This window comes from Gadus chalcogrammus, chromosome 17 (assembly GCF_026213295.1).
Source record: "Gadus chalcogrammus isolate NIFS_2021 chromosome 17, NIFS_Gcha_1.0, whole genome shotgun sequence".
Lineage (NCBI taxonomy): Eukaryota > Metazoa > Chordata > Actinopteri > Gadiformes > Gadidae > Gadus > Gadus chalcogrammus.
This window is the reverse complement of record NC_079428.1, coordinates 3444526-3515043: the sequence shown is the minus strand read 5'-3', so window position 1 is coordinate 3515043 and position 70518 is coordinate 3444526. Positions and strand designations below refer to the sequence as shown.

Here is a 70518-nt window from a genome sequence, read left to right as displayed (position 1 = left end):
TTCTCGGCGGGGAACGCCGCCAGCACCGCCCCGGCGTCGTCGCAGAGCCGCACGCAGTCGAACATGACCTTCATCAGCACCAGCGTGTGGGTGTCCTGCTCCGTGCCCAGCTGGCGGATGCACTGGCGGATGGCCTCCAGGCAGGACTCCTCCGACTCCACGTGGCTCAGGAGGAGCTCCGTGGAGCTCAGGTAGCCCACCACCATGGTCATGTTCAGGAGGCTCCAGTCCGCGCCGGCCTCCTCGGGGTCGCTGCAGACCGAGTCCCCGTCCTCCGTGCCCTCCTCCTGGGGCCGCTCCACCAGGGAGTCCAACCGCTGGGCCCAGCGCGACAAGTCGGGCTCCGACACCGGCCGCGGCTTGGTCTCGCCCGGGCTACACACCGACGGAGGGGCCGGGTCATCCGAAAGGGCGCGGAACACACCGGCCTTTCGGTACAGATCCTTTCCATCGCATTCGTCCTCGTCGATGGCGGGCGTCCCCGGGCTCCGCCCTTCCGCCAGCACGGCCAATCGCAGGGGGCCGTTGCAGCAGGTGCCAATCAACTGAACCACGGTCTCGTGGGGGAGGTGGGAAACGTCGGCGCCGTTGACGGCCATGAGGCGGTCTCCTTGCTTCAGGCCCACCTGCGCGCCGGGGCCACCCTCCAGGATGGCACTGAGCAGGCAGGGGCCCTGGCCCGTCACCGTGAAGCCGTAGCCGGCGCGACCGCGTACGACCTCCAAGTGTCTGACGTCCCCCGGGGGGGGATTAAGTTCGAGGTCGAGACGCCGGCGCACGCCTTCAGGCTGCCCCATGATCCTCATCAGTGTTGTGCGTTTCCCGTGGGAACCGCGACACTTGTGTTTGTTTGGTTTGAGTGCCAACACTGAGGTGCTGTTGTCATCCTGAGTGTACACAAAGAGACACAGGGTTTGATTTCGATTTAAACAACGACTCATCATTGAGAATACTTTTTATCATGCTTTTTCTTATTTTAACCAAAATAAGACAATAAATTCCAATGTTTGGCAAATTTTCTTTGCCCAGGCATCGTTTTATTTTTTGACCAAGGAGTGACAAGGTAATTCTAAAACAGACAGATTGCATTTAATCGAATCCCCCCCCCTCCACCCACACAACCCGTCCCCCACAACACTGCCAGCTGGACTCGCCTCCTCAAGAACAGTTCAATCACAGACCCCCAAACCCCCCTTCCTCCGCCTGTTCAGAATGACGTAAACACCACCCACTTTAGTGCACTGATTTCTTTATTTAACTCATTTTGAAATATTGTTTTGACTTCAGGCACGCGTTGTGTGAAGCGGTGGCCTCGGACTTTAACCGGGTCACCGAGCAGGAGGTTCACACAAGTTTAAAGTTGGTAAAAATCAAACCACAAAATCACAGCATAGCGGCTGCTTCACAAGAGTCACATTGCGGAGTAAAATTACCTATTCAGCTCCTCTGGAGTTTGGTCCAACTTTCCAAGAGGTATCCGAGTGCCCTTACAACGACGGGAACCTACACGTGTACATTTGTTTGCATCAAAACTTCAAAGATTCCCTTTTTTTTCACCAAGTATCCCCCCTCGGTGTGGAAGTGCATATGGACCGAGCGACACCCCCTCCATTGACTGCTGGGATTACAAAGCGTCTTTCATAGTAACCATGACACCGTAACGTCTACGGGCCACGTGACACGTCCTTGAGCCAATCGGGGCGTTTGTCCTGCTCAATATTCAAATGTTTGAAATGATCCCATTGGCTGTGAGTTATCGGGGACTGACAGTTTGAAACGTGGTGTTATGCGGATTACGAATACAATGGCCTGGGAACGCACACTATGGCCTGGGTAAACATTAGGAATTGTGACTAAGTTAATTGAATATGTTAATCGTGTGGTTACATTGTTTTGTTGCAAAGTGTAGTACTACAAATAATACACAACAAAACATAAGGAAGTTACATTTTACACAAGTGTATTCATTAGGGTTAGAAAAAAAAAAGAATCCTTCCTTTTCCAATACAGTTGTATTTGGCAGTGCAGAGGTACATCGGATAACTACCTGACTTTATTCTAACAACTATATATTCTATCATTGGCTTTGTTGAATGAAATGCACTGACATGACTTTGTTCCACTCGTTAACAATGCACCTGGTCAAAGGGTAGTAACGGCTCTAGGCACTGCGTTACAGAACCCGTAACACACCTTCAAAGATCCTATTGTGTTAACACCAGCCACAGATTCACTTCATAATCGGTCATAAGATAGAAGGACAGTAGACAGTGGTGACTCAATGATTTATTGGCTTAACATCGCATAAAACGGAGCATATAGTAATATTCGGCATGGCATATCATGTTCATGCTAATAAATCCTCTCAGAAATGCAGTGAATGAACAATACAATGAATGAACAAGTAGGTTATGGGTGGATATTTAAATGTTATAGCAAGATCTCTGTTGATAAAATAAACATGTAGCTTTTGCCAGAGTCACCTCTATGTCGACCACAGGGCTTTCAAGTTTTGAACTGAGTTCAGAGTGAGATTTTTTGGGGGGAGGCACATATATTAACATTTGACTGCATACAAATGTGTCCACAGACATGGTGACTAATGTATGATAGTAAGCATTATTGGCCCTTAACACTAATATATTCAGAAACAACACTGTCTCAAAAGGCTATTGGCTTAAGCAACACCAGTAGAGGCATATACTTTCTCCTGAACTTTTAAACGTTGCAAACGTGCAAAAACATAATTATATATTTATGAGGCATTCGGTCCAATGCTTAAAATATATCTGTGGCATTCAGTAGGCCAAAGTGGTGTGGTATAGTGTGTAAAGTAAGTGTTTCTTTCTGTTCAATAGATAGAACTTTATCAATCCCCTGTACGAGCAATTTGTTAATGTGTGTCCCTATAAAACCATAATGGTAAAAAAATAAATACAAAACATGACGGTAACTAAGTAAGTCAAACCGTCCAATCTGAAGGCTCTACTTAACCACTTCCACCAATGCAAAGCGAACAGAACTGAGTAGGGGAGGGCGTAGCCTAACTAGTTTGTGAACGACCCAGAGAAACGCAACGCAAATTCAATGTGAATGTGAACATGTGTGAGGCTTTAACCTTCCTGTCGTGTTCGGGTCAAATCGGACCGATTTCCATTTCAATCAATCATAAATATTGTGTTTTACATTTATTTGTCTCGAGGGCTTATGATATCCTCCACACTAGGCATTTGAACATATACATACATATACATATACATGCATGTTGTGTTGGACATGACAGCCGGTCTCAAGGGACATAACATCACATGTGATAACTTTTTCACATCACATGGGCTTGGTCAGGAGCGCCTGAAAAGAAAGCTCACCATGGTGGGGACAGTGAGGAAGAACAAGCCTCAACTTCCCCCTGCACTGGTTTCGACTAGAGGGAGAAATGCACTCTCATCCAAATTTGCTTTCACTTACACAGTCTTGTGTCATATTTGCCCAAGAAAAATAAGAATCTCATCCTGATGAGCACTCTACACAAAGACGACGCTGTCAGCGAAGCAGAGCACAGGAAACCCCAGATCCTCCTGGACTACAACAGAAACAAAGGAGGCGTTGACTGCCTTGATAAGGTAATGTATATTTTCATCTGTCATTCATTTGATTTACTTGTATTCATGTAAAACATTTTTTATAAGACAGATTCAATATTGTTTGAAATCTAGCCATTGTTTCTTTCATTGCAGCTTACTGGTACATACACCTGCAAGTGAATGACAGCTCGTTGGCCTGTGGCAGTGTTCCACAACATCCTTGATGGGTCTGCATGTAATGCATACGTGGTGTGGACAGCGATCGACCCAGCCTGGAATCAGGGGAAATGTTTCAAGAGGAGACTCTTCCTGGCAGAGCTTGGGAAAGCTTTAGTGACTCCTCTAATTCAACGTCGCCAGCACCTTCCCAGCACACCAGCCCATGGCAGTCTGGTGAGGAGTCTGCAAGCCCCAGCCACTGCCCTGGCCGCTCTCCCCCCAAAACAGGGGCAGAAACGGAAGAGATGCGAGCTCTGTGCCCCTAGAGACAATGAGACAAGTCTTACATGCTTCAAATGTGATGCATACGTTTGCAAGGCACACTGCGACCTGATTGCAAAATGCCACTCCGGGAGGCAGGGAACATAACACCTGTGTTTCAACACACGCACACATGTGGTCCACACACATGTGGTCCACACACATGTGGTCCCGTATCATGTTAGACATGGTACACGTGCATAAGGTGAGAGATCAAATAAATGGACATCAAAATGCACCCTTTGCTCAACGTCTAGACTTGGGCTGGGTGATTATAGCTGAAGTGTGCCTTGACAACGCCCACAAACCAACCCTGAGCGTCTTCAGAACACAGGTGCTACAGAATGGACGTCCGTCACTCCTCACTCCATGCGACAACAGCATCAGCGTGAAGGAAAAACTGTGCTACGGTGGGGAGGCCAGGTATGGCCACCCCACACACACACTGAAGCCTGTGCCAGCTGAGGAACAGCTCGGGCTGACTGTTTTCCAGCGAACGTACAGTGACAACAAGTGCGCCATGTCCTTTGAAGATGAACTCTTTTTGAAAACTCTGGAGAAAGAAATTGAGCAAGATGAAAAGAACAACTGGGTAGCTCCCCTACCATTCAAGTCACCTCGTCCTCTGCTCCCAAGCAACAGAGAGCAAGCGCTGTCCCGTCTCAGCTCTCTACGGCGCACTCGGAGCAGAAACGCTGAGATGAGGCAGCAGTTCTCCTCCTTCGTGGGAAAGCTGTTAGAAAACCAGCACGCATTTAAAGCATGGCATCAGTGTAGCAGGCCTCACACTCCTGAAGAACTCGCAGCAGCGAGGAGACTCATAGTAGAGACTGTTCAAAGAGACTCGTTTTCCAGGCGAACGTGCTGCTCTTCAAGCAAAGAGAGAAATTCCCAATTCAAGTCTGCTCCCGACCCTTTACCCCTACATCAGTGACGGCCTGCTGAGGGTAGGAGGGCGTCTCAGATATTCCTCCCTGGAATCAGAGGTAAAACCTCCCATTATTCCCTCCAAAAATAGCCATGTCACTAAACTGCTTGTGGAACACCATCATATACAAGTGAAGCACACGGGGCGACAGTTCACAGAGGGGACCATCAGAGCGGCTGGACTGTGGATTGTCGCTAGCAAAAGGCTGGTCAGCTCTATCCTCCATCACTGTGTGACGTGCCGTAAGCTTAGAGGGAAACTGGGAGTGCAAAAGATGGCTGACCTCCCTCCAGAGCGGCTCGACACCTCTCCAGCCTTCAGCTACGTGGGGCTGGACGTATTTAGACCAGTGGTGACCCGACGCACCAATCAGGGGGAGTGTTCTGCCCTCAGAATAGTATTCATGTTCTGCCCTCAGAATAGTATTCATGTTCAAACTTCAATGCACTTAAATGATTTAATGAATGTAGGAATATTTACATGATGAGAACCGGACTGTGTTTGCTATATCTGAGTTTGGCTTGCTGTTAAACTGCGAAAACGTAGAGAGATACCTAACATGCAGGGAGAACAGTACACACACACACACACACACACACACACACACACACACACACACACACACACACACACACACACACACACACACACACACACACACACACACACACACACACACACACGATGTGTCCATGTTGATGTTATGTGAATTTGGTCTCTGTTTTGATTTTTCTGTCTTTTTTTTACAATAAATGTTAATTTTGGAATACAACTTTCAATTTCTGTGTCTATTCACTGCAGTTACTCATGTAAACCACTAGTCTGAGACATTGTTTACAGATTTAAAGGGAGTTCAATAAAATGTAGTAATGATCATTGTTTTTTTTGTTATTGTAAGTGCAGTTAAAACAGGCCGGTCGAATTTGACCGGGAGCACCAAAGTAAGGGGGGAGAAACGAACACGACACAAAGGTTAATAAAATCCCGGACGATTTTGAAATTCCGCCACACATTTTTTTTAAAAGTGCCTCAAAAATAGGGCATGTCCGGGCAAAAGAGGACGTCTGGTTACCCTACGTACGGGAAACCCATTTGATTCCTACCTGTTCAACTGTTTAATAGCGGCCCAAATTGGTGGGCGCTATCCTGGTAATTTCTCTGCGTGAGAAATACGAAGTGTGGCGTGTGAGCGTGGGCATGTGTTTAACGCCGAATGCGTGAGACTTGAGAGCCCTGTGTCCATAACCTTCCTTTATATAACATACACTTTTCAATATAGAACAATTGTGTTAAAAAAAATAAAAATACTATTTTACTCTACAAAAACAGAATGTTTTGAACGAAACCATCCATGTCTATATACAATATTGACTGAAATCATGAGCTGAAATAGTTGCATGAAGATTTCAAGGACGGTATAATGGTTTTGGTTTCCCACCCTATTCTGGCACAAACGCAAAAATAAAAAAATATAGTTGGCTAGTCAGCAGCCTGTACATTCAATCAAAGACTATCTTCAGCATGACACGGGGACAAATGATCAATGGACTGCCTCCAAAAGGCCCCACCTCTCCATACCGGCTCATCATTCCCATGCATCTATAAATATCTACAAGAGAACACCCTGCGACGTCCGTCCGTCAAACCTCTTCCAGGACCTTCCGTCGTCACACCGGGGGGGGAGGGCTGTCTCGCGTCTCACGGCTTCCCCAGTTCTTGGGCCCCGCCCTGGGCCCACGGTGTGGCCGAGCCCGGGAGGGTGGGCTGCACCAGCTTCTCCAGCAGGTTCATCATGCGTTCCTGGAGCTGCAGCGTCTGGATCTGGAGGAAGTTCTGCTGCTGCAGAGCGCGGCGCACCTCCCTACTGCTCTCCTCCATGGAGCGACTCATCCTACGCTGCTCCTGGAGCATGGCCCTCATCAGACGCAGCTTCTTCCTCTTCATGGACACCAGCTTCCTGTCCGCACGCTTTCTCTTCCCCGGACGGGAGCTGCAGGGAGACATGGGGTTTTGAGTTTAATGGATACGCTTGTTTTACCTGAAAGTAATGTGTGTGAAGGTTAAACATAGGGTAGGCCGTTTGTTTTTTGGGTTTCTTTTTTTTGTCAAAATATGGTTGACACCCTGACGGCAGTCAACAAATCAAATGCTCTGACAAAGAAAAAGAGAAAAAACCTGAAGGTCTGGGTTTTTTTTGGTTGGATACTTTCAAAACAAGTTTAGTCTGACTGGTTTGTCCCCAAATATCGACCCTAGCTTGAGTTGTGGATATGCAAGAAAGTAATGATTGGCTGGAACTGGACCTTTTGGTTGGAGTTTTGTTTGTCCCATATTCAACATGACAGAGGCAAAATTGTTCTAACATGCTTAGAACGCGAAGACCGACGCGGGTTTACATGCAGGTAGAAACCGGACTATGATCGAGTTATCTCGGTGTTCTTATACGATCTCGCTTGTCCGTTCATGTACCGATTTCGGTCCGAAGTAGATTTGGTAAAGGTCTTTACATGCATTTTAAAAGTCTGGTTGAGGTCTTATTCCTTTCTTTATCCGATAATGACTCTGCGTGCAAACTCACTGAGTGACATCACCTGTAGTATGTCCCAATTGTATGCATACTGTGTGCAACCGTAAGTACTTTGTAAGGGTAACTGCAGAAAAAATAATGAGATTTGGAATGCAGTCTGGGGCTGCTTGAGGCTGCACACACAGGTTGAACCAACCATCCCGACCACACACACACACGGAAGATGGCTGACACGAAAGCTCACCTAACCCTAACATCTTCTCTATGTATCATGTAGTCATAACTCTGCATTAAACTGATTGACACATCCACAACCTGTGTCCTTAAATCGGGGAGGCCCAGTAAAAGCGGGTCGCATGGACATTGCTACAGTGTGGTACCGCTTTGACCACAGGGGGCGCTATACCTCACGGCCTAAACCTAAACGGGCCAATACGTGCACACTCCCTTCACCAACTCGCCTGGAGTCCAGTGACTGGACGCTGTCCGAGCTCAGCGAGTCGATCACTTCCTGTTTCATCTCCATCTCGTCGGAGGAGCCGGTGTACTCCGGCAGGAAGCCTATGAGGCCCCCGGCTGCCCCACTGCGCGTCGCGGGCCCCTGGCCAATCAGGCCCTCCGAGGACTTGGTGGAGGAGGTGGAGGGCCCGCCCCCGGCTGCCGCGTGGAACTCGAAGGAGCTGAGCCGTCCGTTATCCGGCGGCTTGGACAGGATGGTCTCGATGGCCTTGAAGTAGGGCCAATCCGGGGCCTCGCTGGCCTCCTCGCTGTTGCATTTGAGTCTCCTAGAGAGCGATAGGAGATAAGAGGAGGGTGGGGTCACGACCAATGTTATGGTGAACGGTGGAATTCAGTGAACGGCCTTCAGAACAGGGAGGGAGAGGCACTGAGAGGGCCTCATGCTGGACCCTATCAGGGTTTAAACCTAAGCACACAATCTGAACGAACCAAACCCCCCGGGTTACCTGTACTGGAAGGACATGTTGGTGATCTTCATCTTGATCTCCTCCTTGTGGCGCAGTTCGCCGGTCAGCTCCAGGAACCTCTGGGACATCTTCTCGTACACCTTGGCGTTCCTCTTGCTCAACTTCAGTTCGTTGTGATGCTCCTCCCACACGAAGAGCAAGGCCTTCATCTCGCCGTCGGTCCAGTTGCGGGCCCGCCTGTGCTTCTCACTGTGGCCGGGCAGAAGGTAGCTGAAATTGTCCTCTGAAGCCATTGTTAAAAACAGCCTGTTTTCCAACCTATTGCACAGAACAGTCTTTAGAGTGTGTGAGGGTAAAAAGCCCTTTTGCCTTGCTGAGATCTCTCTCTAGACTTAACAGTGAGCAGCCCTGTGCATTAACACACAGTCACCGCCACCTAACCGTCTCCTTTCCCCCACACAGCTTAGCTGAAAGAGCCCTCAAAATGGGGCCTAAGGCAGGAGAGAGATCCGGTTAAAAGCTTTTAGTAGAGGGGGGGGGGGGGTTCGTCACAAGTTGCCCTGGCAACGGTGAAAGGGGCCCTCTGTTTTCCCTCCCTTTTTCCCTCCCTGGCCACTCCCACCAGCGCTTTTTCTCGCGCGGACTCCGCTGGCTCCACAAAAAGCTTTTAGCTGAAAGGCTGCAGTGAGAGAGCGCGAGAGGCTGCTGACAGCTTTGAAATATAACACTCGAGGGAAGGGCGGGAGAGGTGAGCGAGGACACTGGCGGGGAGGGGGAGGGGGTAGTGTGTTTCCTTGGCAACTAGACTACGGCAGGCTGCCAATGCGCGGTTGCTTTTTAAAAGCTTTTTAGTAATAGACAAGTCTATTGTGGCCGGGAGTAAGAGGATTTGCCTCAGCACCATTAGCGTTTAAGGAAATACTTTCAGTTGGCACGCACTAAAAAAATAACAAGCATGCGTTTAACACGAGGGGAGAGAGGAGACGGGCAGAAAGTCAGGCGGAGAGACAGGCAGAGACAGGCAGAGAGACATGCACTGACTAGATCAGCCGTCCACACATATCCACAGCGAAACGAGAATGCATGGTTAAAATGCGCATTTCACATAAGTATTATATTAAAATAATGCGCTCGTCTCTCTCTCTCTCTCTCTCTCTCTCTCTCTCTCTCTCTCTCTCTCTCTCTCTCTCTCTCTCTCTCTCTCTCTCTCTCTCTCTCTCTCTCTCTCTCTCCCCCCCCCCCTTCCCACCGCGGTAGCAGGCCTACACAGATCTTTGACTCATCTCACTTTATCTTCATTATAATTAGTGCCACTTTTTTGCTCTCTGTCAGTCTTAACACGACGGCAACCCGATTAGGCTCATCTGATCTGGCCAAAATCATTGCCCATCTGCTCCTAAACTTAACTGACAGTCGGGCGATTGACCGATGTATTGTTGCATATAGGCCTACGCAATTTGGTAGCTCTGGTAATTGGGAATGAAATGATCATTTGAGAGTTGATGTGACATGGGCCAGGCCAAGGGGTCTTCTGTAATGTGTACCATCAGTATTACGTCTGAGTGGTCTTGTTGACTCTGAGTAACAGATGGCCCTCTAGATGTCAAATTCCTGAGGGAATCCTCTTAGTGGAATTATGATTCTAACATTTTTGCTGTTAGATCTGCTTTCCTTTAGAAGGATTATTTAAATTTAATATAATTGCAGTTTATAGATGGACCCCATTGTCATAAAATATATAAATAGGTCTTATTCATAAACCTTCCAATTTGTGACATTATATGTTTCAGGCTTGGTAATGTTATTTTCCCTTTGTTTCCTTCCTCCATTTAGTTGGACATAATCCACGTTTGTAATCCAAGAGAGTAGACAGACTAATCTAGAGTTAAGGGAGTCATTCAAAAGCCGGCTATTTAACATAATGTAATTGGCTTACTGAGAGCAAAGTCCCAGCAAGTCATTTTCTTTGTACATTTGTTGGCATTTCTTCATGCATAAAAAATATGGGTTAAACAGTTAGTTCAATACAGCCTGCATATGTTATGTTTGTCACTGGTTGGCCTATCTAATTTGGGAGATTGATAACAGAATGTATGCACACTTATTTTGAATTGGATGTTTTTTCAAGTAGCAATAGCCTACATGCCTATAACACTTTAGCGAAGTGGAATATTTGATTATCCATTGCATGTAAATCCTTATTTCAATAAGTATGTAGTCTGATCCAAGAATACATTAGTTGTTAATAATTGGCAGCCTGTTACATGTTTTATATTTTGAAGTAGCCTATTTTAACCCTTTAACCTCAAATAAGTCAGATATTTGCTGTCAATGAGTCTGGTAAATCAGTGCCGTTTACTTTGAAGAGGTCTGAATAATTGTTAAAATGTGAAAAGGGACTGCCGTGAATTAAATTAAAATAAAATCCAATTAGTGTTCAGACAGGCACCTGCACAAAACTGAACTGACACACGGGTCATTTTTACAAATTTAATAGTCCCACTGTACTGAATATTCAATGCAAGTTGCCAACTTTTTTATACATGTTACTGCGGCCATTGAATCACCACCTAATTTGTACAGTTTTCATTTACCAGCTTTTTAAAATAAAAATAAAAACAGTCTTTGGATTCAAAACACTGCCCTCAGCGAAGGATAACTAGATTAACATTTCTTTTGGAAAAGGGAATAAAACAGTGAGAATATAAAAATAAGACACTTTATGCATGAAAGCAATATGTGGCCACAAGAACCGATTGTTCCTAAAATAATTGCAATGAGATGTGTATAAGAATCAGCAATCCTGGGCTAATTTCTAGAGAATAGAATTTAATTGGTTTTCGGACAGAAATGTAACCACCAAAAAAATGCATCTCTTAAAATAGACCAGTAAAATGACATGCTGTTACAGTGTACACAAGTAATATTTTACTTTTAACTAAAAGGGGCCGTACTTCACCATGTTGGAACCAGACATGTTTGCACTTCAAAATAAAAATCACTCACGAAAACCTCCGGACATGACATGAAACAAAACATTAAATAAATAAATCCTCCAGAGTGCGGCTCTGATCTGTAGTTGTATCTTAGAAAACGTTTAATGTAAATTTTGTGCACATAAAACACATACAAACAGCGCATACATAAAATAGAAAGTATAAATGTCTAGTTTTCACATCGGCCTACACCAGTACACATCGTTGTGGGTCTTTTAAAGTAAAAGCGCCGTGTGGCCCAATCGACAGGGCCGTTTGAAAACAAGTCCAGCTGATGGTTTGCTTCTAGAGCGTCGTTCTCTAACCGTTTCTCATATCATGGAGGACGGGGGGGTTATATTTGTCGAGGTGATGACAGTGGGTGTTTGTTTTTCGATTGACGAGATTAAGCGTCTCGTTTGAAACGGTATAGTCACTCATAAGGAGTCCAGAGAGTGTTCTTTGTGCAAGACTAATGGCGTTAAATGTTTGTTTGGTGTATAACCAATCAGTAGGCCTAACCCCCTCGGTTGGAACGGAGGTATTCGAGATCTGTCTTGTGATAAACCCAAGGAAAGAATAGGAAAAAAAAATAAACACATTGTGTGCCTCTGCTCGGACACACTAAGTAACGTTGATATGTGCAGCCTTTACCTAAAATCTAAAATTGATTTACCAAAGGGGGTTGGCAAGTAGTATAGAAAATCATCACAGCTATACCTATAGCTTATCCTTAGCCATCAATCGCTCTCTTTCTCTATCTCTCTCTCTCTGTCATAATTCTGTCACATCAAAGTATGCTGTTAAATATGGCATGTAAAAGTATATATAAATGATATCAATGGAAACAACGTCAGATAACATATCAAGTATTCATATTATACAGCAATGCATTTTCAAAATGATAGGATTTAGACGACCTAAAAAGGAATGTAATCCCCAACACGAACCACTAGAGGTCAGAAAACATCCATGCTGTGATGTTCAGTCCCACACTTGAAATATTTTAAAAGCAGTTTTCTGAATTGTAAATCTGTTATTTTTTCACCTTTGTTCAACCTACCGTCCATCGACAACTTTGTTATCATATAAAAGAAAAACACTGATATTCTATGATGAAAATTCCACCTTTTCCCTTCTCTTTCATCGTTCAAGTTAATTTCATTTTTCCCTCGACTATGATATCATATAGCAGCACTATTGGCAAACTTCACCGTTTCCCAAAATCAGAAAAATTAAGAGTTAGTTACATTCTTGATATCCTTTTTCTGAACTCCACAGTATAAATGACACGTTTCTTTTTTTTTAATCTAAACAGTTGAATGTGCACAGTGATCCCCAACACTTCACTGAATAACCGTTGCAATCTCGACACCATTGTTGTTTCAGGAAAAAAGGAAATAAATCAATGATTCCCCATTTAGCGTAGGAAAACTGATTATTCATGCAGTCGGTCGAGACTTCTGAATCCCAGCGGGTTGGAGCTGGAGTTTTATCTCTTTTTTCTTTAAGGTGTCCAAAGTTTTCGCACTTGAATGAGTGTGTTTTGTTTTTGAGTCGTACTTCATCTCCCTTTTATCCACTCTCAAGTCAGTTCTGTTTGTAGTTACCGTCACTGCTCAATAAAAAAAAACAAGAAAAACGTTTTCTTTCCTCTGACAAACTCATCGGGGTTTTGGCGAATCTATCCCGACACCTCGGCAACGGTTTATCATTGTTTCGGACACTCACGTCACTCCGATGTCTCAGGAAACCTCATCTTCTGGTTGCCGAGCGACCCTTCCCTCCCCATCTTTGGCCCCGTCTCCATTCATTGTCTCGCTCTGTCTTTCCCCTCACACCTCCCCTTCCCGCTCTCCCATTGGCTCAGGCGATAGTCCCCGCCCCCTCAGTCTTTGGGTAGACACTCCTCCTCGGTGATGCCTTGGGCCTTGAGCTCCTCCAGGACGTTGTCAAGGTGACCGGGGTCCGGGTAGCCGTGGCCCGTCAGGTTGGAGCCGAACTCTGTCTTGTGGTGGACCTCGTTCCAGATGACCGTGTCCGACTCGCCCGTAGTGCTGGACGTCCCCACGGAGAAGATCAGCCGGCGATCCCAGGCGACCAGCAGCAGCCTCAGGACCTGGGGAGGGAGGGAGGGAGGGAGGGAGAGGGAGAGGGAGAGGGAGAGGGAGAGAGAGAGAGAGAGAGAGAGAGAGAGAGAGAGAGAGAGAGAGAGAGAGAGAGAGAGAGTATTAGATTGGCATCATACATTTTTATACATTCTTGAATATTTTCACATTTGATATTTACTTTGGCTTGGCATACATTAAAACCATATTTAAATCACTTGAATAATATGTGTATGTAGGACCCTTTAACACATACAGATATTACTACGTACGTACAAATATGATAGCAGTTCTAAACAAAAATCTATATGAATATTTTCCCCTTGGTTAATTGTCATCTGCTTCTGCACCTTATGCCGATAAAGTTATTTCTAATTGAAACAGAAAAAGCAGGAGAGCGAGAGCAGGGAGGTCTGCCCGCGCCCCAGACGGCAGAGCGCCTTGCGTCGTCCTTCACCTTGCGCCCCTTCTCGCTGTCCGGCAGGTAGCAGTGGCGGGGGAAGCCGCGCGCCGTGAAGGGCTTGCCCGGGTTGGGGTGCTCCGGGCCCTGCCGCGCAACAACAACAAACAGGGGTGAGCCATCACGCACCTCCAGCACCAGGAGCACACTCCTCCGCTCAGTCAACAACAAACAGGGTTGACCCATCACGCACCTCAAGCACCAGGAGCACACTCCTCCACTCAGTCACCACAACACAACACGGAACGTCTAGGGGGGCGCGTCTAGGGGGGCGCGTCTAGGGGTGTGTCTAGGGGGGCGTGTCTAGGGGTGTGTCTGTCTAGGGGGGGCGCGTCTAGGGGGGCGCGTCTAGGGGTGTGTCTAGGGGGGCGTGTCTAGGGGTGTGTCTGTCTAGGGGGGGGCGCGTCTAGGGGGGCGCGTCTAGCGGGGGTGTATCTAGGGGCGTATGTCTAGGGCGGGCGTATCTAGGGGTATGTGTCTAGCGGGGGGGGGGGGGGGGGGTCTAGGGGGGCGTGCCTAGGGGTGTGTCTGTCTAGGGCGGGCGTATCTAGGGGTGTGTCTGTCTAGGGGGGGGCGTGTCTAGGGCGGGCGTATCTAGGGGCATGTGTGTCTAGGGGGGGGGGGGGGGGTGTATAGGGGTATGTGTGTCTAGGGGGGGCGTATCTAGGGTGTGTGTGTGTGTCTAGGGGGGGGGGGCATATCTAGGGTATGTGTGTCTAGGTTGTGTGTGTGTCTAGGGGGGCATGTCTAGGGGTGTGTCTGTCTAGGGGGGGGCGTGTCTAGGGGTGTGTCTGTCTAGGGGGGGGCGTGTCTAGGGGGGGCGTGTCTAGGGTGTGTGTGTGTCTAGGGGGGGCGTGTCTAGGGGGGCGTATCTAGGGTGTGTGTGTCCAGGTTGTGTGTGTGTCTAGGGGTGTGTCTGTCCAGGGGGGGGCGTGTCTAGGGGGTGTGTCTGTCCAGGGGGGGCGTGTCTAGGGGTGTGTCTGTCCAGGGGGGGGCGTGTCTAGGGGTGTGTCTGTCTAGGGGGGGGCGTGTCTAGGGGGGGCCGCATCCAGCAGTGTGCGCCTCGCCCACCTGGATGCCAGGGGGGATGTTGTATATGATGCGGACGGTCTTGCAGTCGGGGTGGCCGGGCAGCGAGTGGGGGATGACGTGGTACTCCATCTTGCCGGGCGGCTGGTTCCCGGTCTTCACGCCGTAGATGGTCTTGCAGGTGGGGCACTGCAGGCTGCCGTCCTTGTTGCCGTTGTTGTACATGGCCACCAGGCACTGCAGGTGGTACTGGTGGCCGCACTGAGCCAGCCGGCCCACCGACTCGGCCCGCGAGATGCCCCCCACGCCGGGGCCCTTGTAGCCCGAGGGCCCGGCGAGGGCCTCCATACAGATGGTGCAGTCCTGAGAGGGAGAGGGGGGGGGGAGAGAGAGAGAGGGAGAGGGAGAGGGAGAAAGAGAGAGAGAACGACAGACAGAGAGAAGAAGTGTGAGAGACAGAGATAGATAAACAGAAACAGATAGACAGAGAGACACACACACACACACAGACAAACAAGATGGAGAGAGAGAGAGAGAGAGAGAGAGAGAGAGATAGGGAGAGGGAGAGGGAGAGGGAGAGAGACAGAGACAGAGAGAGAGAAAGAAGAACAGAGAAAAAGAGAGAGAGAACGAGAGAAACATTCAAGATGAATCAATTCCCCAAATACCAGTAGCAGGTGTTGTTCCATTGACAGCAGTGGTAGTAGTATGGCAAGGTTAGCAATATCCATGGCACTAATCAAAATGATCACAAAGACATCTGAAAAGGACGTCATCGGCGGCTCGGGTCCTTACCTCCTCAGGGGGGTTGCGGACCTTCTGCAGGTACCTCTTCACCACCTCCTCGGGGGTCTTGCCTAGAAGACAAAACAGACGGGGGTCGGAAAGTGTCTAAGGCTGACCATGACTAGGTCTGGTGCTGTGAAAACTGGACCGTACCATTCAAAAGGGGGGGTGGAGGGGGTTTCTACCTACCTTTGCGGGCCTGTTTCTTGGTGGTCTTGCGGCAGCAGTGGCCAAGCCCCGGCACGGGTTTGATGTCACTCTTGCTGACCGGAGGAGGGTGGAGCACCAGCTTAGGGGGGCGGGTCAAGCAGACAGGAAGTCCTGCCGCACTCATCAGGATACCTGTAATACCTAGGCGCAGCCAGCAGGGGGAGAGGGGCGAGTGTTGGAATGCAGCTCTCAAAACTCCACATCCTGGAAATAATTTGTCGACCATATTTGGTAAGATCCGGGGACGCGCTAGACCTTAGCACTCGACCTAACCTCACTGATACTAATCGCTCAGACAAAGGAGAGCGGTGTCGGATGTGAGGACGGCCCGCCAGCCAGGTTATCTTCTTCAAGAAGAAAAGAAAAAATGAAACTCTATGCATACAAGTTAATATTCACGGTTGTGTTAGCTTAAAGTTAAACTTTTAAAGGAAAATAGTGCATTGTCAAGAGGTCAGTGCCATTCTGGTTTAATTTTTTTGCAAGACTTTCCCGACTCTAGTCACGTAAAGACAGGTTTGGTCGAATTCTTCTCACCTGCCAGTGCTGGATGAACAGGGCTGGACCCGTTCAGGTTCTTCACCGGTACCGTCGGAACCCTGGCGGGAGAAATAAACAAATACAAACATTCAGAAAAAAATCAAAACGTTTTTTAAAGCTGCAGTACATGTCAGAACAGAAGACCCCCATGCAGACGTCAACAACAACAACAACAACAACAACAACAACGACGACAGGTCGATGACCCGCCTCGTCAACAGACGGCTGCGGGCTAGCGCGTGGCCCTCACGGTGTTAGCAGGTTAAGGAGCTTTTCGCTGAGTCATGCGGCGCTAACACATCCACGAGTCGCGCGGCTACGTTGCCAAGTAAGGCTACAGTCTGTGAGGCACCGGACCCTAAGGAACGCTGTGGTCGGGGTGTTAAACACAGGCGCGTGTGTGGCATGTTTCTCGCAGTTGTGCGTTTTATCTTTGTTAGCATATTTGAGTGGTACACTTTTATTTATTATTTTAACTGTATTGTGAACTGCTTTTTGAGTGGGATTTCCCCACAGAGGTGAAGACCGGCTTTATCGGCTGACGAGACTATAAACGTGGATTTCCATGCCTTTGTGTCTTTAAGTGAGTAACTACTAATAAAAAATCGGTCATACAGCCAAAAGCCAGTGTCAATATACGTGTGATGTTTAAATGAAAGAAAACACACACGCCAGCTTAATAACAGCTTGGTTGCAGCTTGCTGTGTACTCAGTCACGTACACACATACACACACAAACAAGTCTAAATAACACATTAGAAAATGTAATTCTGAAACCTTTTTGTGCCATTTATTTTCCATGTTTGTCACCATAATATTGACATCACATTATCTCCCCATCACTCAATTAAATACAATGCGGCCCAAATGTGAAACCACAAATCTAGAACAACACAATTACATTACAAATACTCACGCTCTGCCTGTTTGAATAATAGTCATCTTTCTCCAACGCAAAATCAGGATCCTACTCCAGAGCCAATTTGGACGGGCTCCTGTGTTGATATCCGTACTCCCACTTGTTCTCCCGCTTAGTTTACCTCTGAGATGGGTGAGTAATACTGTCTCTACGTCTCTCTCTCCCTCTCTCTCCCCCGTCTGTCTCTCTCACTCTCTCTTTCCTGCTCTCCCTTTCGTTGTGACTCTCTTTGTTCCTCTCTCTGTCTCCCTCTCTCTCTGTCGCTTTCTCCCACTCTCTCTCGTTCTCTCTCTGTCTCTCGCTCTCTTTGTCTCTCCCTCCCTCTCTGTCTCTCCCTCTGTCTCTCTCCCTATCTCATGTGGGAGCGTCTGAGCCTAGCCTCCACCTCTTATAGGGCTTATCCACCTGTCTCCATCTGTTGGAAGACTCCTGCCCCGGAAGTCTCCCCCCTTCATACGTCACTGAGGAGGGGGGAGATTACCCCGTCACTCACTGCGTCACCACGACGACACGCTACCATACGCAGAATTAAGCGCATCCGGCATCACAGGAGTGTGATATACATAATGTTAGCGTTGGGCGTCGAAACGTCTACAAGAGGTCTTTATCACAGAGGTGCAACAGTAGGGGCGAACACAGGTGCATTTCAGGACGTTATGATGGGCACGTTACCTAGGGTTAGGGTTAGAAAGCCACACCTGTGTTACCCTCTCTGATAAAGGTCTATTACGACCTGTGATGCCTACAGTATTCATGACAGTGTTGGTCAGTGCTGTCTAACTCATGCACAAACGCAGACACATGGATAGAACATAGATTATCTCAAATTAGATTATTTTTATTATATTTACTGTACAGAATACCTCTATTTATTGTTTTTGCAAAATTTTAAATGTTCAAATGCTACAGATTTTTTATTCTATATAGGGCTAATTGTTTTAATTGTTATTTAATTTCTTATTTTTATTCTATTTGTCACCACATTTTAATATTTAATATTTGAACGTTACACAATCTTTAATAGCACTGCCACTTTTCATTTCACTGCATTTCCAACATGCATACATGTACGTGACCAATACAACTCTTGAGTCACTACCGTCACGCAAAATGTATCAGTTTAAACCAACCGCAAGCGGCCGGCATCCACCTCCAACACGCAGAGGACGACGGCCCAGTGGTGGTCGGAGGTCGGAGGTGACACTCTTTAATCAAGGGGAACATTTAAAGGGCCAGCGCGGGTGTGGGAGGAGTCTGTAGTGAGTCACGCCACGGATTTCACCTCCGAGAGGATTGCCAACGCGGATGACGTCAGGCCAGAGAGAGAGAGAGAGAGGGAGAGAGGGAGAGAGAGGGGGGAGAGAGAGAGAGGGAGGGGTTTCCTCTGTGTGATTAGGGAGGAGACGGAAGCGCTGAAGTCAGCGAACGGCGCCACAATATAGAGCGGCTATATTTAGGACGCTCACCTGACCCAGTGTCGACGACATGCTCGTTAATGACACCTTGGTGCTTAGTGACGCAAACAGTGTTTCATTCACCTGGCGGATACCACCTCAGGGCTCTCACGACTTCACGCCTCCGGGGGCGTGAGGTTGAGAGAACAACAGCTTAAGGTCGCCCGTGTGTTGAGCTATGTGTTGATTAATTGCGCGGTGCCTCAAGTGCGACAACACCTTTTGAGTTTTTTTCCATTCAGTGTTTTGTGTCCTTGTGTCTGAATGGATGGTGAATAATTATGGCGAGTTCTGCCCAGGTTCTCTCTCCCACTCTGAGACACAAGACTCACAGATGCGGATAACAACCAATATTAGAAAGAATACAATCAATATTGGAGCAACTGCAAAAGTATATTTATAATATAATAGAAATATATAATTGCATCATATATAAAAAGCGCTGCGCGAACAAGTTTCTACAACACAACAAGGACACAGAGTGAAGAGTTCAGCGACTTAATTGGATGGCGATGATGAAGACTGTCGATGATGATGTTGATGACGACGATAATGATGATGAGGGCTAGTTCACACTCTGATTAGCAGAAGACCCCTCTGCTAATCTTCCCACTAATCTGATGTGTGTGATCCACAGCACACACGCAGGCTGAATCATGGAGGATTACGTACAGGGAGTGACCATTTGTGTTGACACGCTTCTCCACAACTTAATGACCCACGCGGACACTGTCAACAATGGTTCAGTAGTGTTCCAGCAGTCATGGTCTGAGTTGTATTGTATATCGTCTTTGAATGGTACTGTATAGTTATGATAGAAGTCCACTTATCAGGATCAGTTTGATAGTCAATTATGATGGAAGATATGCCCTTAAAGTAACAAAACAAAAAAAGTGTGATAAAAATATAATGCAGCTAGAATGTCCACAATAAGATTAAATTCATAAGCATATCCTGATCCTTTATTAGCCTTTGGCCGCCAGTCGAATTGCAAACTGTGATTAGTGGGGAACCTCACCGTTCATTTTTTATTTCCAAGGGGCGTCACCAACGGGCGCTGAACAAAATGACTCTGGACGCAATCGGATAACCAACCAACCAATAGCGACGAAACGGATGACGCAGCGCCGATCGATGAAAAAAGTCTTTCGACATCAGCGGCAGCCATGTTGTTGTTGTAAACACCTCCACGGCGCTCCTCTACACCGTCATCATGTTTATCACGCCTCATGTTAGATCAACGGCTGTGATTGGTCGGTCGGTCCATCTAATAGTACCCGGGCATGAATCTTTTCCTTCGCATTTTTATGCTTTATTAAAGAGTGAGATAGAGGGGAGGACATGCAGCAAATGACCAGGGACCAGATTGGAACCCGGGTCGCTGTGTTCAGGACCGAGCCTATATGTTACGGGCTCTGCCCGGTGAGCCACCGGGGAACCCCCCCCCCCCCCCCCCCAAGGGAATCCTTCTCTATGTGAGGGGAGCCAGACCTTATCTAAACCAAATGAAACATGACCTCGTGAGATTCTTCTGGTTCCCAGGCTCGCTCTTAACATAATGGAGTAGAATCCTCCATGATTATTGTGACAAACGTTTTTTTCCATATCGCCGTACCCAGTCAACGTGGGTATAAAAAAAATTAAATGTGATATTTTGAGGAGCTCAAAATAGGGCGTAGGAGGGTGAAGACAGGGAAGGTGTTCGGAGAAAAGGTGGCAGAAACAACACAAGAGTTTTCCGGGCTAATCAAGCAGCATTACAGTCCATCTGGATCATTGGAGGATGGGTCCAAACAAGCCTGAAGCATATGCTGCTCATTTAAACACGTGTAAGTACGCGCACAATCTCACACACACACACACACAAATAAACATCTATGTAATTACATGCACACATGGAAACAGAGAAACTGCACACAGAGATGAAAGCGCAACACAATCCTGAGCCTAACACATTATCTGATGTTGAAGAAGCACTCAAAGGCCTGACTTGTTCTTGTTCCGCTGACACAATACATCTGAGTGGGCGTGGAAACGGGAGCCACAGCAGGTGGGCTCAGCAAAGGCCACTCTCGCCGCCGGAGTTAATCTCAGGAGGTTACAGTCACTTGGAAATGGCTTGGTGGACCATCTGCTCAGTTTCACTAGGATGCTAGCAACTAAGTCAAACTGTTGAAACCCCCCAAAAAAAACGAATGAAGATTTACATTTACATTTACATTGCGGGCATTTAGCAGATGCTTTTATCCAAAGCGACTTAAAGTACATTTCTACACGAAGGAGAAACATTATATCTCTGTCGGTACAGTAAGGATGTTCATAGAACCAAGTGCCAAGCACCAATGATTGCTAGGTTAACGATGTTAGAAACCGTGTTGAAGTCTGAACATGTGTAATCGTTGAGTAAGAGATACAGCTGTTGATTTCTGCAGGCACCCGCACAATGACGACACAATGTTTAGTTAGTCGACTCTGGGATTCATTTGCTTTGGAAACGCTGGTGACCTTCAGATGAGAAGGAAAATAACATCTGCCTGCCAGTCAGGATGTCTTTAAAAGGTCAAAAAGAAAGAAGTTTAAAATGGCAAAAATAAAGAAATGTCGCTCTGAAGCCAAATGAGAACGTGCATTGTCACTCTTCATTTATCCAACTATACAACTGTGTTCAGAAAGTTGAGCATTTTATGTCCATTTTTAATGCTTATCCAATTAAAAAGAGTTTCAAATCTTTGGTTCAGAATTTATTTATGCATTGGGTTCTGATTATGTTTAAAATATGGATTCAATTCGTACATAAAGTTTGTGTGAGCAAGTAAATAAATATGGGGACTTTTGCCGCTCCCTGTGATATACATTATTAATATCTATGGCAAGTATAGTCAGAGAAAACCATCCATAATCAAAACATGGCACCATCATATCAATAACATTTCAAGCCTGAAATACTAATTGCCATCTGGCATGCATTTTTAATTGTTGAAATTTGTTGCCGTGCCGACTAGGAGTTTCTCTGCTGCTACGTGCCACAAACGTTCCAGACTGGGATAGTTCATGGTGGTTTGAATACCCTGCACTACTTGTTACACCCAAAACCCGATATCCAGACTTCTGGAACAAAAATGGACCAAAGGAAAGAGTTAACCCCCCATAAGACGCACCCAGAGAAACGCTGTGGTCACTCCTGGGTGAATACTAAAACCCGCGGTGGCAACCAGAATCAATCCTTCTCCTAACTCACTCCTGAATGACTTATTTCCGGCTCCATTTTGGCGGCTGTAATTTAATCTCAGTGTTAAATAGCGGTAAAGTGGACTGAAACTGAGTGCGTGTGCGTGTGCATGTGCGTGTTTTGAGCGGCACGGCTTTAGCACAGGGCAGCACAACACTAGCATACGGTCGCTCACCCTCTGGTCTGCTGAAACACACTCGTGCTAATGACCCTGGGAAGCGTCGTTAGGAAGGAGCTGAATGGAGCCGTTTCGGGGTCGTACTGCTTCGCGTTTCCGTATGTAGATAATACACTATGATTCACGGCGGGAGGTGGAGACGCGTCTTGTTACAGAGGTGTTTTTGTTTGTATTTATAGAAGGTGTTGTTTTTGGGGAGAACGCGGCGCGGGACTAGAAGTAGCTTCTATTCAGAGGAAATCAGGTAAGGTGAATAGGCTACAGTGAATGAGAAAACGGGTCGTATACCTCTTCTGAAATAAAGTCACCGGTCCTTTAGAGAAGAGTCACACTGCAATTTCTGTGGCCCATCTCAAAGTATTCGTGCCTATAAAATATAAATAATATAACGACTATATCTATATCTATAGATATAGATATAGATATATATCTTTATATATCTATATCTATAGATATAGATATAGGGCCTATATAACTATTTGTACGTGAAAACGACTTTGTGCCTTTGAAGAACAGCTCTCCTTGACGACCACCACTGTGCTCGGGCGAGTTGGTTCCAGACCGAAGAAGGATGACAGACTATAGAAGTCACTGTGTGAATGCCTTCTGATGAAAAAAAATGTGGATGTTGACGACTGTTGCATGGTTTCAGACAGCGTCAGAAGCAACAGCAACCCCACATTTATACAACTAATGGAGTAGAAGAAAAGCAGTCCATGTATCAATCATCCTATTTCATCCCCCAACGAAATGGTCCTCTCTTAAGAGGACAACACCGGTCCGGGTTATCAAACCATGGTTACCGTCTCTATGGGCTTCACCTAAACCAGCGGTACAAAGACATGTTTGACAAATCCCTTTGGTATTTGTTTTTCTGAAAAAAAAAAAAAAATTCCACAATTTGGTTTGATCAACCGGACTGGTATCGTCTTTTTAGACTGTGGAATATAAAAAAAAGAAATTGTGTCTAGACGACCACAGGAACTAACATGATTCGAGGCTAGGAGCTAGGCTAGGGTAACTAACGAGCCAACTAACGCGCTCGCTCACTAGCTCTACCCTTCCACGAGCCGTGGCTGATGCGACCTTCTGTTAATCTCGTTCTCATCCCCTTGCTAAAACAACAATATGTCTGCCCATGTTGTTGTTCGACGCTACGTGGTAGCGTGAAGACGTTTGTCTTTATGCTCTACTTCACAAATGACCTTCCGTCGTTTAAACAAGGCATTCAGAGCCATGTGAATGAGGCTCCTGGCCCGAGTGGCTGCGTGGAAAGTGGATGTGCGCGCACAAACACACGCACAAAAACACCTTTCTGAATCGCAATAACCCAAACTTACACGGTAGCACACACACACATGTCCCCTCAAGACACTAACACACAAAACACACACACACACAGCTAAACTCTCCGTTCCTGTCTCCAAATGTTTCCACAAAGGAGAAGCAGGATTCTGGGTTCATAATGGTTGCCACAGTTACCAACACACACACAGTTCCCAGGCTTTTCTCACTTCTGTCATCCTTGATTTGTTTTTGGGGTGTGTGTGTGTGTGTGTGTGTGTGTGTGTGTGTGTGTGTGTGTGTGTGTGTGTGTGTGTGTGTGAGACTGTGTGTGTGTGTGTGTGTGTGTGTGTGTGTGGTTTAGGAGTGGGGGGGGCAGACTTAGGACAGGGTTAGGAGAACAAGCAGAAAAAGCAATGTGCAGTGCTCAGTTCCACCTGACACTCCACCCCCCCCCCCCCCCCACACACCACCACCACCTTCCGCTAAAACTAAGAAAACGTGTTGCTCGGTGTGTGAACGTTGCCTATTTAAGACCATAGCGCACACACATCGTATTATCCCACAGAGTCTATTACACTGAATGGACTCTGTCACATAGATTAAAGGCTTATGAATACTAATGAGTGTTGATGTCAGATTTCCTTCTATGATTATGTAGGGCACACAATCCCCTGCACACGCAAGAGGCTCACAACACAAAAGGTGGCAGACAGATGTCCTCACGTGCCCCCCGTCATTGCTTTACACGTTCGCATTGAGAGATTATGTTTACGGTCAAAATGTAATATGTGCTAATAGCAGCACCACAACATAAGGAAATGCTAAAGTCGAATAGTGTGTTTTAATGTGGTTTTGAGTGTGCACACGATGCGCACACTCGAACACAAAGCATCCTCTCTGCAGCTCTATAAAATTAAATTAAATAAAATACGTGAAATGACGAGTCGACATCAAGACAGACACAAATCCAGCTGATCCCAGTTTAAATATAACCTAAATACAGAGTACACTTTTTATTCACGAGTATGACAACACCAAAGAAACACTTCTTAGAGGCTCCTCGGTCGGGTATTCGTCTGGACCTCTAAGTGAAGTAGGACACGAGAGCATGTCTTCATGTTCAGTGGGTTACATAACGCGCTCACATTCCCTGGGTGAAGGCACAGAACTTTATGTACTTCAAAAAGCCTGGCATGAAAGAACATGAATAGATGGATGGATGGATGGATGGATGGATGGATGGATGGATGGATGGATGATGTTTAGCTGGATGTGGATGGATGGATGGATGGATGGATGGATGGATGGATGAATGGTTGATGGATGACAGAGGGGTGGATGAAGGCTCGACAGACGGACCGATGGATGGATGGATGATGACAGAGGGGTGGATGAAGTACGGAGAGACGGATGGATGGATGGAAAGATAACCCATAAACATGCGGAAACCTAACGATGACCACATCTGACTTCAACCGTTGCCATGTCAACGCAACATCCGGCTCGGACGTTCCAATAGGTCAGAGGAAACGACAACTTCAAGCGGCATCCCCCCCAAACTCAACCCCCCCCCCCCCCCCCCCCCCCTCCATACAACGCCGAAACCCAAACAACAACAACAACAACAACAACAACAGACAAGATGGCGACTCACCCGGAGGCGATGAGGGCCCGGGACTGGGCCATGGCGATGCGCTGCAGGGCGGGTCGGCTGAGCCCCGCCAGGCTGGCCCGGGGGGGCAGGGGGGCCGCGCAGGCCGCCGCCCCCCCCGCCGCGGACGACGCCACCGGGCCCAGGACGCGGGCGGAGGGGGAGGGCGCGCAGCTGGACGCCCCCGTGGAGATGAGGGGCAGCGTCTGCATGGACGCCGCCGTGGTCACGGCCGAGACGCCGGAGGCGTGCGGGGGGGCCAGGGAGGCCGAGAGGGAGATGGAGGGCGGGTGGGAGGGCGGCGGCGGCGGCGGCGGGGGCGGGGGCGGCGGGAGGGGCGGGGGCGGGGGCCGCGTGGAGGAGAGCGAGAGGGCGGCCGTGGCCGAGCCCAGGAAGGAGAGGGAGTGTCCGAAGGGGCCCCCGCCCCCCCCGCCGCCAGCGCCGCCGCCGCCGCCCCCCCCCATGGCCCCGATGATGGATGTCCTGTGCGGGGAGAGCGTGCGCGTCAGTGAGGGGGGCCGGGGCAGGGTCAGGGAGTACGAGCCCCCCTGGAACATGTACCCGCCCAGCTTGGGGCTGGGGGGCTTGCTGGGCAGCGGCCGGCGCCCCAGCGTGTGGACGGCCGACATGGCGCCCGCCTTGACGCTGAGGACCAGCATGCACTGCTGGCAGGCGCACGGCTGTCCCAGCGAGGTGATGGCCGAGGCCGGCAGCGCGCCGCTCGGGTAGGCGCTCCCGTTGCCGGTGCCCGGGCCCATCCCCCCCCCTCCTCCTCCTCCTCCTCCACCCATCCCCCCGCCCGCCCCGATCCCCATGAGTCCCGCCGAGCCCCCGCCGCCGCCGCCGCCGCCGCCGCCGCCCCAGGCGGGCTGGGACTTGGGCAGGGGCCCCGACACCAGCGGGTAGGCCAGGTCGGAGCGGCGCTGGATGCGGCGGCAGCGCTGCGTCTGCCCGTTGATCTGGGTCATGCTCTGGAAGTCAATGAGGTAGCAGAAGCCCAGCGGCGCCAGGTCCAGCCAGGGCTGCTGCCGGTCGCGGGCCGCCTGGATGGCGATGCCCACCTCCGTGTCGTAGGCAGTCCAGCTGCCCGCGTCGTTCTCCCACTCCCACTGCCAGCCCTGGCCCGGGGCCGAGGCCGGGTCGTAGAAGCTGCGGCGTACCGGTCGAAGGGTACCTGGGCCCAAAACACACCCACAAAGCAGTTTACCAACCACTGACCAGCGGCGCCAAGACCAGCGGCCATTTTACTACAATCCGGCCGGAAAACTAATTACTTTTGCGTGGTATTGAAATGTAAATAAGGCGTCTTTGTTGTCTGTTGCTGCGTAACTTCCAAGTGCGTTTTATTGCTTCTCGCTGCTCTGTGCTCAGTTTACCTTGTTTGTAGCTCGTTGTTTTAATCTGGTTTATCTTATTCGTACCGTGTACGTTATTGCATCCCTACAAAAGCCCTGCTAGGGACGGGAGATGCAAATAAAGCATTCGCTACAAAACACTATGATACTAGCACTGCATTCTCAGTTTCTCAAATAAGCCATCATTACAATAAACAAGTCTTCTACCCTTGGTTTGAAAACCCTTACAGAAAAACACACCCAAAACTAGCCGCAGCCCTGACGAGCGTGTTGTTGTAAACGAGTGTCCCCGGTTCGACAGATACGAGTGGACGCTGGAGGGGTGAATGGAGTCCTTGTTGCCGTTGTTACGGTGACGTCGGAGGCGAGAGGAGACGATTGGACACAGAGCTGTTTGCCGTGCACAAGCAGATTACAATTCCTCCCAAATTCAACATGTCTGTGTGTGTTCACTGAGAATTTGGGCAATCAGGTCGGCCCAAGTAACGGCTCACTGTGTGCTGGGTTCCCATTGGCTGGTCGGCCTTGATCCGACCTAAAGCCAATGTTTGTCTTCCCAGGGAGTCCAGAGGAACTTTGCGCATTCCCAATCCTCATACCACAAACATGCATGGTGTAAATATTGTTTCTAAACCTAATGGGACTCGAAAGCTTATTAAACTGGATGCTTACGCAACCCACGGCGACCACCACCACCGGAGTACCCCACCTTCCTTTGATTGACAACGTAATACAAATAAAGCCTTTCAGATTCCCCCTAGAAAGGGATTTCAGCAGACCTGCTGAAAAAGGCTTTTGTCAGGCATTGGCACAAACATCTGATCATCAGCACCATTTTGTTCACCACCCTAAACTTCTGAAATGAAATCCCCCCCCCCCCCCCTCCCAACCATTCCTCTCCTGCTCCACCTCAACCTCCAGCTCCTCCAGATTCCCTTTAGACTAGGGCAGGCCTCCCACCTGCCTCCCCCCTTTGCCTCTCACCCAAGGTTCGGGCTGGAAGTGGTAACTGGAGGCAGCAGAATGAACAAAACTCTTTTGTCAGCTCCAGGGCCGAGGTGGAGGGAGCCACAAGGCCCTCCGAGCCAAAGTTCCACCTCTCTCGATAATTCTCATCTGTTTTGGATTCTGTCTGCCCCCCCCCCCCCCCCCCCAACACACACACGTCGTCGCTATGCGTGTGTCGTATGGTGGCCTCCTTGCATCAGCGGACACATTGTTTTGATTTCGGTTTTTCCCCACTCATAACAACAATAAGCACCGTGTTGCCATGTCGATTCGTGTGTTGTGACGCCAGACACATGTTCACCTGCCTCGAGACCGCTTTTCCTTCTTTCGATTCAGCGTTCATTATGACTTCAAAGAAAAAAAAAAAACCGTGGAAACGGTTTAAACAGCCATCGCTTCTCTATGCCATGAGTTTCAGGGCGGACACGACGAAAATACGCGGGTGAAAAAAAGATCGACTTCCACAGAGCTTCAAACGCACAATGTGTGACACCTGTACACAATGCATCCATGCACGCTCGTCTTTTCGCGGACACAGCCGCTGTGCGTGCAATCGGAGGACGTTTCTAATAACATGCACGATCACGGTACACCCTTTTTTGACACGATACGTAGACAGAATCTGGCCTTTAAAGCAACAACACAAGCCTGTCATGGCTTGGGGGAGCTTCTATCTACGGGCGTGTATAGGGGCTCAATGAAGGCCTTGCAAAACATCTAGCTCATCGCCACATTTAGCAGCACCCCCATATTCCCACATCACTTCCGAACTGCACAGACGCACACAAATAAAAACCTTTCCGGCCAGGAGATGATATTATCCATTATTTTTGTTGTTACCTGTGTCTTGACGGAACTGGTGCATGGAATGCACGTCGATGATGTAGGGCGCTAAGCGCGGGTCCACCTGGCCCAAAACCACACTAGCGGTGCGCGGGTCGCAGCGGATGACCGCCTCGATGTGGTGAGAGACGGCCGGGCTGTAGGGCCGCCAGCGTCCGTGCTCGTTCAGCCATTCCCATACCACCACCGCGGAGGCTAGTAACATTCTACTCCGGCTGCAAGGGGGGGTGGTGATGGGGAGTGGGGGACACACACACACGGAACACAATGACAACACGCCATTTTTGTATCATCCATGTATAAAAACACCATAACGCACGCATCGCACCACCGGGACGCCATTTAAAGAAAGGATACCTTGTCATTTTTTTACGCGCGCCGCCTCTGCATCCATCTTAAGACAGTTTGCCAACCAGATGTGGCTCATATTTTTTTTTCTGTTGTTTTCCAACCTCCCCTACCCCCTCCATCACCCACCCCACCACCACCATCCACCCCCCTTAAGATACGAGCATCACATCGTCGCTTTGACAGTGGCGGTGGCAGTGGCATACAGATAAATAAATATACCTTCCATGTTGGTTTTGAGGTGTGCGCCATTTCCCGGAGAGCTTGGACAGTGGGGCATTATTTTCCACCACCAAACCTCGCAGGTTTATTGCATTTCATTCCCCTATGCAGATAGACGTGACGTCTACTGAAATAATCTCTATGGTACAGTCGAGTCAGGGTGAGGATGAAGAGACGATGCCCGTTTGAACGCTCGTAAGGTGGCGGGTGATGAACGCAGTTTGCCTTGATGGTGTGATCATAGTTTCTGGGCTTTTTTTTTTTTTATGTGTACACAGTTTGTGTACACCCCTGTTGGATGTCGATTTCATCACTGGAGTGGACGGTGGGAACCATAGTACCGATACGGCCGTGCACACAGCCTCCAACGAGCTGGTTGACCTCTTTAAGATTAAAATAACCAACATATTTACCAACGTATGGTTCGGGTCGCCGTCGGTCTCTCCGAAGCAAGTGTGTGTGTGGGGGGGGGGGGAGTATTCTGGCCTCTTTATCGATAATCCATCACGATACGTCCAAAACGTCCAGGGATGCTGTGATGCCGTTCTTGAGAGAAGATCCAGTGGCTGTTACATAATTGCTCTGATCATGTCTTATCCCCGTACGCTCGTTGGCCTACATGCTGCCGCGGACGGGAGCGGTGGTGCTGGATGCTCCATGGTGTCTACGTGTGGCCCATTAATGCAGAACCACCCGTGTTGATGAGGAGAGCCACACTGAGATCCAGCACGGGCACGGCTGGCCTATCCAGAGTTGCCAGATTGGGCCAGATTTCCCAATTCCCGATCTGGCAACCCTGCCTGCAGCGCGTCTCGAGTAAGAAAAGGGAGGAATCTGTCCCAATCTGGCAACACCGGGCCTTTCCTAGAGGAAAGTGGAGCCTGACATTTGTGTGCGTACGGTGGCGACCACGCCCAAAACCCCGTCAAGACCAATAAGAAGCGGGCGCTTTTTTATTTCCGTGAATATTCGTCCAATGGTGAACTGCTGTTTTTCGGTAACCAGGGTCGGTCGCATAACCCTTTCAAATGTTTGCAATATGTTTTACATGTATCTTTCTACTAGTAGCTAATTACTGAACACGCATTCACACATGATTGCCTTATTTATTATGTTTTTCAAAAAGTGTTAAAAGAGGTGGAGATGCCGGGGATTGAACCCGGGGCCTCATACATGCGAAGCATGCGCTCTACCACTGAGCTACATCCCCCCATTGGCTACAAATGAGGATAAAATAGTATATGAAGCTAGCTGTTATCATCAACAGCGTTAAGATGTTACACAAGTAGATGCATGTAGATTAAAATTAGTAACAGATTACTCTAGTCCACTTCCTGGGAGCACGTTGATCATTTGCAGATGTTATGCTTAGCTTTGTATTTCCACAGGACAACTCTTTTAAATGACTCGAAGCACAAAAAACTCCGTAGCAAAGTAATTTATTCACATTTGCATTTACAAAGCGGTACATAACTCGAATTGTAAATAGTCATATTAAACCTTCCTGAAGTACTAACAAGCGTTGGACTTATATGAACACAAGCTGCAAAGTGAGGCATCCGGGCCACAAGGGGGCGCCACCACGCTGCCCGGTGCTGCAGTGAGGCTAAACGAGGAAATTGCTCAATAATTTTTATTTTTCAAAATGCATGCGTCAAGCAGAAAGCTCATGTTGACCTACCAGCCTTTAGTTGCACCAATACTTCCCTGATTATATTAACAAAAACATCTATGCTGTATTTGCCTTTTGGATGAACATGTTATGAGATATTGGCACATTTTGGGGAGGTCTTTGGTAGGAGGAGGAGAAAGGAGGGGGCAGAAGGTCATGAACCCCTGGCTTCACTCGATAGCTGCTTGGGGGAAGTCTGCATGTCTAGGACCTTGACATGTCGTCGTCCCCGTCCCCCCCATGGTTGTTTTGTGTCTTACAACACTGTCAGGTCGATGATGGTGCCGTCATCTTTATCGTCCTCCGACCACATGGCCCCCCCGGAGAACTGCTTGAGGTTTATCATCAAGCCGGGGCCCTGCTCCTCTTCCTCATTGCTCCGGGCCTTCTCCTCCACCTCCTCCACCACCTCCTCCTCCTCCTCCTTCCCATCCCACCCTCCCCTGGTCTGCTCCACCACCACGATCAGTTGGGTGTTTTCACAGGCCGGGTGTTTGTCGTTCGGTACGTTGGCGCGGCCGTGCGGCGCGTCTTCGTCATCTCCTTTCCCCTCCTCCTCCTCCTCCTCCTCCTCCTCTTCGTCCTCGTCCTCGTCGCTCGCGCTCCCCCGGCTGTCCCCCTCCTGCTCCTCCCCTTCCTCCCCTTCCTCCCCCTCCTCTCCCCACTCCTCCCGCCCCACCCCCGACTCGGAGTCCTCCTCGTCGTCCCGGTCGGCCCAGAGGCGGACCCCCAGGTGGGTCAGGCAGGCGTCGCGCAGGAGCTCCCTCCCGCGGTCCCGGAGCCCCCCCTCCCCCAGCACCACGTTGCTGACGGTGTACTCGCCGTCCGTCTGCTTGTTGAGCTTCTTGTATAGGAAGAGGAGGAGCAAGACGAGGAAGAGGAGGCAGAAGAACAGCAGAAGCACCGTCTTCAAGCTGGTGGTCTGGTCTGTAAATGTCATGGTTGGCGCCTGTAGGAGGGAAATGGGGGGGGGGGGGGGGGGGGGGGGGGGGGACACGTGATTGGAGGGTTTGAGTACCAGGGCGGGTTCAAGTGGGTTTCCGTGGTCACCAGCCCCATCCATCATGGGGTGTGCCGGGCAAATCCCCGAATGGCTTATCACACACTATTAGTTATTGTAGTGAGTACAAGCGCGCCGGATTTGGGTTTGTTAAATCTCGGTAGGATTATCACCCTCAATGCTGCAAAGGAGCGTCCAATTAATGTGGAGGCCTCTGGTAGCCAGGGCTAGCTGACCCAGTGGAGAGGGGATGCTGTAAGTATCCTGTTGATGGACTGCACTGGCTGTCGTTGTGGAGGAGCCTTACCTCGGTGGGTTGATGGCAGAGCAGGGGAAGAGTGTCTCTAGGAGTGGGTCACTGCAGCAGAGAACCCTGGCCCTCAGTGGAAGCGTGGCCCTCAGTGGAAGCGTGGCCCTCAGTGGAAGCGTGGCCCTCAGTGGAAGCCCTGCAGATTGTTGCTGTGGTTGAGGTTATGGTGGTAGTTCGTCTCGCTGACTCTTTTTTGCAATGTTTTCCGAAACAGAAAATCCATCGAGGTCCACCTCAATCCACCTCAGAGATTCTGAAAATGCCGTTTGGCTTTTGATTAGTGAAATAAAATCAGGAGGTAAAGCTGTTTTTTTTGTTTTTTGTTGGTGCGTTTTTACTGTATTTCTTCAGAACATCGATTAAAACATATTTTTTTAAAGTGAGAACGTTTCATAACTATTAGAATATCGACCAAATGCCTTTTTCAAAATGGAAATGAAATAGCGAGACATCCAGAAATCCAATCCTACCCCAACCCTCTTCGATGTACTGTACTTTACACTTTTAAATGTCAATTTCTCAAGACGTCTAAACTTAACAGCTCGCTTCCCATTTGCATTACAAGGTTATTGGCGGCGCTTGCACAGGAAGTGTGTGCGTGTGTGTGGGGTTGATTGTGCACGGCTGAGCACTGCGGTCAACTGGTATGACAGGAAGCCAGCGCGCTTAAATGTGCATCTCACTTCTCAAAGACCTGTCGTTTCCTGCCTTAATGGCTCGAGATCAGATCGGTCTGCCTGGCATTCACGTTCAATTTCAATCCAAAAAGAGAAAGATATTGTATGAGCAGGCAGAGTTTGGAAGTTAGATATTGTTATTTGGTAGATGCCTTCAGTGATCTCTGAAAATGAAGATGCACTCTGGAGTAGTAGCATGTTTAACCTCCAATCAGATTAAATTAAAACCTAATTATTCATTCTAAACAGCCTGGGACAAGTCACACCAGATCTGGGATGACTTGCGAAGAAAGGGTGAGGAACCGAGATGTGAACCGAGATGTGACTGATGCACTCACATAAAAAACACACAAAGTGAACATTCAAAAGATTAAAAAAATAAACTCTTAAACTGTAAAACTGTGTGTGCATGATAGCTCATGATTAAAGTCACTTACCGGTTGTGGTGGTAACACATGTGGAAGAGTCCCAGGGATACAACTAGTCGATTTGACTATAAGGCATGATGGTGGATATGGGTGTGTGAGTCTAGCTGTGAAAAAATGGTAGAGTGAGAGAACCAATAATGTAAAGCACCGCCAACACAAACACACTCTGTGGTTTTTTTAAGAAAGGGGCGTCATAGCCTGAGGTCGACAACTATGAGTTTGCAAGAGCAAAACTGAAATCTGAATCTGAACTAGTTATGCCTCTTTGCACACAGTTAACGCCCAACAACAGAACTAGCTTTAACCGTGATATATATGGTTGGATGATGATGTAAAACTATACCATATAGTTTTACATGATCCTCATCATGTAAAACTATATGAAAAAATAGTTTTAGATCATGTAAAACTCATCACAACCACACAGGACGAATGAGAGTGTGTGATTATCCAGTTCAAGAGTTATTGGCCAATAAGTTTTCCAAGCCAAAAGCCCAGGCCTCTACCTAGGAGGTATAAAACTGTCCCATGTCACTGAAGCCGTTGCCCCAAGTTCACAAAAGAAGAAGACACTTAAGTATTTCGCAATCAATACTACATGACACTGTTGAAAAGCACCACGATCATCAAAGCATCCTTCTGAAAAAACTACAGTGGCCACATCTCTGCATTCTACTCGCTTCAAAGGCAAGGCAAGGCAAGGAAAGGCAACTTTATTTTTTATCGCACTTTTCATACACAAAGACTCAAAGTACTTCACACATAAACATTGCCATACAATAAAATAAAATAATCGATAAGTAAAAGAAAACGTATGCAATAAATGAGCATTTTAGAAAGTGCAATGTATTTAAGTATTTTTTATATTTTTTAAATTATATATTTTTTATGCATTTAATTAACAGATTGTTCTCAGAAGATCTTCTTAGCAGAGCTGTAATCCTGCTTCGTAAGGTTAGGATTTGGGTGATATAATTGTGTGTGTTTCTTTGTGTCTTGTGATAACCCAGGCGGACCACATCCTGTTCCGGGCACAACACTGGCTCACCAGACTGGCAAGACATGAGACGTACACAGCAGTCCTACACACCTTAGCAATGCCCCTCGGGCATGTACATTGAAACGTGTACGGCAGCAGACGTATGCATCATTATTAATAACATTAATAGTCATTTTAAAATCGTGGTCTCACTTATAGCCCTCGCACAATGGAATCAACTAAATGCATACACGAACTATGAAAGATTTCATGCTTAACACAAATAACTATGAAAGACATTGCTTATTTCCATATTTTAATTGTTGATGAACGTTTTCTCTTCAACATTTCTTTGGATTAGTCATTCAAAATAAATCACATTATTTTCATAGATTATTTAAACAAGGTAGTTACCGTATTCAAATTCTATCACACACCCACCCACTCACCTCTATTCATACACACGTAAAAAATATCATGAATCACTCAATATTTACACTTTAAACTATCAGTCCACTTATTTACATCCCTGTTGTGAATTACAATCGTCTAAAATCAGTACAATAAAATCATTCGTCAAATAATATGACGGAAAGTAACATTGCTTGTTCAAAACATACGCAGAAGACGTAGCCCCAATACCAATATGTATAACAGAGTAATTGGGACCAAAGCTTTGTTCTTCATTCACAATACTTATCACACGTTGCTAAAAGTCCTGTTGTTACAATAGTGTTTCCAAAAAAGAAATGCAGCACTCATATATTGATTAGAAATGGGGAACCTATTCTACCACCAGGTGTGAGTGTGATCAGCCATTACAAGACGTTTTGAAAATCGGCCTAGCAGCGACGTACCCGGTGGACTGTAGCGAACATCGCCCACCCATCCGTCACACATCTCGGTGGACACGCCCACCTGTGATGTCAGAAGAGGCCGATTTTCAAAAACGGCTCGTAACGGCGAAACCACATGTCACACCTGGCGGTACGACCGGTGATGCAATAAAAACCAAGCAGCCGTTTCCTCGTCGTTCCAGACCTCGCCCGCGACAACGCAGTGTCCAGTATCGGGCTCTGCCGCGCCCCGGTCCTCCGCTACGCTGGGGCGGGCTACGTGTCCCTGGCCCTCCGGTGGCGGACGGAGAAGGGGACCAGCCGGCGGTAGAGCGCGGCCAGGAGAGCCACGCCCGCCGCCACCAGGCCGCACATGACGCTGAAGGCCCAGCGCGGGCCGAGGCGCGTGTACACGTTGGACACGAACACGGGGCCCAGCGTCCGGGCCCCGCTCCCCGACGCCGTCAGCCAGCCCATGTACACGCCCTGGCAGGGGGGGAGGGGGGGGACACAGTGTGTGAATGTGTGCGTCAAACGTTGTAAATCGCTTTGGATCAAACAGTGGTGGGGATTGACAAACGTGTGACAACTCGATAGTATTGCGATATTTGGGCCACGATTCAATATAATTATTATATCAATATAATACTACTATTGCGATTCTTAAAAAATTGCATTCCAGCAAGTATTAGATTCTGCGATTAGATTCTGCAACGTATTGCGATTCAGTAGGCTATCGCCTCAGGCAAAAGATTGGAGTTAACTTCATCGATTTCTTTTGGTCCAAGGTGCGTTTATTTGGGGGTAAGACAACAACTTTGGGTTGTTTCTGAACGGAATCGATTTTTTCCCCCCACCACTAGGATAAAAGCGTCTTCACATTGTTAACGTCGGCCCCTTTAACCGTCTGACTTTGTTCTTTTCTCTCACCTGCGGTTTTGGCCCCAGGATCTTGGAGTAGAGCGTGTAGGACATGACGTTGCAGGCGGCGTAGCCGGCTCCGATGAGCACGTCGGCGCTGACGAACTGGCCCAGGTGGATGGAGGGCGTGTACTGGCACCAGCTCTGGGCCAAGGGACAGCCCCGGGGCCCCACCGTGCCGTTGGAGGCCCCTGGGGCGATGGGGGCGATGGAGCGGGGGCTGGAGAACGTCTGGTTCACCACCGAGTTGTTCTTGATGTCTTTTGAAGAAGACATTGGAAAGGAAAAAGGTGAGGGAATAAATGTGTTCCGCACATTCAAAGCTGCGGGAGTTATGAGCGCGACTAGTTAATTGGTCTTAATTGTTTTTTAGTTCTGCTTATTACGGTTCGCCATATTGCATGCCAATTATCGTCACACTTTCTTGTGTTACATTTAGAGCATTTGGCAGAAGCTTTTATCCAAAGTGACTTACAATCAGTACATTTATCAGAAGAGAGAAGAAAATATATATCGCTGTCGGTACAGTAAAGATATTCATAGAAACAATTGTGATACAAGCATTTACAATGGCTAGGTTAACCCATTCCCCGCATACAACAATGATAGCTATTTCGCATGAATGAGGTGATTCCAATCCCCCATAATGCAATAGGAGGCCCCTTACCTTCCCACTGGAGGAGGGGGTACTGGTCACCCCATGGCAGCAGCACGAAGAAGCCACAGAATATGATGCCAAGGCCCCCCAGCAGCACGGGACGATCTCCAACCCTGGGGGGGGGGGGGGGAGGGGCGGAGAGCTCAAGATAAGACTCCGTCCTTGGGACTGTTCATACCAGGGGTTCTCAAAGTTTTGACAGCTGAGGGCCAATTTAGGAACCCAGAATTCGACTGAGGGCCGCCAAAGGAAAAGAAAATTGGCGGGAAACGCTATCAGCATCCCAGTGGTGAAAAGAAACATTGCACCGTAGACCTCTGGGAGTGAGGTCAAGTGAGGTCTAAATCACGAAACTGAGGTTCATCCTTTCAAAGTAATGTACAGTCGGATTAAAACTATGAAATGTAACAAGATTTAATTGAAAGCTAGAGAGGGTCAACTTTTCTCTTTATATTTATTTATTTTTGTTTAAATTAATATAAAAATATCAATACATCTGTATGTCATTGCGGTCCGGCAGGAATGTTTCTGCGGGCCGCCATTGGCCCGCGGGCCGCACTTTGGGAACCAATGGTTTACACGAACATCGCTTTTAGTTGTGGCTTATCTGGACGTGGGGCCGGTGACACCTCGGGTCACTGCGATGTGGACGGGGGGAGGGGGGGGGGGGGGGGGGGGCGTTCCTCACCTCTGAGCCACCACCTTGACCACGAGGAACACGGCGATGGACTCGAAGCCGATGGCGCAGAGGATGACGCCGTTGTAGAGCACGGCCTCCGTCCGGGCCCACGCAAACATGTCCATGGACAGGGGCGTGGCGATCCTGGAGCCCACACGCAACGACAACCGCCTCACACACGGAACCAACGATGTCATAGTTGGTGATAACAGTTTCTACCCCAGAGCTGTCATTTCTCTAAATAATGCAGAATTATAAATGACTGCATTATCATACCAATCTGACCTTTAAAATTGGCTGACATTTTAAAATGCATACATTTGTTTGAGTTCTTTAACATTCTATATTTATTTTCAAAAAATACACTCATTTTCTCATTTAGTTTTTGTTTTAAAAGCACTTATTTTGAGAGCCTCTACCCCAATTTCGTTGCACTTTGTGCATTGACAATAAAGAGATTCTGATTCTGATTCTGAACTACACATGGATGGTTACTCACTGAAAGAGGTTGAAGGTATTATCGGAGAACGAACGACTCAATCAGAAACCTCGTCGTGCCTAAACATTATAAACGTAGAACACTTTGTTTGTGGTTTTATTCTCATTGCTCTGCTCATAAAATGTTCATACTTTTGGCATCAAACTGTCAACCGCTTTAAAGAATTCTAGCAACTTCTGGCAACTTTTTCTTGAGCGGCAGAGGGCATAGGGGCCGCTGACATTGACAGATCACACCTCTCGTGCATGCCCCTTGAACAACCCACAGGAAGAACGTTTTTTTTTGCAGTTCTCACCACGAGAACTACTAGTTCTCGCCGTCTCGTCTCTGCACCGAGGTAATCTGGAGGCTGCTGTTAGCTCTGCAGTAGCCAAAGGGCAACTGGTACCGTGTGGGAGGGAGTGCCTTTTTATACTCCTCTAGACAGGGGAAATACGCCCCCTGCAGGCCCTAATCAGCACTTTACTCCGGTGTAGGGTGTAAACGAAGTGATTGTTGGAGTCTTGGGGATTGTTGACCTCGGCCTGTACCAGACAAATAACCAGGTCAAATATTTAAGAAATAACTAATAAACACATGAGTTTATCTTACACATTGTCCCTTGAAGTCAAGACAGGCTCGGACTCATTCTTCTACAGCACGGGATCTTTCTGTCTACAGTACGCCAAATCGCAGCTTCACAATTCTGCCTCATTTCTCTACTATTTCCTCTCCGCCTTCATCCTGTCACTGCCAGGTTCAGACACTTCCATATCGTCACATTCCAAAACCTGTTAACGGTTTTCCAAAGCAGCTGAAACTCCTGAGAAATGTCTCGATATCCATAATTTGTTATAATTCGTTATAACAAATCAACTCATGACGCCTTTCATTCCATCTTTCTTTAAAGAGGTCGTCACGTGCGTTTTACTATCTATTTTGAAACCGCCCACATCCAGATGCCCCAGTTGATTGGTTAATTGGCCGTGATCCGTTTAAAGGACGCATGACTAAAGGCATCGCGCCCCATCTCTCCCTGCCTCGTGACTCCGCCCACTCACGTCTCAAAGACGGCGAAGATGAACATGATGACAAAGAAGAGTAGGTTGGAGGTGAGCACGGCGACGGGGTCGATGTCGCCCTCCGCCTCCTGCAGCTCCACTCGATCTACACGAGGGAGAGGAGCAGACGGACAAGACGAAGATTACATAACAACACCCGGACGCATCCGCTACATGGCTCCGTTATGGTTCCACGTCGACGCAACGCAGCGACCACGCAGACGCTTCGCCGCAGTCGTTGAACCCGTCTCGGTTCTGCGTCGGGTTTGAGTGAGCCGACCAATCACAGCCCTCGCTGCTGCGTCGCCTCGGCGCAAGGTTAACGTTTTTGGGAGCCGCACGTCCGGCCCTGGCGGCGGACGCAAGGAGGGTCCGCAAGGACGCAACGCGTCCGTAGACCCCCTTGTGTTGCGTCAACGTGGAACCACAACTAAGACTTGAGCCCTGTATGCACGGCCATGAGGTTTCATCAGCTTCAAACAGCGAATCAGAGACGGGGGGGGGGGGCGGGACTTACCCTCAGACTCGTAGTTGATGGCGCAGAGGTGTCGCCCCTCGTCGTCCACGAAATGCTCCCTGGGGGTCACAGCGACACACACACACACACACACACACACACACACACACACACACACACACACACACACACACACACACACACACACACACACACACACACACACACACACACACACACACACACACACACACGTGTTGCTCGCATTGATTGGACCCTCGTCCCGAGTCTCTGCCACGCGTCCACAAGAGGGACCAATCAATGCGAGCGACGGGGGGAGGGAGAGGAGGGGGGAGGGAAAGGAGGAAGGAGGGGAGGGGAGGGGAGGGGGGAGAGTGGGGGTCTGTCGGTAGCTGAACACCAGCCGAAGGGGGGAGGGAAGGGGGGAGGGGGGGGGGGTCTGTGGGTACCTGAGCACCAGCATCACCAGCAGGATGTTGAGGACCCCCAGCAGCGCGGCCAGCAGGGCGGGGGAGGTGTACATGTTGAGCCGCAGGCCGCCGCCCCCCACGGCCACGCCCGTCTCCCCGATGAAGGACAGGGCCGCCTGGAGGGCTGGGGGGGGGTCCCACAGGGGAGAGTCAGACGTACGTGTGTGTGTGTGTGTGTGTGTGTGTGTGTGTGTGTGTGTGTGTGTGTGTGTGTGTGTGTGTGTGTGTGTGTGTGTGTGTGTGTGTGTGTGTGTGTGTGTGTGTGTGTGTCCGCATTGGTCACGGGACTCTTTATGGATATGTTGACGGGTTTATCAAGTTAGGTTTTGCATACTTAAAGTACACTAATGTATGCCGATTTAGTTTCTTTATAACATTTGTGTACATTTATATTCTACAAAATATCTAAATATTGAATGGCCTTTTTTTTGGTAATCTATACTCTTTGTTTATTGATCTTAACTGAGCGAGTCTAACGACAAAGAGAGGAAAAAAATACTGAATGAATGATCTGGCTTGCCCCTCGCAAAAGAAACATTGAAAACGAATGGAATAATTCAATGAGTCAATAAGTCAACTAAACTGTAAATGAGTCTATGTGTGGTCCTTCAGCTACAGTGACTCAGGGCTTCAAGGCCCACCCCCATTAACCCATCGCCCTCTGAAGGGAGAGGGAAAAAACACCATAAATCCAAGCACAGACCAAATACCCCATGAAGAGGGATAGGGATTTACATTTACATTCAGGGCATTTATCAGACACTTTGATCCCCAGCGACAAACAATGAGTTCATTCGTCAGAAGAAAGAGAAACAACGATACATCGAAGTCGGTACACTTAGGATGTTCATAGAACCAAGTGCCACAACAACACTAACAATCTCTAGGTTAACCCATTCCCCGTATACAACATAGACAGCTAGGTTAAGACGCTGCTAGGGACAGCAGGAACCACAGCGACGGATCGGATCAAGTGGAATGCTTCAACATGAGTGACGCAGGGCGGTGTGTACCTGGTCCCAGGATGAAGCCCAGAGCCTGGCAGGCGCTCATGTTGGCCATGGCGTTGGTCCGCTCCTTCAACGACGTCGCCCCGGCAACGTAGGACCTCACCACGGCAACGTTACCTGTCGTGAAGACATTGTCAACCCAACGTCTGTATATAGGACACGGTCAGATCCGTACACACAGAATCATCAACCTCACTTCAGTGGCCCCGATGGTACGGCAACCGTTTGAGACCCCGTTATCAACGTAATGTACGCTGAGAGAGCTTAGTGTTGTTTACCGGACGCAGAGGTGGAGTCGGTCTCGGTCGAGCGCCGCAAACGACATGTAGGCAACCTGAGAGCTGATCTGACCCCCGACAGAACGGATAGAAATACAATACAGTCAGATGGTCTGTCTGTCTGTCTGTCGTCTGTCTGTTTGTCTGCGTGTCCCTCAACGTGTGCGTGCGTATGGTGGTTGGTGCTGCCTGTGTGTGTGGTGGGTGCAGCTGCCTCTGTGTGTGTGCGGTGGTGGTACTTGTCTGTGTGTGTGCGTGTGCGCGTCAGTGCGTGTGGATGCTCACCTGCGCCGAAGCCCACCAGGGCGCGGGCCGCCAGCATGTGGTAGCGGTTGCCAGCGGGCGGCAGGGCCACCAGGGCGTAGTACACGTTGGCCCCCACGTTGATCAGCAGCGAGCACGCCAGCGGCTCCCGACGAGGCCTGTGATTGGACCAGAGGCCGAAAAGGGGCGAGGCCACCATCTGGCCCAGGCTGTAGGCCGCCACCACCCAGCCCAGGAAGCTGGCGTCGGCGCCGCGGTCGATCTGCACGCCGGAGGGACAGACGGGCGGGGATAGGACGTTCAAGAAAACAATCATACCAAGAAGAGGAAGAGGAAGAGGAAGAAGAAGAAGAAGAGGAAACAGAGGAGGAAGGAGAAGAAGAAGAGGAAGAAGAAAAAATGAAAAAGAAGAAGAACAACAACAAAAAGAACAAGAACTAGAAGAAATGCTACTTTAATGGAGCCTCTAATCAGCGCCCAAGGCTGCCCACCCCAGCTACTGTGTTGTTGCACTATCGCTTTGATTCTCAGTTGTTTTTTACTTTGTCTAACATCACATTAAAATGTGTTTTACCTCAAATTTTCTCAAAGTATTAACATTGTGACTTTTAGACCAGGTTTGTTTTTCCTCTGACTGGAGAACGAAAGGCCAGAGTTTCTCTTGTGACTCAGTGTCCATTTGAAAGCAGAAGTCTGGACCGCGAGGGGTCAAAACGGGACGATTAAAATAAACGGTGAAAAAGACTGTCTTTGCATCAGTGCATCAGCGCATCGCTCGGCTGACTGCTCTCACTTACCTTCTGCAAGTAGGGCCAGATGGAGGTTATGACGATGGTGAACCCTAAGAGGAAGCGAAACACGACAGAACTGTCGTCACACACATGCAGGTCCAAGAGCAAGCTTGCAGTCTCTGATATCATGCATCACAACCCACAAACACACGTACACAATTATTTTTGACCTACATTCTTACAGATCTGCAGAGAAGGTGAATCACATAAGGTGCGTGCGCGCGTGTGCGTGTGTGTGTGTATAGGGGGGGATTCTAGAGCAGTGGTACATATCTCGTGGGTCGTGACTCGTGACCCATAGGAGGTTATTTTGAGTGGGTCACAAAGCATATGCCAGACCTTAATCTTCAGAAAGAATCTCACGGGTAAAATGTATGTTTTAATGTTGATTCATGTCTCAATGCCTTACTATTTCATTAACTTTAGCCCCCATTGTTTCAGCTTTCTGTTCGCTCCAGGATTTAAACAGTACATGAATGAGACGGCATTGTTGATTACTGCAATATTGGTCAATCTTTTTTATTATTTTGTGACTCAGTGACTTATTGACCAATGACATATATGGGACCCCAGGCTGGACCTTTGGAGAACCCCTGCTCTCAACCAGACCTTCTGGTTGTTGTTATAAAAACATGGGAGGCTCCAGTACTCACCCACACTACTGAGAAACATGGTAAAGTACATGATTCTGATGGACCTCCACCGGCTCTTGTAGTCTGCGTCCTTGCCGTCGTCACTGCACACAGACAGCACAGCAGCAGAACAATCAATGCAATAGCAGCACTGCGATACAACAGTCAATACAACGTGCGTGTTCATAAAATGTAAAACAAACAATCCGGTTGTAGAGTACTGATACATCTACGGATTCAGATTCAGAAAACTTTATTGCCTGTCGTAACAGAAAATCATCTTTGCCGTGGCTCGACAAACAGGACACTGTACTGATAGGCAGTCATACAACATTGATTTCTGACAGCACACATAGTGTGTATAGATCTTAAAACAAGTATAAATATTAAAAACTGTAAAAGATAATCAAGACAAAAGAGAAAAGCTGTGGCTATGTGTGAAGTGTAAAGTGACAGTGCGTCAGGGTTAATTTGTCCATTGTTCATTTAAGCTGTTTATGGCAATAAGTATGATCTGACCAAACTCTCACACTGAGTGTTGACATGTTAAGGCCAGCGGCTGCACACTGGCGGAAGGACAGACAGTGCAGTGTGATTTAATAGGTCATAGGTTATCGCTGCAGTAATGTACTCTGAACCTACCTGCTCGCATCGTCTCTGAGCAGAGGAGTGCTTTCATCCGAATCAATAAGTTGAGACATGGCTGCTGTCCAAGTCCAAAACAAGACTATGTGGTTCCTTCAGAAGGACCCAGTGCCTAGGTCTGTAGAAATGTCTATTTCCCCGTCGTCATGTCGTCACAGAGCCACGGAGAGGATGCAAAGTGGGATCATTCCTCCACATCCGATCACTTCAGATCGGGTTCCCACAGACAGGGTTTCACAATGCCCGGGTCTGATCGCCCCTAAGCGAGGCGAGATGTAACATGATCCTCTTTAGTCTAGAAACGCTGTTAAATCCCCACTGTTTACGAAGTGCAGAAGACATAAATGACAGTATCACTGAAATAAACCAGATGCAAGAAGGGTTTCAAGAGGTCCTCCTCACGTGAAAGGCAATCAGCTGTATTTATAAACACTTCCGCTTGCGTCACTGAGTCGTTCACCGTGGTTGGTGAATGGAGGGTTTGTAAGGACGCCCTCTGGCGGACAAATCGTCAAGTACAGGTAAAACAAGTTCCTTCACTATGAATAACGTTCTATCTTTTTATTCTGCTTTTACGATTACATCATTCACGATACACTCGCAGAGTTGAATTAGTGTGGGCAGATTTTTTTCAAGCTTACAGTTCAATTGGAGTGACTTCAGTAAAGGAAAATAAAATGTAAATTGTAAAAAAAATATATAAAAAATTAAAATGTGAATATACAATGGGGAAGATCGGCACGGGAATGAAGACTAATCAGTTTATGTTATTGTCATTTTCAGAAGCATTTTTCACGCTGGTAAAGACCAAAAGACAGTCGCAGACTGTACTGCCGAAACCCGGGATCGAACCAGGGACATTTAGATCTTCAGTCTAACGCTCTCCCAACTGAGCTATTTCGGCAGATGAAACTGATTAAACTCGCTTTGAAAAAAGTATATAGCCGTGTATAGTGGTATAACTTTTAGGCCCTTTCAGCGATGGAAATTAATTTTATTACCTTATTTATTACCTTTATGAAACGTAGTTAAACACAAAATATTCAAAAATTAACGGGTAATTTCCAGGTTAACTTTACATCTCAACACCATAATCTAAATCCAGAAACAGTAGACAATTTATGGTCAGAAAAGGGAACACGACAAAATAACGTTAACTAAACAGTTATCTTATATCTTCCCACAATACACGTTCATATCTTAACTTAAGGTCTAGGACTAAAAAGTGTGTAAACTCGTGTATGGCTCTAAGAAAAAGTAATTACCGTATTTTCCGGACTATACGTCGCTCCCGAGTATTAGTCGCATCAGTCAAAAAATACTCCATGACGAGGAAAAAAACATATATAAGTCGCATCGGTGTATAAGTCGCATTTATTTTTAAACATTTAAACAAGAACGTTTAGTCTGGGGAGACTGAATAAAATTGCAATAGCAATAGGTGTGTCGGTCCCACTCGTAGTTCTGAGAGTATACCGAATTCAGTGACACCGGGATTCCACCGGACGCGTATGCGCCGCGGTCCTAAACCTGAGCGCACGATCGGGGGGTGTCCAGCGGAGGGCTCCAGTTTTCGCCGGCCAAGTCATGCGCTGTGATATGTGTGACAGCTATGTTGCACAACATTGCAGCTAAGGCTGGGGTAGCTTTGGTTGAACCGGAGGACATTGAGGACGATGACGACGAGAATATAATTTATTCGGTGGTGCAGTAGGCTTGCAGCGTTCAGTTGTAGGCCTAATGAATGACGGTGCCATCTTGCGGCCGAAGTTTATGTACGCACAATTTTGGCATATAAGTCGCTTCGAAATATAAGTCGCAGGGCAAGCCAAACTACAAAAAAACCGCGACTTATAGTCCGGAAAATACGGTATTTGTATAACTCACTGAAACGGTTCCTGACCCGTCTGTTTTCATATATCCCCGCTTTCTTCAACACTGCAGCAATCTGCAGTCTGACAAAAATATTTTCTAAACCCATTACATTATTCGAGTTAACATTAAAACTATATTAAACTGGTTTTGTCTATAAAATACATAGCGGTTCTCTATAATTTATAACCGCTGAGATGAAATCTGGTTTCACAGTGATCTAGAAATATATTTTCACATCATTTCAATTTTTGTTTTATTGTTCGACTCATTGCAATTGATTTTATATTTATTCACCATGCGCATCACGTCCGTGTTTACTATGTAAAACGTCACTCCAACCTCGTTTAAGAAAACACCTCAAAATGTCATACACTTTAATAAGTACAGGTAGTATTTACAGTATTTACAATAACCATATCACAATACCACCATAGTATCCACTACTGTATATGTTTCATTGATAAACAAGTATTTACACTGTGGAATAAGACCATGTATACATACAAATAAAAAAGAAAACACCACAGATTTGATATGAAATGTATTTCAAGGTCGCCTTGAAACAGCACAAGCGTCACTATGATTGCGGTAGAGGTACGCTGAATAAAATAAAAATAAAGATGAACCACTGAACCACACAGGTGCATCATGGTCCGATATTTGAAGAATACACTTGAATACACAAACTATACAGTTCATAGATGTCCCAGTCCATTCAAACACGGCAACCAGAAATCAGGACTCAAACGGGGTTGTCCGCAACCGTTGGGTTTCTTCATCATCGTCGTCATCTTCTACATCATCGTCATCGTCACATCATAACTTTACACATTCACGTTTGGTCGTCAGCCTTCAGTAGACATGGTCACTAAACCTAAAAGTGTTTCATCCGGCGTGTTCCTCAAACGACACGCGGAATACAAACGTCACGTCCGGATATTTAACAAAAAACAGAAACAAGCGGAACTCTTCCCCCCTCCGCAAAGCGTTCGAACATCCACGGGCGTCTCAGTCCCCCGTCTGGTAGCTTAAACCTGTATTATTCATTCCCGTATTATTACACTACTCCCTTAACGACTTGAGGAGCTTCTGGAGCCCTTCGGGGTTGATGGCTCCTCCCCCTTCGACGGCCCCGCCCCCTTCATCGACGTTGAAGTCTCGTTTCTTTTCAACTTTTTTAATTATTTTTTTTAAAAGGAAGATACAAACACGACTATGCTCCACCGTTGCCAAGGAGACCGACCTCCTTGTGATTGCTGGTGGCTTTTTGTACAACATAGCATGTGTTGGGTCTGTGCGTGAGTGTGTGTGTGCGTATGTACGTACATACATGTCCCGCCCCCCCACCCCTAAACCCCGCCTCTAAACCCCTCCCCCCTAGCCTAACAGGCCGCCCCGCCCCCGCTGCTCTCCCGCCTCCCCTGCTTCTTCAGCAGCTGGATGCGGTTGTGGACGTAGAACTTGATGGAGCGCCAGTCTCTGTGGTTGCTGACCAGTAGGGGGCAGAGCTCCAAGCAGCGCTCGCAGTCCGCCTTGGCGGGAACGCGCAGCTCCACGATGTTCCTCTTCAGGTGGGTCTCCACCGCCACGCGCTCCGCCTCCGACCACGGCCGCTTCAGCACGCCGCGCTTCCCTGGGGAGGGGGAGGAGTCAGACGACAGGGAGGAGTTAGGGCAACATGGAGGAGTCCGATAATGGGAGGAGTTTAGGCAACAGGGAGGAGTCCGATAATGGGAGGAGTCAGGCAACAGGGAGGAGTCAGACGACAGGGAGGAGTTTAGGCAACAGGGAGGAGTCAGATAATGGGAGGAGTTGAGGCAACAGGGATGAGTCAGATAGTGGGAGGAGTTTAGGCAACAGGGAGGAGTCAGATAATGGGAGGAGTCAGGCAACAGGGAGGAGTCAGACGACAGGGAGGAGTTTAGGCAACAGGGAGGAGTCAGATAATGGGAGGAGTCAGGCAACAGGGAGGAGTCAGATAATGGGAGGAGTTGAGGCAACAGGGATGAGGCAGATAGTGGGAGGAGTTTAGGCAACAGGGAGGAGTCAGATAATGGGAGGAGTCAGGCAACAGGGAGGGGTCAGATGAAAGGGAGGAGTTTAGGCAACAGGGAGGAGTCAGATAATGGGAGGAGCCAGGCAACAGGGAGGAGTCAGCTAATGGGAGGAGTTTAGGCAACAGCGAGGAGTCAGATAATGGGAGGAGTCAGGCAACAGGGAGGAGTCAGACGACAGGGAGGAGTTTAGGCAACAGGGAGGAGTCAGATAATGGGAGGAGTCAGGCAACAGGGAGGAGTCAGATAATGGGAGGAGTTGAGGCAACAGGGATGAGGCAGATAGTGGGAGGAGTTTAGGCAACAGGGAGGAGTCAGATAATGGGAGGAGTCAGGCAACAGGGAGGGGTCAGATGAAAGGGAGGAGTTTAGGCAACAGGGAGGAGTCAGATAATGGGAGGAGCCAGGCAACAGGGAGGAGTCAGCTAATGGGAGGAGTTTAGGCAACAGCGAGGAGTCAGATAATGGGAGGAGTTTAGGCAACTTGGAGGATTCTGCTAATGGGAGGAGTCAGGCAATAAAACTGACGTTGCTGTTCATTTTGGAATTAAAAAGTATTTTTGCTGGCCCGTTTCAAAGTTTTGTTCTGAATATTTGGGCTGTCGCAGAATGACTGCTTTGGTTGTCTGATCATACATTGATCAACATGATCAGTGGCTGGTGGTTCGCTGTGCATGCAGAGCCGGCATGTCACACCCTAAAGCAACAAACTCTGTATCCAAGAACCCTTAAATCTGAGCAAATTATGTTAGTATGTGCTACACCTGAAGCTCCTTAGATGGCGCAATTTGATTGGTTTGGTATCTCGGGATATTTGGCAATATCCCGCGATGGAGTTCTCAAACTCGGGATATTGCGTGATGGTCGTCTCGTCACGCTAATGAAAACAAATATACTGCTAATAAAAACAAATAATCCCGGCAAAAAGTGTAATCTTGTTATTTTTGCAGTGTTCACGTAGCGTATTTAGGTATTTCAAACGTTATATTTCGAGCCCTAGAGCCCACACATTTCCTTTCAGAGCTGGAGACCTGAGATTCTGGTGCCTCAGCACATAACACTTAAGACTGGAGTCTCACCGGAGACTTGAAAGAAACACACTTAATAAGCTAATTAGAATCGTGAGATCAAGGACCTCCTTTGCCGAAACACAAAAGGCTAATCACTGAGTGGGAAGTGTGACCTGGGTAAGGAGACAAAGCTCTGGCAGCACACAATCATGGGTTTTTCCGATGTGGTAGGCTACACACGTCTGTAGCTCCGAGAGCAGCATAGGTTATACTTGATGATCCAAGCTGAGGTAGTGATGATGACTCAAGGATGAAACAATACTACCCGTTTTCCTCACTTGCCCTATTTTTATGTTGCTGTCTATGCAACATGCAACTGCTTCAGCAAGTAACGAGGAACAACGATAAATGGCAGTGATACAAATATCAATTAAACAGCCGGTTTGTCAAATATATTATGTTGTATCACAAATTATGTAGCTTATTAGTATTTAGTTTCTGTAATTTTTACTCGTATTTCAAAATTGTAGCAATTTTAGACCGTTCGTTAACGTAATTACTACCCAATGTACTTAAGCTTCATTTTAGCAACAGATCCTAACAGAGTTCCTTCCGTATCAACGTAATTGATAATAATCATCAAGCGCTGTGGAGATCTCCATTTACCGGATTTGGGCTGGACGCATCTCCTTTTATGGGCGACAGGAAGCATGGTGTTGACGGGGGTGGCGATGGGCCCCCTCTTCTTCCGGGGAGGTCGGCCCGGCCCCTTCTTCTTGGCCACCGCCACCTCCACCTTCACCTCCTCCTTCTCCGCCCCTTCTCCGTCAGAGTCGTCCGAAAACGAGTCCCCAGAGTTGCCGGACATCACTGTGGGAGAAACGGAACGCAGTCAGACCCAGTGGTCCTCAGAGTAAAACATACCGAGTCTAACTGGGACAGAGTAGTCCTCCCAGTAAAACATACCGAGTCTAACTGGGACAGAGTAGTCCTCCCAGTAAGACCCGGGTCAAACTGGGAATGAGTAGTATGTACTCTACTGGGACAGGGTAGTCTTCCCAGTTAGACAAACTGAGTCAAACTGGGACGGAGCAGTCCTCCCAGTTCGACCCGAGTCAAACTGGGACCGAATAGTCCAACCCCAGTTGGACTATTCGGTCCCAGTTCGACTCGGGTCTAACTGGGTGGACTAATTTTGACTAGGGTCTAACTGGGACTGGTCCCCCCCAGTCTAGGGTCTAACTGGGACTGGTCCCCCCCAGTCTAGGGTCTAACTGGGACTGGTCCCCCCCAGTCTAGGGTCTAACTGGGACTGGTCCCCCCCCAGTCTAGGGTCTAACTGGGACTGGTCCCCCCCAGTCTAGGGTCTAACTGGGACTGGTCCCCCCCAGTCTAGGGTCCAACTGGGACTGGTCCCCCCCCCCCCCCTCAGTGCCTCACCGTCCAGCTCCAGGCAGATGTGCTGCAGGCTCATCCCCCGGAACAGCACGCCCTCGCGCTCGCCGTACAGCACCACCCTGCCCACGCGGCCCATCAGCGCCGGGTCCCGCACGATGGTGGCGCAGTTCTGCGTCACGTGGTACTCCCGCTCCAGGAACTCCTCCAGCCGCTGGGTGGCCCTGCCGGCCGGAGCCGGAGCCCCTCCCGCGGCGGCGGCGGCTCCGGCGCCGGCCGGACCCTCGCCCCCTTCCTCCAGCAGCAGCAGCTGGCTGAGGATGGCCACCTGCCGCCGCACCCGGGTGCCCGTGAGCGCGCCGGGGTTCTTGGCGCCGCTGGCGCGCGCCAGGTTCCGCAGGAGGTCGGTGCCGCGCAGCGGCGTGGCCGGCGAGTGGTACGGCCGGGAGAACACGTAGGGGCTGCCCGGGTCCACGCCCACGTTGGGGCTGGTCTGCAGCAGCAGCTCCAGGCACGCCTCGCTGTGCGGCGGCAGGATGAGCGGCTGCACGCGGCCCCGCTTGCCCACCACGCCCGCCCGCGGCAGGTGGCAGAGGACGTGGCGCTCGAAGGGCGAGAGGAGGGCCTCCGTGCCGGTGGGCGGGGCCGGCGGCGGAGGGGCGGGGCCGCTGCCGGCCGGGGCGGGCGGCGGCGGTGGCGGCGGCGGCAGGGTGCGGTTGCGGTAGTCCTGCAGCGAGAGCTTGGCCACCTCGCACTCGCGGTGGCGGTTGTAGAGGATGAGCAGCGAGAGGCTGGAGTGGCACAGGAGGCGCCACGCCTCGGCCGAGTGCGGCGAGCGCGTGAGGGACAGGAAGGAGGCGTGCTGCTGCCGGCGCAGGTACAGCACCAGGCAGGACAGCGAGGACAGCAGCGGCGAGATGTGCTGTCGGTGGGCGCTGGGGAGAGACGGGGGGAGAACACGGCGGTTAGTAGGGGAGGGAATCTCTTGGCACCTCACGATATGATTATGAGGCCAACGATTGGATTATGAGGCCAACGATTGGATTATGAGGCCAACGATTGGATTATGAGGCCAACGATTGGATTATGAGGTCAACCATTGGATTATGAGGTCTACGATTAGATTATGCGGTCAACGATTCGATTCTAAAACGATTATCGATGCAAAAAAATGTAGGTACATTTCCATGAGTGATGTTCAAAAATATATAAATACATCTGAGTTTGCTAATCACTTCCTACTTTTGTGATGATCATTAAAGACATCAGATGAATTAACTTATCTAATATTTTATTAGAGAGAAAGCTTTTGTCACAAATATGACTTTCTATGAACAATGCAATCATCAATGCAGCTTGCATTGCAACACACTATGGAAGCATGTAAAAAATAGGTTTCAGTTTTATTTTCTTTCTAAACTTTCTTTTCTATGTCATTAAAGAAAAGGCTGCTCTTGAATTAGAAGGAGTTCTTGTGTCTGGCTGTGAGTTTAAGTGCATGGTATGCGTAGGCTGAATCGCAATGGTGTCAAGACAAATCGGATTGGCCAATACAGACTGAAGAAGAAAAATTAAATCACTTTAAAATTACTAAAATTATCCCTCTCTGGCGAACAGAATGTTGCAGCAGGCGAACAAATGTAAAAACATTTATTTATTTTAATTCAGATTATTAATTTATCTGCATCGAGACAGAATCGTTCTAGAGAGAATCGCGATGCATCGAAGAATCAGTTATTCCTCCCACCCCCAGCGGTTAGCACTTGTGATATGACGGCGTCTACCACGGCTTCTCACCAACCACAAATCAAGACGGATGTTTGGGGACTATGGCGACGGCATCAGAAGTTAAGACACATTCTGCACGCTCACAGGAAATACTGACTCGTTTTATACTTTTTACATTTGGCATCTCTAATATTGCAGCAAAGTGAGGTCATCAGAGGGGGAATCAATATCAGATGGAGAAGGCAGGGGGTCCGCTCTGCTTGAATATCATTTCATTCTGTCGTTTTGAGAGATGGCCAGCGCACAGCCATAACTCACTCACACTGACGTCGTTGTGTCGAGGTGTCCCCATTGTCAAAGCACACACACACACACACACACACACACACACACACACACACACACACACACACACACGTGTACCTGAGCAGCTCTCCGTTGGTCTCCTCCGGCGCGTCCTCCTCCTCCTCCTCCCCCTCGGCGCTCAGCTCTAGCTCCTCCTCCTGGTCCAGGTGGGGCTCCGGCGTGGGCGGGGGCGCCAGCTCCTCCTTCTCCACCTTCTGCTGCTCCTCCTGCTTCTCCCTCTTCATCCTCTGGCCCCTCCGGGGGGCGGGCGGCGAGGAGGCCGGCGCCGGAGGGGGCGGGGCCACCTGCGGCGGCGGGGCGGCCGGGGGCGGCGGCGGCGAGGGGCTCTTCACCCGGGACGCCGCCTGACAGGCGCCGGCGCCGCGCTTGGCGGCCGGCGCCGTCGGCCCGCCGCCCTTCCTGCTGCCGGCGGCGGCGGCGGGGGGCGGGGCCAGGGACGGCGGCGACAGGGAGAGCGAGAAGGAGACGGCGGGGCCGGCCGAGCGCGTGGCGGGCGACTCCCGTTCCCGCTCCCGGGAGGAGGAGGAGGAGGAGGAGGAGGAGAAGAGCGGCGGCGGGGTGGGGTTGGAGGAGGACGAGGGCTGCGGGACGGCGAAGGAGTGGCCGTGCGGCGCGGCGGCGGCGCAGGGGGCCGACGCGGAGGAGGTGGAGGAGGAGGCGGCGCGCGCGTGTGAGCCGCCGCCGTTAGCGTGCAGGTGCGCTAGCTCCATGGCGGCGCGCACCTCGGGCTGCCCCGCGTGGTGCTTCTCCAGGTGGCGTGCCAGCGAGCGGTAGTGGCGCCCGCAGTACGGGCAGTGCTGCCGCCGGCTCCCCGCCGCCGCCGCCGCCACGCCCGACGCCCCCCCGATGTTGATGTTGATGTTGTTGTTGATGTTGGTGGTGGGCGGGGCCAGCGCGCTCACCGGCGGCGGCGGCTGCGACTGGGAGCGGGGGGGCGGGGCCCCCGAGGGCCGCGGGAACGAGGAGCAGGGGCGGCCGGGCCCGCGGGACGAGGTGGCCGCCGCCGCCGCCGCCGCCGGTGTGGGGGGGGGCGGGGCGGAGCTCTTCTTCTTGGGGTTGACGGCGGCGGCGGCCATCTTGCGCTTCTTGCGGCGCCGGAGCATGCGGCCGCGCATCTCCTCCAGGTCCTCTTCCTCGTCGTCGTCGTCGTCGTCGTCTTCCTCCTCCTCCTCCTCTTCCTCCTCCTCCTCGCGGTCCGAGTCGCTGGGCTCAGAGTGCGTGAGGGGGGAGGAGGAGGGGGAGAGCGACCAGGAGGGGGTGAGGTAATCCGAGACCGAGAGGGAGAGAGGGTGTGGCCCTGCCTCTTCCTCCTGGGGGGGGGGGGGGTCCAGAACAGAAAGGGCGCCCGGTGAGACGCGGCGAACATCAAACACACACACACAGCCTCCGCGTGTTTAATAATGATATAATAATAAATTCAATTCATGTGGCGCTTTCCTCGTACTCAAAGCGCTTGAGCTAATGAGGCGTTTGGGTTCAAGGCCCCCCCGATTGGACCCGTCAACATTAGATCGGATCCATCTCTGTTCTTGATCTAAAACGCTCTTTCGTCGTACTACCACTACGGTACCATCACCTCCCCGCGTATTAACCTCTACCCTAGAAATCGAGTGCAAGGTTAATGTTCACCTTCATCATGCAAGTGTGCGTGCGTGCGTATGTGTGTGATGTTTTTGTTTGTTTGGTGTTTTTTTTTGTGTGTGTTTTTTTTTGTTATTAAGAGTATGTTGTATGAATATGTCCTTAATATGTTATTGTACTTTTCTGAGGTTAAGGACCCCCTTGATAACGAGACGGGTTCAACCCAAGGGGTTTACTCCCAATCAAGAAATGTGAACATTTAAATAAAGAACACACAACGGCCATTGGCCCCACCCACCATGGCGTTCTCGCCCCAGTCCGTGAGGCTGTAGTCCACCGTGATCTCCTCGCCCTTGGCGATGTCCCGGATCGCTATGACGACCAGCCGCACCTGGCTCCCGCAGTGCACCTCCCGGATGCGGCAGTTGGGCGGCGGGTGGAAGAGCACGGGGCCGCGCACGCCGCTGGAGCCGTCCTCGCCCAGCTCGGGCACGCTGTTGGGCGCGCACACAAACACAAACACAAACACACACACACACACACACACACAGGGGGGGGGCTCAGTAAAACGTGTGACAGCGGAGCACGTACCTCAGGCTGTGGGCCATCGTTAGCTTTGGGCTAGCCATAGCGTAGCTTACCATAGCTGGGACGGGTCGGCCAGGTAGTAGGGGCTTCCCGGCGGCGGGAGGCGGTCCTCTGCCCCCTCTGGGTACTGGCCATCCCCTGCACACACACACACACACACACACACACACACACACACACACACACACACACACACACACACACACACACACACACACACACACACACACACACACACACACACACACACACACACACACACGTTAATGCTCCACAGTAGCTTGCTGCATTGCATCACTCACGCGGGCGCCCTCCAGAAAGGGTCAGAAAAGGGTCAGGGTTTGATTGGCGGATCCGCCATCGGAACAGAGGTCCGCTGTGCGCGAGGCCAGTCTCGTTCTCCACGCGAGCGGGACAACAGGAAACGCTCGATGGATTGATGACCGAGGCCAAGCATGGCGCCGCTCCACTTTTAGACCGGCTGATATGGAATACAATGCAAAGCTGCAGATGGACGGACAAGGGTTTAAATCCCATCTCAGGGCGGGTTCCTCCGCATGTATTTTGACTTGATTGATCAACGTCTGTGTGCTTGACACTAAACCTGTATTGTTGACTCTGGCGTGTTTTGAAACCGAGGGGGGAAAAAAACATAGGAAGGAAAGAAACCCCCCCCGTGTGTGTGTGTGTGTGTGTGTGTGTGTGTGTGTGTGTGTGTGTGTGTGTGTGTGTGTGTGTGTGTGTGTGTGTGTGTGTGTGTGTGTGTGTGTGTGTGTGTGTGTGTGTGTGTGTGTGTGTGTGTGTGTGTACCAGGGCTGTAGCTGTGCTCAGACATGCTCTCTTCCTCTTCATCTTCGGTCACGTAGGCGCGATCACACACCTTCACAGGAGTGCCCTTCCGTTTTCTTCCACATACGCGCCTGCATGAATGAATGAAAAATAATTAACACACGTGTCAAGGATTCATTCAACGTATCAAAGCCTGCCAGAGACTCTTCTGTAGTAAGCACTTCAAAGGAAGGCAAGTCGAAAGTGCCAAGCTGGATATCCTGGAAATAACCAACATAAAACGGTCATTGATCTACTTTAAAGACAGGGTTTTCCCGGTCTTATACTGCAGAGATGCCTTAAGCCATGAGGATAAATTTAAGCTTTTAAAACCAGAGTTGTTATTATTACACATGTAATGGTAGACGTTCAGTCATTTGCTGGCATTGTTTCACGGACACAAATCGGATCCTTATTTAGCTAGCAGGAACTGTTCAGTTCCACCTACAACAGAATGAACGATGGACAGGACAATTGCATTATTATATTTTTCTTGCATTACAACAGTATCATAAGAATTTCAGAAAAACTATACACACACACGATGACATTTGTTTGCCCATGCTATTTTCAGTGTAATACTCACTAGTTTTTTTCCGATGTTAAGGTGTTTTTAATAAGACCTAGGTGTTTTTATTTGTTGTAGGTAAATAGATTATATATTATATATATATTGGGGAATAGAAGCGAGGAATGTTCAAGTTGGCCCTGCTTACCCTTAAATGACCAACCACAGTATCGACCTAGTAACTGAATAGCTTTATACATTTGCTGACGAAGAAATCCAACAAGAGACAGAAACAGACCCTTTTGCCTATTTGTTGCCGTGATAATAAACCCGCCCCTTTGGACCACATCACATCAGTTCCGTTTAGTAAACCATCACATCACATTGCAATAGAAAGCATAGGTAACCCGTTGAGATAAAGGGTTAAAAAGGGGCATTTGTCATTCACGTCCCATAGTTTGACACACTATGCCCTGGGGGGCGTTTTACTCGTGGTCAGCAACTTTGTTTACAGGAGATCTGATTAGCCCCGTGCCATCACTCAATAGCCAACCCAAAACAAAGTGTGACGACAGCAAGCGATTGGGATACGTGAGCGTGTCATGATCATCATCCCATGGAGACCTGGCGTGCCACAGAGAAAAGCCCCTCACTAACACTAACCCATGGAGGGGAAGCTGCTGGCACCAACACACATCACTAGCTGCTGCTGCTGCTGCTGATCTCTACGCTGGCTCAACCACGGCTAACCAGTTAGCACACACTAGCCTCTGCTATCTGCTATATCATGTGAAAAAAATACCAAAATACAAGTGCTACACGTTCGTGATGTGCACAAGCAGCCTCGGATACACGCAAGCTGGCACCCCGCAAAAAAACACGCACAGAGGAAGCCTCGGCGGAGACCCCGCATCGCCCCCCACTTCCATTTTTCTCCACGATATTAAACCATGCGAGCGAATAACAAGCAGGGAACTAAACTAACGTGTGTAACCCCGGCCTAGCCGTCCTAGCGCGGCGGAGAGAGAGCCTCCCGGCGTGTCGACGGGAGGTAATGTTTCTCACCCCCGTGGCGGCGGAGGTTTGCTCCCGTCCCCGTCGCTGTCGAGGGTCGGCGGCTCCCGGTAGTCGAAAGGCGACCGTACGTTCTCCGCCATTAGGACTCCTTCCCTGCCTCTCGCGCTCCGACGCTCCTCGCGGTGCGCATGCGCGCCACTCTGTGTCGGGGTTCTAAATGGTAAAATGGGGGTACCGTTGGAGAGATGGCCCTGCAATTAACACACATCACCCGTATCACGCTCTGTGTCCGATTGCCGTAGTGCAAATGTGTCTCAGTGATATCCAAGGATGCAGTTGAAGTGGATAACATACTGAGGATATCATTATCCAATGATGCAGTTGAAGTGGGTCTTTGAAAGGTTTCAATGAATGCACACTTGGAGATGATATATACACAGCTGAATTTTAATGTGTCATTTTAAACTACATTCAATTAATTAGTAGTGTTGTTGAATAGATATAACTTCAAGATTACATTGCATGAAAACAGGTTTGGTATAACAATTCACAGCGCAGGTCATTCATTCTTAAAACATCCAATCCGTCTGACAACATATCTGTGATGGTGATTGAGTTTGGTTCAGTGTGAAACATTTATCTACAGGCTTCATTAATTCATCAATTAAACGTTGTGAAAACAATATAGCAGCATTTTCAAAAATGAGAATACAATATAATGCCAAGTGAACATACAGGACCCAGAAATCACACCAAGCTAAAATAGTAGTGGCAAATATTCTGAGCATACATCCATCTTGTTCACACCATATACGGCTAGCTTGGTTTTACTATCTGCATGTTAAGTCACAGTTTATCAGTCAGTTAGTTCTGGCTACAATCTAGCAGGATTTCTAGTGTAAGTAGGAATAACTTAAAAACATCTTCACTAAATATATTCTAATTAAATATTTCACCTTTAGTGAGTAAAGAAAATAAATATAAATCTATAAAAAATGAAGAAAACAACCCAGAATGCAACACCACAGTTTGAAGAGAACATATTGGAAGTGCAGGTCATTTTGACACGTGCCGGAGAAATACCAGACTTGGTAAAGCTAGTAGACTTTGTTCAAGGAGCTTGTTAATCTTTCTCAAAGCGTACTCGTTGCAGGTTACCCAGAGAGGACCCATTCCGTCAACGTCACATTAACTTCTATCTTTCCTCTCTTTTTTAATTCCTCTCAACACATTCACACCCCGAGCTGGCTTAGTTTGGATGCAGAATCCGTCACGGTTCACAGTTGGGCTTGGCTAAAAATAAACTTGGGAGTTAGGCATCCTCCTCTGCGTCTTGGCTCTGCGCGTTTATGTTGTGGAGGGTCATCTTGGCGTGGTCGGACCAGTGCAGTAGCTCCAGCAGCACCCGATACGTCCACATTTTGAGGGCAAAGGATCCCCCCTCGCCATCAACCTCCTGCACACAAGACAACCAAAGAAGAAGTTGGCATTCGTCACACACACGTCTGACCTAGCAAGTAAATGAGATGGGCCTAAGAAGAACAACACAGAAATCCTTGAACTCAGTCAGTGACCAGTGCACTGAAGTAAGCATTTCCCAAATGGAAGCAATCAACCAAAAGCACACAGCAAGCAGTCTGTTTATTATTGACTAAATGAAGAGCCCCAAACCTCATTTTGGCAACAGGTGGTGAAAAAACATTTCTGAATTTAGTTTCAATGCCACAGTCGACAGGATTAATGACAGGTAGATCTGACCAAGCAATCCGATCAGTCAACCACTAGACCCTTGAGAATATCTCACATATCTACATACCAGATCATCATCTTGTACAATAAATGAGTTTGATTACCAATTAGATTAATCAACAACACATCCTAATCAAACTGAATTGGAACGGTCGAAAAACCCTTTTAGCGGAGAACCGATTCCTTAACGTTCTGACGTGCCAAGAGCCATCAATCACCGGGATTACCTTTTAGACCAACACACTCTGCAAGTCAAGATATCGACACACACGACTGATCCGGATAGGAACAGGAACAGTAACCAGCCTTATACTGCGTCAGCAGGCCCGTTTTAAATTGTAACTGTGTGACCTTTCATACATTCCTGTATAAAAAAAACCACAATAAATAAATCAAAACAATCCCAGACGGGGGAATCTCGAAAAAGGACTGTGGCACGCATCCACCCGGCCGCCTCCAACCACGCACTCCACCCACAACGCAACCCCTACGTCAACAACAGCTCAGCGGGGGTGGGGGTGGGGGGGGGGGGGGGGTACCTCGGTGCAGCTGTGGTCGGGGCCGACCTCGGCCCCCCCCGACAGCAGCCCACAGGTGCTGAGCAGCAGGTGCTCCAGCCGGTGGCGGACGCTCTTCCTCATGGCCTCGTACTCCCCCTCCAGCTCCCCCACCTCCTCCTCCTCCCGCTGGATGAGGCAGTGGAGCAGGCCCAGGCACTGGCGGAGAGCCCCGTGGAGCTCGCCCACCCCGGGACCCTCCCCGGGACCCCCCCCGTCCAGGGCGTCCGGGGAGACGATGCGGCCGCCCTCAGGGGTGAGGTCCGCCAGGAAGCTCTCCCGCTCTCGCTAGGGACGGGGACGGGGGGGAGGAGGTATAGTTAGGATGACGGTAAACTGCAAGATGAGGAAGAGGAGAGCATGTCTGAGCATAGCTACAGTCCTGGCACACACACACACACACACACACACACACACACACACACACACACACACACACACACACACACACACACACACACACACACACACACACACACACACACACACACACACACACACACACACACACACACACACACAAATTTACAAAAGAAGGAGAAAAAGATCCAAACAATTTGGGAAGAAATATTGATAATGTAACAGGTTCGAAGCTTACATGCCTTTACAAGACCTACATGATAAGTTGATAAGATATTAAACCGAACACATCTGTCTCCGGTTTTGCATACTTTCTATGGTGGCTGAAACAGAGCAACATTTTGCCAATCTTTTGGCTTCCTTCTTATGTAACCCAACCAACCGCAGTCCTATAACCAAATCTTTACGGATATGACCTAAGCTTCCAAAGATGAAAGATATAAATTTGCATTGGTAACCTAGTTGGCATACGACTCACCAGTAGCTGGTATTTCAGTAACTTAGAGTAGTAGCAGGTGTCCGTATACAAATTGAAGCTACAGCCCACCTCAATAATGAGTACAGCTTTCAGAGTCTTGTTACAATGTCTGGAGTGTTTGCTATGTTTTTAAAGTAATCATTGTCAGGTACATCATTATGGAGCCAATTCATTTTAACAGCAATATGCTTTAAATGTCTCACACGCGCACACACACACACACACACACACACACACACACACACACACACACACACACACACACACACACACACACACACACACACACACAGGGTATGTTATTTAACAGTGGGGATAACATTGCGTTGAAAACGTCTGCTTGATCAGAGAAATAAGTGTTAAAGGCAAAGTGGACGAAGGAAAGCCGTACACTTGTGTCTTAAGTTATGTTCAGCATGAATTGTGCATGCAGTGTATAGGGCAACGATGACATCGATTGTATTGATTTGATAAAAGCGGGGGGGGGGGGGGAGTGAGCCAGAGAATCCATAGTGGGTTCGGGATGATTCAATTATGCACTGCAGCTGCAATCCATCCACCGGAATGCACATACAACAGCGAACAACATCGCATAGCAGCAGCCCGTTAGACATGCTATGAAACATAGCCATGATATAAGTATCTATATCAGGCGGGAGGTGGCGGCAGACATACTGGAAAAGGGAAAGTAACGGGACGTAGAGATTTATCAATCATAATCTAGCCAGGCGATTAAGGTAAACATGAGCAGGTCGATTTGTACTCACGTATAGCTGAAGAAGTTGAACGCACTCCTGGTGCAGCAACCGCGCCAGAGCCACAGCTCTGCCCGTCCCAGACCGGCCGGGTGCGGGCATGTCGAGCATGGCATCGAGGTCTGCCGTTATCTCCTGCTCGGCCATGTCGGACACAGACACGGACCTATTAAGGTGGCGAGGAGGGCGGTGAGTTGGATGTTATAACACCGGGACACAAATATTATTACCGTTGGGTCAACGTCAAACTCCCCGACGATATCCAGCACCTTTACTGTTTTGAGGGTGTACGCTTCTAGAAAAGCATACACTTTTCTCGCCCACCGGCTCTGCAGTTTCGTATTCAGTTTAACATGCTTGATTCGATGTTATGTTTCCATCAGCGCTACCCACGGTGCGATGGGGTTTAATTCGTTCCGCAAGGCGCCGGGGAGGGGCGTTTTTAGTGGGATGCACAGGAGATTTGGAAGGTGACGTCACATGATGACCATGACAGTCTCCCTTAATAGGTCCATGCAGTCTCCCCCCCCCCCCCTCCCTCCATCCCTGCCCCCTCCCACCAAACAGTATATTATAATGCATGCAACGTTCATCTCATCAACAGAAGGAAAGACACTTACATTCATGAATTAAGAGGCTAAATTGCCCATTTGCTGCACAATTTCTTGAATTGTGTATAGGCCTAGGTCAAGAGAATGATGACAAAACTGATGCAGGTTGGATAATCTTTATTCTTACAATGTAGGTTATATATTACGAGACATTTTAAATGCATTGAAACGCGTCCAATTCAACCAAATGCAAACGGGGCGCCGTTATGTGTTGGAATATGTGTAGGATGGTGATGCACTCAAGAAAATAACTAACATAAAAAGCTGGCGGTGGTCCCAACATTAGAGGTGGTGAGGTATTGTTGTGGTTCTCTGAACCGGAGAAGGATGTCACTATACACATGAGAGGGGCATTAGGTGGCCCTGTTCTTAAGCGCAGGGGCTAGAGAATAGCTAAAGTCACAGGTTGGAGAATTAGGGAAAGGAATATTGAGTGTGATGCAATAATCAGATGTAGTTTACCCAGATCAACTCTCTCTAGATAGCTTTGGCAATTATATCGATGTGTTCACAACACGCTGCACAGGTTAACTACGGAAGAGGATTAGGGTCACATGTAAAAAAAATTCTAAGTTCTGAGTTTATAGTCAGAATACATAGAATAAAGTAAAAATTCTGAGACAAGGCCTATTATCGCAAACTCAGAACTCCAAACAAACTTAAACATGGCCATGATCTTTTTCCGTAGATTACTGGGTGTTATTCACTGGTGATATTTGCGATAAAGAGCGTAGCAAGTTAGGATATTAATTGTTCAACTTAATAAAATACCTATACGAAAAAGTCTCTATATTCGATCGTTCATTATATAGTACCTATATATAGTTTAATAACAGACACACACAAAAAATAATAACCTAAACACAAGCAGACCAAGGTCCATTTCGAGTTGCCCCAATAGTTCAGTAGGCATAACCAAGTAACCATGGCGTCCAATACGTGTGTACCGAGGGACGGCGCAGAGCACATGTCGGCCGCCAGAGGGAGACAGAGAACCGCCACGTCAGAGCCGCACAGCCCAGGTCGGCCACCAGAGGGAGACAGAGGACCGCCGGGTTTTTAAAGGGAAATTTGAAATGTCCTTCATAGCGTATCTTTAATCCGCAAAGTGAAAGAAATAACTTGATCGAAACCAAATATAGAATTCGGGATTTTAATCAGATCTAAATTTCTTTTAACATGTCGTTAATGTGGAAAAGAGCTCACAATATGAGAGCAAACATCAATCTGGCTGATGCATTGAAAATTGCGTCCTGTCAAATTTACTGACATTTGGGTTCATATAGTACAGAGTCTAATTTACCTACGGTTTGGTTATTTTAGTACGTTTTACTAAATAGGTTATATTTCCTAACAATCTACTATGAGTTAAGTTATTAACACAAATATTTGAATACAAAGGGGCTTCTTTACAGTGAATTCTGATAAAATTATTGAGCAGGTAGGAATCAGGCATCTTGCTTAAGGATTGGCCAATAAACTAACTCACATGTACAATCCATACCAGTATTTTACAATAATATAACTTGATATAATTTCGATAATTAAGCCAAATTGATGTTTGAAGTTAAAGTGAAAAACTGGGCCTGGTACCGTCTGAAAAAAAACCACTTGATACACTGTTAGCAGACTCAGAATGAAATGACCTCTATTTAATTGTGTTTACCTGCAACAATAATTATTAAAACAGTAAATTGAAGTCTATTTGATGTTGTCTTTTTTGTATCCACTTGTTTTACTTCTGTACAAACACTTTGAGAACCCTTCAAAATATGCGATACATCATTACATACATTTTTCAACATGTCTTTTCATTATATCAATTATTGTGTTGCCTCAACGCAATATTGAAAATTTGATATTTAAAAAGGTCTCGTTAAAGTCTAGCGATTGTTCAAACGCCCAACGTGCCCAACGTGTTGCACGGACGGAACCCCTAGCCGTACATTGTTACCGGATCTGAGGTGTTTTCCCATGATGCCACCAGGAATGTACAGATCAGCAATGGAATTGAGACAATGCAGGTGTCTCAATGGGACAGGAATTCTCCGTTTTTTTTATCCTTTGTTACCGGTGGAGCCTTACCCTTCGCCACCTGGAGTGTGACGGAGACCGTTGTCATGGTGAACAATGATTTGAATCGAAACGTCTCCATTAGCGTCTATATATATATATATATGAGGGCCCCCTGCTTGAGCTGCTCCCCCCGCGACCCGACCCCGGATAAGCAGACGAAGAGATGAGATTTATGATCGGCATCAACTGGACACATTAAGGTCCTTTAATTTCCCTGGACAGGATAAGTAGGATAACAATGGGTTGTGCTCTTGAGTGATTGGTTTTCAGGTCCAAGGGGGGGGGGGGTGGAGAAGAGAGAGAGACACAGAGAGAGACAGAGCAAGACAGAGAGTGACAGAGACCAAAAGTGAGACAGAAAGAGACAGAGAGACAGACAGACTGAGTCAGAAGAGACAGAGACAGAAAGAGAGTGAGAGACAGACAGAGCGAGAGACAGACAGACAGACATCAGAAACTTACCGAAAAACACACACAGCCTCCCAGCTGGCTTTCACTGTCTCCCTTCACATCTTCAGGGGTCCACTGGTACCAAGGAACCTAGGGCCACTGGTTCTGATCTTTGACCCCGAGTTCTGATGTTCACGGGGCCCTCAAATGGAGCAACAATATTGAGCTGTTGCATTGCAGTGCAACACTGGGAGGAAATATTAATTAATAATAATAATAATTAAATATTAATATCGAAAACACTTGTTGCCATTGATAGTGTTAGCACTACAGTCAAACTGCTTACTATCTGCAGACATTAGCCTGACATTGACGGACTCTTCCTTAACATCGGCCATATTTAATTGGTATGGGTTTTGGTGGGATATTCTCAATTAGCGGCATTCTCCGAATCACATAAACAAGTAGGTATTGGCTAGCAGACGAGTACCCTGCAAACCCTACCTATGAAATAATAAATATATATATATTAAGGGGCCCATGACCTCTCTTTTTGTTCATGCCTACTGCATGCCATGTTTAAAAATATATATGTACTGTAGGCCCTAGTGAAACTAACTAATACATTTCCTTCGCACTTCTAAATCGATCTATAATGCACTGACGTCAAGTCTCGCCCACACTTTGAAGACGGCCAGTTATACTGATCTGGGAAATATCTTCACTATCCACCGACAATTCGTCGTATCGTATCAAACATTCATTTGTGATAATTATTCTTGCTACAGGCTAAATATGTCGTACCAGGTGATTGGGAATAGCTGTGCCTCATCGACCCCCCCTGGTCGCTCTTTGGGGCCCCCAGACCCACAGCTCCGGGGCCCTTCTTGGTTTCTCAGCGGCCCTGTAGGCAGCAAGCAAATCAGTTCGATCAAACTCTCTTTATCACGGCTGGCCACACAGACGCACTCCTTTGGGTTTTGTCTGGACATGAGTCTTTTCTGAGTCCGCATATCGAGAAATGGAATCTGTTAGGCACATGGAAATGAGTTTGACACGTAGGGACAAAAGGACTGAGTAGGGGAGAAACAATTACAGTCCGAGTGGCATGTCCTTAAAATAGAAGGCGATAAGAACAGCGCAAAGACACAAGCCAAATCCGATCACTCCTCGATCTCATCCCCTCAAGTATGCTGACGTTTCTCTGCGTCTCAAAGGTTAGAAATGACAGCCTTTACATTCTGTTCATGCCTTTCATTGCGAACTGACGGCTCGACGCACCGTATAGGGTCCCTTGTTATGTTAAACCACTAGGGTTTCGTCACGTTCGGCCTTTGTCTCCTAGACTTTTTCCCTCTGACGAACATCCCCAGCCTTCAATCACACACATGACATTTACATTCAGGGCATTTAGCAGACACTTTTATCCAAAGAGATTGACAATAAGTACATTTGTCATAAAAAAAAGTGAAACACTATATTGCTGTCAGTACGGCAGGGATGTTAATCGAACCAAGTGAAAAGCGCTAACAATCGCTAGTTTAACCCATTCCCTGTATACAACAAGGATAGCGAGGATGAGATGCTACACAATGAAGTACTATAACTAATAAAACACACAATAAGTTCGTACATTAAGTGGCAGGACGTACAACATACAGTAAGTAGGAGGGGTGGGCCATGCAGTCTTCATCAATCATGCAGTCTTTTCATTCTTTGAACACATCACATTCCCCTTACCTGTGTATCCGTGTGTATAGGCTGATTAAATATGTTACATGAGTGATATGGTTGACATGTGTGAAATGATAATGTGTGTGTGAGAGATCTCTGATGCCTAAATTGCTGTCACAAGAGCTGCACAGTCAAAGACAAATTGCTGCAGCGTCAATCAAGTTGACGTTCTGGGGGACAGAACATGGTGTTCCATTCAAGGCAGTAAAAAACTTGTTGAAACGCAAAATGCGAATGAAATGTAGGGGATGACATTCCCATTTTTAACATTTAACTCCCTGAAAAGGGTCTGAGGTAAAACCCTCCGTTTCTTGTTCAATGATCTCATTCAAAGCTAATTCATGGATAAAGTGTGAGCGGTGGCATGCATGATTCTCTGGAATGTGTGTGCGTGCGTGAACGATGGAGAGAGTTGGTATGTATGGCTCTCAAGAAGGCAGAAGACCTATGTAATTAGCTGGTAATAAATCTTGCTCACTGACAAAATAACACTTTTTTTTCCCCTTTGTTTTTCCTTGAAAGTTCGACATCGTTGATCGAGGGCGGCCTCCCCGCGCCCACTGGGCCCGTGACATAAGGGTTCAACGGAGAACGTAGCTCGTACACAGAAACGCAGAAACAAACATTGCATTTTCCAACCACGACATATTTGGCCATTGTTTCTGGGTCAGCCCCACCTAAGAATGCATACAAGCGGGTTGTCGTAACCCAAAACAATCCACTATCTAAGCTCCAATGACAAGCTTATCTACCCCATCTCCTTCGCACATGCTCAAAAACGTTCTCATTCAATGCAAGCTCAGATATACCCCGTTTTCAGTCAGTCCTGACTGACTGACGTGCAATGCACGGCAGTACATGGAAGCCCTGGGACAGCCGGTTAACAAATCTTTATATTCAACCCTGCTCCACCGGAAGGAAAGACATTCTTAAGGGGCTGCACAGGCCTACTGTCGAACGGGAAAAGCACACAAAAAGGCCAATATCGAGGGAGCTATTCCTGGCATGGCTTAGAGTGCAATTCTATTCCATTTATTTGAATGCTCCTGGTTGGAGCTGAGAAACTGTTGCAAATAAATACAATAGTCATCTGTATCTGTATCTGTGATATAAGCGTTTGAGTGATGGAAAATGGTATGAGATGTATTTAAATAAATGAAATCCATGCGAAAGAATGTGTTCAATTGATTGATTTATTACATTAGCTTAATGAATGTGAGAGAACTACAAGGCTTTCGTCAGGGGAATTGAAACTCAAACCAGGGTCGATACTCATACAGGAATGAGCAATGATGAAAGCCATCATACAGGAAGGAGCAGGTTGAATGCTCAAGTCGCTGAAACAATCACCTCTTTGATTGCAACGATGGCAGTAGAACGAGCAGGTTGATTTGCAACGATAGCAGTAGAAAGAGCAGGATGAACCGGGTCATCTGGGAAACTATCTTACCTATAAATACAAATTGTCAAGTCACAGTCAATCATTCTTATTATGTAGGTGTTCTGCGATAACCTGGTAATTTCTTACAGATGTAAAAAGTCATTGTGCTATAGCCGAAAGATAAGAAATATGACACACCATGTGGGTCATTTTATCAATATGGTTACGTCCCTTTTTAAAAAAAAATAATATATAAATATATATCGCTTGTATGTTTTTGATTGTCTATGAAGTCGAACAAATGCGTGGTGATTGAGTAGATTACTCTATTTATACCCACAGTAGACACGCTGCCAAGCAGACACAATGTGCCAAAATGCATGCGTCGCTGCGTCCGGTGTGGCAGTGAGCCATCTCTACTTCTGCTGTACGGCTGAACTTTTTGCAAATGAACAACATTGATGAACTGTTACTTGCATTAAAAAAAAGAATAATGAAATGTACACGCTGGCTCTTGCTGACTGTACAACCAGGGATTGTCTGCAATTATATCCCAGAAAGTCCCAGAAAGTGTATGTCGAGCAGCAGAGGCTGCAGAACAGGGAGAGCAGACTGCATCTGTAAGAATGGCACAACGTTTTTATAACGTACATTTAACAAAATAGTTTAATGGGCAATATTCAATGAATTGGAAATTATCCAAGACACAAGGCCCACTCAAAAGACGATAACTATTCTCGGCAGTTGCCCCCAATCACAGCCACGTTCTAGAATCTTCTCACAGCAACTAAGAACAACTTTTTTTTTTGCCCTTTGTTTGATGATTCTATTCTGTAGCTAACCCAGTCTAGTAAGTGTCTAAGTTGTTGATAACTTATTTTGTTTTAATTCAAGTCTGCCAGGATTCTTGGCAGGACAGCAATCTTTTAATTGCTGTCTCATTTCCGAGCTCCAACTTGTCAGACTTGTCAGACATGGCTTACTTCATCGTTGATGGGAAGGAAATTATTATAAAACTTTTTTCGCTGTGGTTATAGGCCAATGCGAAATATAACAGAATATTTACTGATTAACTTGCTGTGATTTTCTCCTCCACTCTGCATATTTTCAAAATAAGGATCAATTTATGCTTAATATCTATTTTTATTCAGAAATGAGCCACAATATTCCAAAATGTTGTCAGGTATCCAAAGGAATTGACCAATGCCTTCTGCTAAGTTTACAGATGATATTTCCTGAAAGACCCATATGTGTTTGTCATGGAAGACTTCTATATTTTCTACCTGAGGGACTGCCAAGGCAGAACTAAGGGACTTTTGAGGCATGGGGAATGCATCAGAAGCACGCCTTACTTCGAAGGGGAACAATGGAATAATCTGATGCACAATGACCATGAATCTGTGATGATTGACATTTTTGCAACCTGTCCCACTGCCCATAACTCGAAAAAAAAACACCTGCTAGAAAAACTCTTGGCACGTCATACTAACCTACCCATATAAGCATGTGTGCTAACATTTCACGAGAGATTTGCACAGAGATTAACAAGTGAATACAATCCAAAGATTTAATCAGGATTTCTATTTTTTCATTTGAGAAGGTGCCAAATACATTTGGAACTTGTTTAATTAAAGGTGAGTCCTTGATCTTTTTATGTTTAATTACATTTTAGGAACTGCATGATCTTATTATTTCAGACTTTTGTGTGGATGCCCGTTAACACTGGTTTACCGCTGGATGGTTACATGATGAGAATGGCAGACCTTTGACATCTTGGAATTTATTTACATAATTATGTTTAAATATGCGTTACTCTTAATATTTAAAAGTTAAGTATAACATTTTGAGTAGCATATTGGAGACGAATACTGAAAGTAAAGTCACTTAATTTGAATAATGCTCATGAAAGATTTAAAATAAGTTTTTCTACGATTTCAACAATGCACACAAAGTGACGCTGGACAGGAACAGAACCTCAGCTCTGAGCAGAGTAGATCATTCAAAAACTGTCTGACAGACGGACTGGACAAAACTATACTCCAGTTTCTTTCTGATGATCACAATTATTAACAGTGAAAGTGAAAAAATGTCATAAATCACTGTGTTTAAGACCTAAAAAACATGAATTGTGGTTCACTTGCACTTAAGAATTGACAGATCATTAGTCAATGACAATGATGACAATGGCAATGCAAATTGTGAGGTGACTGTGGAGTTAGTCAACATCTATGGGAGTTTACAGAAGAACATTCTTGTCTGAGTGATTCTAAATGATAGGGTTTGTATAAGTTAACTATTAGCAGATGTATACATTTGAATACATGCAAAATACATTGTTTGTGTGACAACCAAGAAGAACAGCAAAAGAGCCATCTAAAAATTCAGAATTATGGAATTCCATTAGTCAATATTAAATCAATAAATATGGCTATGAAATAAATAAATGAGGCAATTAATAAAGAAAACAAATATCAATCCATACATAAATGTGTACAATATATTAAATACATACATTGGACTTTTATCCGAAGGGCTACTTTCATTTATTTCAGGGGACTTTTGTTATAAGGCATTCTTTCTCATTTGAGGGGACTTTTGTTTTGTATGCCACATTTATTTCCTCATGGCACATTTCCTTTTATTCAAATGAGTGGGCGTGGTTATCTCAGACCAGAGCAGGATGACGGACTGGATTGGTCAAAGGTCACGAGCATATCACCCTGGGATGTCCAGAGTCGGTGCTTGAAGTAACGTTGAGTACTTGGACCTGTTCTAAACAAACATTGTGCTAATCAGTCCCAAACAATTGAAGACCTCGTAGTCCATGTCCATATCATGGACATGGAAGGGCGCTAAATGTTGAATAAAATAAATAAATGTGAAATTAAATAAATAAATGTGGCATTAAAGGAATAAATGTGGCTTTAGGAAATAAAAGTTCTTTGTAATAAATAACAATACCATAATGAACTAAAGGCCCCTTGAAATAAATAACAACATTCCTTTGGAAAAACACCCTTTCAAAATACATATTATTATTATAATAATAATTATAATATTATTATTATTTAAATATATTTATATTTAATGTTGGAAATTCTTTATTAGGAACAATCCCTTGAGATGAATCATCTCGTTTTCAAGGGGGTCCTATAAACTACAATATGGACATTTTATCGTACAATTCAGCAAGACAAGACAAACAAAACAAAACAAAACAAAACAAAACAAAACAAAACAAAACACATGGACATAGCACATATATCATTGTGTCATAAATCTGTTAAAATGATGGTTATTAAAAACATGAACAGGTGGTCTCTAGATGGGAGGATAATGCAGTTTTAAACAGGTTGAATGATGTTATGGAGCGAATATGGATTGGTAATAATGTATTTTCTATTTATTTCCTAGCTATATTTATTTATTTATTCAATATTGACTGAAATGGCATGAACCAACCATCAGACTACACAAAGTCACGATAGGTGGTTGCCTAAAACTCCTAGGCTTGTCACAGTAGAGTCATGTGTCTTAGGCATGTCACGGTATCCGGTTCACTGGCGGTGATACGGTGATCATTATCGCCACACAGGTTTTTACAGAACAGCTTCCAATTAACGCAGTAGACCTTTGTTAACGGAATGACATAGAACTGACATCGATTTCACTACATACTTGCCTGACGAGCACCCTTACAACGTGCTGAATAAAGTCCACAAACAATGGATTTGTGCAAAACACCACTAGGCTACCTACAAAAGGACGGTGGACGAAGAGTGGACGCAATAGCTGCGAATCTCTGTAAAGAAGTGTCAGCTCACAACAAATAATGATGTAAATTCTCACGAGATGATTCCTCTATGCCACTTGTCACTGATCTTCCCGCTCTGCCTAATGATTCCCCATAGCGGCGAATACAAGCAACAGTATGAACAGTAGGAAATACAGTTACAAGCTCTTTCAGCCTCCAACTCAAAAAAGTTACTATAAAAGTATGATTGTTTTAATAATGTTGAATGTTTTCTTTCATCCTTAGGTTAAAAAAGAAGACAGAATGGATTTGGGAAGAAGAAAATCGGCGTGTATCTTTATTTTAGGTAGGTTAATACAATAATAAGAGCAGCTTTTAGGGCCGGCCCTAATTCATACATTCTGATATT

General features: G+C 47.6%; 5 protein-coding genes and 2 non-coding genes across 9 annotated transcripts in view; all 7 read right to left on the bottom strand.

Annotated features, from left to right (window-relative positions):
- The window catches only part of LOC130370056 (regulator of G-protein signaling 12-like), a 35142-nt gene extending 33540 nt beyond the window's left edge, over positions 1-1602 (bottom strand). For both annotated transcript variants that reach the window (XM_056575697.1, XM_056575698.1), the window contains exons 1-2: positions 1434-1602; positions 1-887 (exon numbers count right to left, since the gene is read on the bottom strand). The exon at positions 1-887 is cut by the window's left edge and continues 1036 nt beyond it. In XM_056575697.1, the coding sequence (XP_056431672.1) occupies positions 1-806 (806 nt within the window). In that variant the 5' untranslated portion in view covers positions 807-887; positions 1434-1602. The remainder of the gene's footprint in view (positions 888-1433) is intronic.
- A 1673-nt stretch (positions 1603-3275) lies between these two features.
- msantd1 (Myb/SANT-like DNA-binding domain containing 1) lies at positions 3276-8917 on the bottom strand. Its single transcript, XM_056575855.1, has 3 exons — positions 8485-8917; positions 7981-8304; positions 3276-6982 (listed from the first exon to the last, which is right to left on the bottom strand). Exons 1-3 carry the CDS (start codon positions 8736-8738, stop codon positions 6691-6693), a joined length of 870 nt encoding a protein of 289 aa, XP_056431830.1. The 5' UTR covers positions 8739-8917; the 3' UTR covers positions 3276-6690.
- Positions 8918-13286: 4369 nt separating this feature from the next.
- Positions 13287-28881, bottom strand: dtx4a (deltex 4, E3 ubiquitin ligase a). Its single transcript, XM_056575727.1, has 9 exons — positions 28835-28881; positions 28475-28692; positions 25275-26445; positions 16551-16612; positions 15993-16154; positions 15813-15874; positions 15060-15380; positions 13986-14075; positions 13287-13539 (listed from the first exon to the last, which is right to left on the bottom strand). The coding sequence occupies exons 1-9, from the start codon at positions 28840-28842 to the stop codon at positions 13309-13311; spliced, it is 2325 nt and encodes a 774-aa protein (XP_056431702.1). The 5' UTR covers positions 28843-28881; the 3' UTR covers positions 13287-13308.
- A 1304-nt stretch (positions 28882-30185) lies between these two features.
- trnaa-cgc (transfer RNA alanine (anticodon CGC)) lies at positions 30186-30257 on the bottom strand. The gene has a single exon. It is a non-coding gene; the product is annotated as a tRNA-Ala (tRNA).
- A 3559-nt stretch (positions 30258-33816) lies between these two features.
- On the bottom strand, positions 33817-46516 carry mfsd8 (major facilitator superfamily domain containing 8). 2 transcript variants are annotated; one of them, XM_056575538.1, is made up of 13 exons: positions 44580-46516; positions 43312-43573; positions 42691-42773; positions 42044-42087; positions 41268-41508; positions 40708-40821; positions 39674-39818; positions 39264-39322; positions 38747-38852; positions 37217-37351; positions 36538-36641; positions 35880-36130; positions 33817-35435 (listed from the first exon to the last, which is right to left on the bottom strand). In XM_056575538.1, exons 2-13 carry the CDS (start codon positions 43368-43370, stop codon positions 35226-35228), a joined length of 1551 nt encoding a protein of 516 aa, XP_056431513.1. In that variant the 5' UTR covers positions 43371-43573; positions 44580-46516; the 3' UTR covers positions 33817-35225. The 2 variants fall into 2 exon arrangements, with proteins under 2 accessions (XP_056431513.1, XP_056431512.1); XM_056575537.1 differs by lacking the exon at positions 44580-46516 and having other exon boundaries at positions 43312-44564.
- Positions 44146-44218, bottom strand: trnaf-gaa (transfer RNA phenylalanine (anticodon GAA)). The gene has a single exon. It is a non-coding gene; the product is annotated as a tRNA-Phe (tRNA).
- Positions 46517-46571: 55 nt separating the features above from the next.
- Positions 46572-56404, bottom strand: LOC130370403 (uncharacterized). The gene is made up of 8 exons (XM_056576161.1): positions 56313-56404; positions 54722-54831; positions 53965-54049; positions 53622-53817; positions 51800-52539; positions 49694-50583; positions 48920-49123; positions 46572-46822 (listed from the first exon to the last, which is right to left on the bottom strand). Exons 1-8 carry the CDS (start codon positions 56402-56404, stop codon positions 46572-46574), a joined length of 2568 nt encoding a protein of 855 aa, XP_056432136.1.
- Between the last annotated feature and the right edge of the window lie 14114 nt (positions 56405-70518).

Coding starts and splice junctions, on each gene's coding strand:
- msantd1 (XM_056575855.1), bottom strand. CDS start 8,738: ATGGCTTCAGAGGACAATTTCAGCTACCTTCTGCCCGGCCACAGTGAG. Junction 8,305..8,484: donor AACATGTCCTTCCAGTACAG/GTAACCCGGGGG, acceptor ATCGCTCTCTAG/GAGACTCAAATGCAACAGCG. Junction 6,983..7,980: donor GTCCAGTCACTGGACTCCAG/GCGAGTTGGTGA, acceptor GTCTCCCTGCAG/CTCCCGTCCGGGGAAGAGAA.
- dtx4a (XM_056575727.1), bottom strand. Junction 15,875..15,992: donor CAAGAAACAGGCCCGCAAAG/GTAGGTAGAAAC, acceptor TTTGTCTTCTAG/GCAAGACCCCCGAGGAGGTG. Junction 15,381..15,812: donor TCCGCAACCCCCCTGAGGAG/GTAAGGACCCGA, acceptor TCTCCCTCTCAG/GACTGCACCATCTGTATGGA.
- mfsd8 (XM_056575538.1), bottom strand. CDS start 43,370: ATGTCTCAACTTATTGATTCGGATGAAAGCACTCCTCTGCTCAGAGAC. Junction 42,774..43,311: donor CTCAGAGACGATGCGAGCAG/GTAGGTTCAGAG, acceptor GTCTGTGTGCAG/TGACGACGGCAAGGACGCAG. Junction 38,853..39,263: donor CATCAACTACGAGTCTGAGG/GTAAGTCCCGCC, acceptor TCCCTCGTGTAG/ATCGAGTGGAGCTGCAGGAG.
- LOC130370403 (XM_056576161.1), bottom strand. CDS start 56,404: ATGGCGGAGAACGTACGGTCGCCTTTCGACTACCGGGAGCCGCCGACC. Junction 54,832..56,312: donor AAACCTCCGCCGCCACGGGG/GTGAGAAACATT, acceptor TCATTCATGCAG/GCGCGTATGTGGAAGAAAAC. Junction 52,540..53,621: donor ACTGGGGCGAGAACGCCATG/GTGGGTGGGGCC, acceptor AGCCGGCGGCAG/CACTGCCCGTACTGCGGGCG.